At 34.9% G+C, this 72,089-nt stretch overlaps 3 protein-coding genes across 3 annotated transcripts in view; 2 read left to right on the forward strand and 1 right to left on the reverse strand.

Annotated features, from left to right (window-relative positions):
* Positions 1 to 16,122: 16,122 nt before the first annotated feature.
* On the reverse strand, positions 16,123 to 27,191 carry LOC149414561 (uncharacterized). The gene is made up of 4 exons (XM_089644231.1): positions 27,038 to 27,191; positions 16,637 to 16,783; positions 16,302 to 16,327; positions 16,123 to 16,206 (listed from the first exon to the last, which is right to left on the reverse strand). Exons 1-4 carry the CDS (start codon positions 27,189 to 27,191, stop codon positions 16,123 to 16,125), a joined length of 411 nt encoding a protein of 136 aa, XP_089500357.1.
* A 7,186-nt stretch (positions 27,192 to 34,377) lies between these two features.
* Positions 34,378 to 35,359, forward strand: LOC149414562 (uncharacterized). The gene is made up of 4 exons (XM_089644232.1): positions 34,378 to 34,442; positions 34,776 to 34,970; positions 35,048 to 35,230; positions 35,330 to 35,359. Exons 1-4 carry the CDS (start codon positions 34,437 to 34,439, stop codon positions 35,357 to 35,359), a joined length of 414 nt encoding a protein of 137 aa, XP_089500358.1. The 5' UTR covers positions 34,378 to 34,436.
* A 36,282-nt stretch (positions 35,360 to 71,641) lies between these two features.
* Positions 71,642 to 72,089, forward strand: part of LOC149414563 (uncharacterized) — a 1,319-nt gene continuing 871 nt past the window's right edge. The window contains exons 1-2 of the mRNA XM_089644233.1: positions 71,642 to 71,706; positions 72,040 to 72,089. The exon at positions 72,040 to 72,089 is cut by the window's right edge and continues 145 nt beyond it. Of these exons, the coding sequence (XP_089500359.1) occupies positions 71,701 to 71,706; positions 72,040 to 72,089 (56 nt within the window). The 5' untranslated portion in view covers positions 71,642 to 71,700. The remainder of the gene's footprint in view (positions 71,707 to 72,039) is intronic.

Genomic DNA, 72,089 nt, shown 5'->3' on the forward strand with positions numbered 1-72,089 from the left:
GGATCAATGATCTTCCATTGAAATACCGATAGAACAAGGATAGCATTCCCACCCGACGCCTGTGCTCTAAAGATTGCAGTCCGCTTGTTAAGGCGGGAGAATCTATCAAGCGGACCGCCCGTTTCTGCACAGAGTCGAGGGGTTTTTTTAGGTACATTGGAGCTCCTGACCAGAGGTGGCTGCCAAATTCAACCATGGGGCGCTTACTAAAAAATACAATCTTATAAAAGAACTACAATAAAACTAACTAGGTACACAACTAACAAGTTATTACTATTCTGGCGCGGACCCATGACCCAAATCACGGGTTATTTATTATTTATAAAAAAATAAAAATGTCTTCACGTTATAATATAATGTCATATAAAAGGAAAAAAATACTATTCGAAAATAAGTAAACTTGAAAAATAACAAATATAATTAAAAAAAAACAAAGCGAAAGCCCTCCAAATATATGTATGTATATAATTTATAAAATAATTTTGGTACCCACATTTTCGTTTGTCTGATATGATTTAATACTTATCAGTTCCAATTTTAAAATGAAATTTAAACTTGAATAATTTTTTATTTGAAGAGTTTTATTTTAAATGTAAATGTACATTTAAAATAAAACTCTTCAAAACAAAATGTCTAGAAATTGTTACATAGTTAATGCCCAAGAAATACAAAAAATTGAATAATTTTACCGTATGTTGTTACACATATGAATATTTCACATCACGCATGCACCGACAACCGAAATTAGTATGTTTAATAATGCACAGCTTACTCATACGAAACATCATTAAGACGTATCTTTGTACATAGTTACGCTTTCAAACTTATATAACCTTAATCATAATATTTGAATGATTTAAAAAGTGTCGCCTTTGTTGACAATTACCTGAAGAACGCTGTTTGTGTACATATTTAAAGTAATAATTTAGGACAACTACTACTTACAAGATAAAATTAAATTGTTTGAAATCTGAAAATCACCCTGTACGTACAATTTACCACTATTTGGCTTATTGAACATAAAATATCTCAAAGTTTTGCACGCCGAATTGTTCAATATTCTAACAATGTGTTCAATATCCAAAAAACTTAAACATTATTTTCAACCAATGTTCAATATCCACCTTTAAAGTCATAATATGGGCATATTATAGCTTCAAACTTCGAAATTAGACGTTTCAACATTTCCTGTAATACATATGTATAAAATGAAATGACCAAAGCCGAGAATTATTTAGAATTTGCCTGTAAAAACAAAAAAAACGCCTCCTGTAAAATTTGCAAAATGGTTTATTGAACATACAAGAACTAAGGCAGCGTGCTGTATCTTAAGCAAATATATGTAAGGAATATCCGGCAAACTTTACGAAAGACGAATAGTTACACACGAATCTGATTTTGGTTCACTGTGAATCAACATGTAACGTTTAAAAGAGGACTTTTGTGAAACTGAACAGTTGCAGTAGGGAGACGAAAAAGGTGGTTCTCCTTCGTACCCACGAAGGAGAAATAAAAATTTGATTTTAAGTCACAAAGTCACCCGACTTTTAAGATTTCCCTTTATATAACATGAAAAGATGCAGTCGGAACACTAAAAAGATGTTTCCCCAATGTGTTTTAACATGTGTGTTTTAAGATTTCCTTTTGTTTAGCAGCAATAGTTGCATTCAGGACAAGAAAAAGGTTTTTCTCCACTGTGGGTTACCATGTGACTTTTAAGATTTCCTTTTGTACAGAAGGAATTGTTGCATTCAGGACATGAAAAAGGTTTTTCCCCACTGTGGGTAAACATGTGTGTTTTAAGATTTCCTTTTTTATAGCAGGAATAGTTACATTCAGGACAAGAAAAAGGTTTTTCTCCGCTGTGGGTTAACATGTGACTTTTAAGATTTCCTTTTGTAAAGAAGGAATTGTTGCATTCAGGACATGAAAAAGGTTTTTGCCCACTGTGTCTCAGCACATGAATTTTTAGATGCCCCTTTGTAGAACAGGAAAAGTTGCAGTTGGAACATGAAAAAGGTTTTTCTTCTATGTGAGTAAACATGTGACGTTTAAGATTAATTTTCGTATAACAGGAAAAGTTGCAGTTGGAACATGAAAAAGATTTTCTTCCATGTGAGTAAGAATGTGACTTTTAAGATTTCCTTTTGTAAAGAAGGAATTGTTGCATTCAGGACAAGAAAAAGGTTTTTCTCCACTGTGGGTTAACATGTGACCTTTAAGATTTCCTTTTGTAAAGAAGGAATTGTTGCATTCAGGACATGAAAAAGATTTTTCCCCAATGTGGGTAGACATGTGACTTTTAAGATTTTCTTTTATGTAGCAGGAATAGTTGCATCCAGGACAAGAAAAAGGTTTTTCTCCACTGTGCGTTAACATGTGACTTTTAAGATTTCCTTTTTTATAGCAGGAATAGTTACATTCAGGACAAGAAAAAGGTTTTTCTCCACTGTGGGTTAACATGTGACTTTTAAGATTTCCTTTTGTAAAGAAGGAATTGTTGCATTCAGGACATGAAAAAGGTTTTTGCCCACTGTGTCTCAGCACATGAATTTTTAGATGCCCCTTTGTAGAACAGGAAAAGTTGCAGTTGGAACATGAAAAAGGTTTTTCTTCTATGTGAGTAAACATGTGAATCTTAAGACTAACTTTTCTGGAACATGAATAGTTGCAGTGAGGACATGAAAAAAGTTTTTCTCGAGCATGGGTGCACAGGTGAAGTTCAAGCGTCGACTTCTGAGAGCAGGAATAGTCACAATGAAGACAAGAATATTGTTTTTCCCCAGGACGCGCCCTTAGCAATCCGCCTGAAAAAGATAAAAATTAGATAAATATATATCAAGTGCAAGGAGATACAGCATAATTAAGAGAACTTTTGCGAACTTGCTCACTAACTGCTCTGGTAGAAGAAAATAAACAAGTAAAAAATCCACCACTCCAGAACGTTCCACAAGATTATTCTTATGAATTAAATGCGTAATAACAATAAATTAATTAAATAAAACTCGCAATCGAGGACCTTAACCCCTAAGCACACTAAAATAATACCGCCAACTCCTAGTCAGAACCCAAATACATTAAATTCTGTTAAATAATGGTCCGGTGAAAAACCACCACCCCAGAATCGATTAAATTTAATATAAAAAAATCGAATTACTTGCGGTCAGGTTTATTTTTTTAGAGCGCTTTAAGTATTCCATTTTAACATCCGGGAGGTCTATGTCAAGATCAGTATAAGGAATTCCACCTCCAACTTCTTCTTGGGATCCTGGTTCTGCCTTGATGGTAACAGTCTCCACATTAATATTACCTGGAGAAACGAAAAACAATACATTGGCACTACTTTGGAAAAAACTGAAAGAAATTAATGTTTCCGCATCAATTTTTACAAACTGTGGTGAAACAACCCGTTCTAATGAAGTCCACATTAACTCTGAACGGTTGAGAGCATTTGAGCATAATGTCACTCATGTTGTTGCGTGACACTATCCATGATCTCTCTACTGTTTATAGTTAATGTCGACTTCATCAGAACGCGTCGTTTCACTGACTCGGCTTTGTGAAAAACGGCTATACCGGCGTCTACCTTTTCTACTTCACTTAGAGCAGGACTCTTCAAGGTATGAATTACAGCAGTCCCTAACGACAACCGAAACCCTCTTCCCAGGCACCCCTCACGACTTTGCCAAATCACAAACATAAATTAGAATATTAGTAACATAACCCAGAAGAGTAGCTTAGGTCGATATGTAGGAGTGAGCATGTCGTTATAGACAAGCAAAAACCTACAGTTTTAATAATTATTCCCAATCACATTTTGAGTCTGTGTAACAGTTATGTACCAAGAATTAAAAAAAAAGAAACACCTGAATTGCTTTCGGAAATGGATTCCGGACATTCCTTTTTGATAAAAAGATAGTCTTTATCGATTTCCATAAGTATCACAGGAACACTCTCTTCCGCACTTGTGCCTGGTTCTAACTTGATGGCGGTGGAATCCATGCTCTTGCGTAAGGATCTGGTAGTTCTGTTTCACTTTAATTTTTTATGATGTCGAGGGATTTCTTGGGAGAAGGATGGAATGTTTTCATTCAAAGTTCAAATCGACGCAACGAGTAAAGCCAAAATAACATAACCAACAAAAAAGTGACGCGTTGCACGCGGATTTATATCCATAGAAATTTCAAAATTAAGAAAAAAATCCAGTTTCTGGAGATATTTCAGTGCTGCCATAAAACAACAGCGAACAAACTCATGTCAATTAGGAACTTTCAAGATCTGTTGACAGTTATGATTATTTACTTCAACTACTGATTGTCTGTGGCAAACTCATTTTGTAATAATTTGTCATTGCTATGGGCCGTTTTCTGAATGATTTCAAAATATCCAAGAATTGGTGTTTACCGGTCCTCCTGTTACCTATTCTGTCTTCCAATGATCTGTCATTTCGATAGCTATTTGTTTTTCTCGAACAAACCTAGTTTGCTCGATTTGTAAGTAAAATGCACAGAAATTACGGTCAGTGGACTATTTTCCAATTGAAAGGACGTAATGCCAAAACTGTTGGTAAAAAATCAATTCTCGTAGAAAGGTTAGTAAATACACCACTATTGCTTATTTATATTGCCGAGATAATTTCTTTTCTATCAATAGTTATTATCATTATGCGTTTTATTTAAGACTCGAAGACTATGATAAACTTCACAAATTCAATCCTGCTGGCGTTGCAGACGAAGATGTCTTGGAAATGGTTACGCCAAAGCCGGAAGATTTTCAAGACATCAACATGGCCTCTAATATTCCAGCACTGACGCGGGAAGAACTACATAAATTGCTTATTTATATTACCTACGATAATTTCTTTTCTAATTTATCAATAGTTATTATCATAATGCGTTTTATTTAAGACTCGAAGACTATGATAAACTTCATAATTTCAATCCGTTGCAGACGAAGATGTCTTGGAAATGAAGCCGGAAGATTTTCAAGACATCAACATGGCCTCTAATATTCCAGCACTGACGCGGGAAGAACTACATCAATTCAGTGTTTCAGTTTGAAGAACACCGACAAAGCGTTAAGTATGTATTCTGAACAATATGTGTTCGAAGTGCACATGAAAATGGCACAACCTATATTTTAGGAAAGTGTGCTTCGGAAACATCTTTCTTATGCTGTCTATATACACTATACCTAATTGTAACACTATATTGGAATGCCAATGCGAGTGTGCAGCCGGCAATGCACATTGCAACCACGTATTTGTAGTTCTACCTTATGTTACTTATACCAGGGCGGGTATGTGGTGGACAACCTCCAATGACTACAGAATGTAAATAAGTAGTAATATAAATACATGTCATCCAAAATTATTATTGGAAAAATAATATCTTGTATTATTTTTAATATAATTATTTTAAATAAAATAGGATTTTAAATGTTTTACTAAGTGTATCTATTACTATGCATGGCAGCTGTTTTGCCTTCTGAAGGCATTGATTTGACAAACTTACTTATTTATGTTTTTATTCTGCACTATTTGCATATTTAAGTTGGTAATCTTATTGTCTTTATTTTAACAGGTTGACGGTTCACAAAGTTGCTCACGCGTTGACCAATGCTACAACATAACTATATAATATTAGGATGTAAAAAAAAATAAAATAAATGCCAAAACAATAAATAATTTATGTATAATGTTAATTATTTGTTGTACTGATATATTCTTCTATGTGTATAATGTTTGTAAATGTTTTACGACACATTTATATTATGTCTGTAATCTTGTTCTTTTCATATTGACCTCGAGAAATAAAAGAATTTTTTAAATTAAAAGAAACGGTTTTTATTCCAAATAATGTCAGGAATTACTGGTTAAAGTAAGTCAAGTACGTCCCTTAACACATTTGTTTAATACATATAACAAAAGGAACTTCAAAGAAGGGTTAAATCGTGCGTGCTGATGGATGAGCTCTTCGGGAAGTTATCTTATTTTAAGTTAAGTTATCTTATTTATTATAATCTAAAATATGAACAATATTTACATTAACAGTTTTTGAAGTAAAACTTCTTTACGCACGCTCGACGCTTGGGGGATAAACTGGTGCCTTACCAAAAGCGTTACGAAAAATCACATGCCAACGCTAATCGATGAAACGGTGATCGGAGGTGGGAGAAGGAGAAGGAGCTAGAGCTAGCTAACGAGTACTACCGTATTTCGTATTTTAGCATCATATACAGCGTGTACTCGGCATAAGTTAGTGAAGTTTTACTTCACTCGTGTGGTCTAAAGCACACTCATTTTTTTTACATACAATTTATTAAGCATCTTTACCTATTATACTTGATCTAAAATTACACAACATGCAACATATAAATATTATATCCGATGAAAGTATTGTCTCGGTATAGTTCATAGGGGATTTCAAAATTTTATGTTTTTAAAAGTCCTATTACTCTTTCTATGTGCGCCCTTTTGCTAGCAACTTTTCTGTCATTTTTTTAAAACACTCCTAGTGATTTTTGTTGTTTGTTTTTGGGGTGTTATGCCGTGTTGCGCTAACTCCAACATGTCTAAGTATACTCCAATACCATATAATAATACAATATAAAACCATTGGATTTATACCTTGATACTGGGTACATCTACTGTCAAACGGTTTTCTAATTCTAGAATTCGCCACAAGATGTCGCCACTTCCGTTGGCATTTCGCACTTGGACGGGCCCCAGGCTAACGTAAATACTGTGCTTTCAGAATTCGCCACAAGATGTCGCCACTTCCGTTGGCATTTCGCACTTGGACGGCCCCAGGCCACAAACAAATAAGCACAAACTCGACAGCCAAAATTTACACATCTTCGGATATACCGGATCTGCCCTGATGATGGACACTGCAACGCTGTCCGAAACGTCGGCTAAAGAAGGAGTTAGCGCAACACGGCATAACACCCCAAAAACAAACAACAAAAATGCTTTTGGCCGTGAGAATTGTGATGTTTTGAATATCCACAAAAATAAACGATAAATAATAAACGAACGTGCTCAAAAAACCTTTTTTGTTTAGACAACGACGGAAGATTTATTGACAGACAGGCCTGGAGTAAACAGATTCCCACGGGAAAGGAGAGACCGGAGAGACAGTCGAGTCTGGAATTCGGATACGTTGACAGCCCCGAGAGGTGAATGCAAGCCAGAAGTGATGTGTGAGTTTGCAATTGGTTAGTGAGTTCAGATGATGTTGGAAAGCTTTGTTGGTTTCTGAATTAAAGTGAAATATTATTGAACCGGGTTTTGTGTGAAGTGAAAGTGATTGGACTCAGTGAGAAAACAATTAATAATAATGACAATAATAATAATTGGGTAATTTGTAGAGCGCCGTTTTGTAAAAACCCACCTCAGGGGTGCCAGGTGTTGTGCAATCGCGATTGTGTTATAAAGTTGTGTTGATTTAAACGTGATTTCGTATACAGTTCGAACTAGATTGCTTGTCTTAAAAACATGAAAATAATAAAAATAATGATTGCGTTTTTAAAACAGAGTGAACGTATAAAGGCAGGGAGTGTTTAATCGGGCTAAGTTATAGATTTGGCGAGATGGCATTCTATCCACGGAGACCGAAAACCAGAGAATCAAATAAATTATTAACTGTGGGTTCGAATCCTGACAGATTAGGGAGGTACAATTTTATTTACAGGAATATTTAATTACCCTTTTATAAGCGTAGGGAGGAGGTCGAAAATTAAAGTGATTTAGCTATATAGTGTAACCAGGTAAGCTTCACGCTGAGAATGAGAGGTGACTAACTGGGTGAGTTTTTATATTATTTATTAAATTTCAGAGGACCTTTTTAAAAGACGGATACAACCGGGGTACAGGAACTAAGTTTACGACACCTGCCGCCCAAATAATGTTATCATTAACAGGGATGTGCTAGGCGAACCGTCAATCAGCTGTGAGCGAGAGACGAGTCAACGACCTTTTCATATATAGGACAAGACGCAGGTACAGTCAGTCAAAGGGGAAGTTTTGCTAGCGTATGACCGCCCAAATAGAAAGCGATCGGATGCAACCAGACAAAACAGAATGAAAACTTTTCTTCTGTTATTTGACTTTCTAATTTAATACTTTTCATCTATTGTTTAACTTTCTAAGTTACGAATTGGGATGCACAAAAACAAATCTAAAGTCGAAAGAGGGAGATGGTAATCTCCGAAATAAAACTACCAACCGAACAACTTTTCTCAACAGGTACCTTTCGAGAGGTAGGCAGCCTCTTTAAATTAAATGCAAAAATCAAACCAATTATCCGTTTATACCTACCTGAGAGGATAGGTATTCAGTAGGAGTTACCCATACTTAATACACGAGGATGCTAGTAACCTCATAAAATAATTACTAGAACCGAATATAAAAATACAGACAGTCCTCATCCTAAATTTGGCATTTCGAGTAGACCTTACATATATCTCACATGATAATTGGCTGAATGGGTAGGCACACAACCTATCGTTAAAAAGCAGGCTAAATGTCGACAAGATCGTCGTGTGTTATCTATGTATTGACCTAGAAAGGGATGTAAATCCCCGACGGCGTGGGAGTTACAATGTTTTCTAGAGGTGGCTCGTAACTTAGGACCTTACGTGTCACATTTTCGCGACTAGATTCGTGACAAGGGATGTCATGGCTTTCCCCTTCTACACTCAGTAAAGTAGGTTATCCTGGAGGTGTATGAGATTGGGGCAATTCTGAAATTGGTGATGAGACCTGGTTTTCTTTATTCTGGCGTGACGGTTGCCGATTTGGAACAAGGGGAGACCCGGCCGGTTGTGATATCCAGACACGCAGATATCGATCGCCTTGCTCAAATTATCATCCATCAGTTTTGTTTGGTAAGAGGAGGAGTCAATTTTAGCTTGAAAAAAATTCATTTCCTTTCCTCTCCTTCCCCTCCTAAAATATATACATGGATGGCGCCGACAACTAACACCATAAATTTATCGTATGTATATCACATATATAAAATCTAACACTTTATTATATTCACATTACCCTACGATAGGTAGAATCGAGTAGCTAGTGGGGGGGGGGGGGAGCAGGCGACTTAGAAGATAAGGTTTTTAAAATGGTTTTAAAACACAGCGGTAATGGATTCAACTCACTCTATCTCAAAAGAACCAAGGGATACCACACATACATAAATAACTAGGTTTCTAAACCGAGAAACAAAAAACCAACACAACGTTCGGTGAAGCCTTTTTATACTGAACCGTCACGTGAAATGAGTACGTTCAAGGTCGTACGTCACGTAGACAAACTAGGATGTACACACTTGAAGGGGTGTGTAATAAAGAAAAGACGGCAGGGAGGACCTTCCTACCCCGGATATATATATAACCAAAGCCTTATGGAAAAGTTACCTACTGGACTTAAGGAAAATTTATCGTAGAAAGAAGAGAAGGAAAAGTTTGAAGTAGAAAGGGCAGATCATTACAGAATCTAAAAACTTACCACTCTTACTGATTGTTTTTTTGAAAAATGTAGGAATGTTTATGGTGACACCATATGGTGCAAAGATGTCCTGGACATTAAAACCTTTGTCAGCCATAATAGAATCACCAACATCACACAGGGATAAAAGGTTGCTTTTTTCAATGATCTGGCGATCACTGGCAGAGCCTGCATAGCTTGGCGACACATCATTTATGAGGCCACTAGGAGTAGCACCGATAAGTACTTTACTTCATGGGGACATTCAACAAAAACAAATCTTCTTTCAGTCCAAAATGTACAATATTCTTTGGTGAATTTATTATTAAACAAAACTAAATACGAACAAAGAAATGACGTTCCAAAGTCATTACTATACAATTCTGTATATTTATTATCTGTTCGTGCTTTATTGTGGCTTAAAATTGCGAGTCAGCATACATCTCAATCTGAACATAATAAAATAGTGACACATGTTCATAATACAAGACTGATTGCAAACGATGGACTTGTAGTTCCCAGATACCCGAATAAATACGGTCAAAAAACTCTAGAATACCTCGTTCCAATAATTTACAACACGTTACCAAACTCATTAAAAAGCTGTGAATTGACTCACAGAAGGAAATGTATGTTAAAAAATGGTTATGTGAAAGAATTTTTTTGTACTAATGTAATTATTTGTATATTTTATGTACTTGTTAAAATTGTATATGTATTTAAAAAGTAATTGTTAAAAGAACCCGTTGACAAACTGATATCAATCAGTTTAACGGGACTTAATAGTTAAAAAAATGTATTTTTGAAAGTTAATAAATGATAAAAAAAAAAAAAAACAGTATTTCTGTTTTTATAGGTAGAAAAGGTTGCTTGCTGGGCAGTCGGTAGTGTAGGTCGTTTAATTGGACATTCCGTGCCGTGAATCATTAACCTCGTGTTAGGGTATTTGTCTCTAAAATCAGTTGATGTCCAAAGGCTGAGCTCTTTCCACTGCAGTGATATGAATTTCACCCATGTAATAAAAATATTAGAAACGTCTTTAACAGATATAAGATACATTCTTGCAATTTCAAAAATGTTTTGTGAGTTCTCAATATCATTAATATTAAAAAAAATTGTTAAAATGTATTTATATTATTGGGAGGATTACCATAAAAGTATTTTAAACAGTGTGAGGCTTGTCCGAAGGATTGAAAAACAAACAGCACTTTCTCGTATGACTCTAAACCGGTATAAACATGAATTGAGGCAGGGTCTTTCTTGTATGTCATTATACTGAACTCAGAGTGTTTTATGGTTTGACTTGAAAATTCTCTTGTTAACCTTTCCTTTTTACTATCTGTCTGAGTGTCTTTATCTAGAGTCGGTCTATCACACGGAGTATCAAAAGGCAATATGACTTCCACTGCCACGTCTTCTAGATTCACAGGCAACGCCGCGTCTTCTAGATTCACAGACAACGCCGGGTCTTCTAGATTCACAGGCAACGCCGCTTCATCTTGTGGTTTTGGTTTTGTAGAATTTATATATGTTTTTTCACGTTTCAGATGCCTTTCCAGTCTGTTTCTTAATTCTAAATTACTTCCTTCTACTTTTATCCAGGGAAATATTGAAGGAACTACACCTTTCAGTAGCTTTTGCCTGTACAGTACATCTGAAAATAAAATTAGGCTCAAACTTCCATACTTGCATGATATAAAATACAAAACGGTATACGTTAAGAAATAATAACAATTTGATTTTTTTTCCTAAAACACTCCTACTGAAAATTAAATTACAATTACGAGATACACAGACATTGGACGAGAAATGCAAAGTAAATTAGATTGCTAACAATGAAGAATCAGCCGCCTAGAAATATCGTGCCAGACAGTTTGATAACCGTGTAATAAAATTATTGCAATAATTAAAAATATGGTTAATTTAAAAAAAGGAAATAAGATATTATGTCTACCATAATTATTAATGTTAGTTGTGATTGACTACACTTATATTTACGGTTATTAGGTACGTTTGTTAAATAATGTCAACTGCGAAAGAAGGCAAAATATTGTGTATAAAATTTTGTGCATTTTATGTCAAATGTTTCTTTACTTGTTCATTATACTATACCTTTATATTATATTGAATTATAGTAAGATATTAATTAAATGTACTTACTGTTATGGTTAATATCATTGACCACATAATCTGCTTTACAGATTACAGAGTCGGTGCCCATTATAGATCTGATGGAATGAATCCCTTTTAAGTCTCTATCTTTGGGAAACACCCCTATGTCTACACATAGGAACACTACAACAGGTTGACGGCATTATTGTAATATTTAAAAACACTAAATTGCGTCAAACGGCCTAAAACATGTATGGGATCTGACAGTTAAACACAAAAAGTTGGACCGGTAGAACAATAGCGCCTCTAGCGACCAAAATCTTGCGAAAACGGCCCATTCTATCCAAATGTTTATGGTAACGTGTAAATGTTATTTGGCATTTCATATGTAATAACAATAGTTTGCAACGAAAATAAAAAAGGAATATGCCAGACTGGATGAGAACACTGCCCAGTCTCATTTTTGTTTAATATTACTATCTCCATTAGTATGTAGAGATAATAAATAACACGTTTCGATAAACAGTTGAAGATAATTTAAAATACTTTTAAAAAAACAATTCCTGTTATATTATATTTAAAAAATGTACAATTGTGTGTTATAATCACTTACAACTTCTCAACTTTATAATTTTTTCCTTTTCAATTAATGTATACTACTATATGTTTCTTTTTTATTTATCGTTTAACAACTGGGGGGCGAAGTATGTAGACGGTACCTACCAGCGAACAGCATAAAATAATAATTAAGATTATTTCCTTATTATGGCAACATTCTGTGCCCAACAAATCGGTCTGTCAGTCCGCTGGCGGAGCCATTCTTGCTTTTTCGTTCGTCTCGACTCGACTGGTTGTGCCCTTTTGAATACCGTCTACATTCTAGAATCTTCCATGTAAAATTTATTGTCGCGTATAACAATGTGTTTAAATAAACTCAGTGAATTTCAACATTCTTTTATTAAAAACAACCTTCTGATATTGAGAGTCCTTTAGGACCTGTTTTAACCCACAGAACTAGTAAAATCCTAAAACATGTACAAATTCTAAATAACAATAAAACATCATAACAAATACGTGAAGAACAAAACACGTTCAGTGCGTAATTATAATAATCTAGCTGCAGACTATTATGAATATCTCGCAAAACGCATAGAAACCATTAACATTATCCGAATAAAATTATTATTGCAGCTGGTGGACTCGTATACAGAGATGCACGGATGAAATTCCCACTATGTCGTCTTTGGGGATGCTGTGAGAAGGATCTTGTAGCGGAGAGGAAATAGTGAACATGGGTTTGAAAAAATGGTATAAATATTTTACCTTTGTAAAAAGTCAACTCAAATGTTTTTAATTATTTGATGAACTCCATTTAAATGTTGAGGAAGCTAAAAGTTTGCAGCTTTTCGTAGGTTATGTAATAGTATATGATTATATTATACTAGTTTCAAAATAGATATATACTAGATATAAAATGTTAAATTTTATAGATAAATATTATATACCTACGGAAAAAAAAATTATGTTACAAATATTTACGTACGTGTTCTAAGATAATAGATTGCTGAAGTGAGTGTGAAATTTTTCCCCTATGCACTGGAAATCATAGAGGATGAAATGACATTATCCATAATTTTCGTAATATTCACCTTGAATATTGGAGAAATTAGGTTCATATTTTCTAAATATTACAAGAAATATGAATTGAATTACACCATTAATTTATTTTATGTTCTTTTAATTCATATATATTATCTTACAATTTTTATTTTTACTTTCATTTATTTTTAATATGCACCTCTTTCACAATCTTTAGACTAACTTTAATTATAATCCTACCGTTTTTTTTACTATGCTTACTGTTTTTATTTTATTTTTACTGTTATATATTTTTAGGTACAAAAATCTAATGTATTAACTTATATTACCCACGCACAGGCTGCGCCTTAGTGGGTTCCCTTTCCTCTTATTATAAAACTTGTAATGTGAAATATATAAATTGGGAAAACAATAATTATAATTATCGAGATATCGTGTATGTACTAGTTGACCTTAGAGGGTTTTTTACACCGTGATCAAAAAGCATTTTTTTATCTGTCACAAGTGACATAAATACAATATAGTTATTTAAAAAATACCCGCATTCAAATAATGCATATTGTGTCCAAATTTCAAAGCAATCGGTGAAGAAATTTTGAGGATTTAAGATTTTGATCAAACGAACCTAAATATACAGTTTTTATTTATTTAGACGATTAAAGCGTTTACGGGCTATTAGAAAGATATTAACACTTAATTACAATATGTAAGTATGACAAGATACAGGAATATACATATTTTTTATATCGCAAACTAACCACACATGGCATAACTATATATAAAAATAATGCAAATACTAATACTATAGTGCACATTGAATTCAAATAACAACACATGATATTGTAAATTAAACAAAGCTTATAATATAAAAGAAATATTCATGTTTGTTGTAAAGCAGAAAAAAATAAAATAATTTTTCTCGTTAGATTTAAAATAGCTGGAGCTGAAATGGTAAATAAATCAACGTATATTAATTTTACTTTTATATTAAAGCAAGTATGTTCGAACTTGTATAGAATCATCAATATGTGTGTTAAAAAACAAATCAAAATGTGAATGCAATGTACTCGTAGGTAAGGTAAAGACTATTATAAGAATTTTTTAATAACATTATTAATATAGCCTAAAAACTAAGAACGTTGCAATTTCAGTTATATCAGCAATGAAAAAAACAAAACTAGCTTATAACATATTTCTTTTTTAGAAAATTTGTTATTTTTGACCAAAATCTATGTATACACAGTATTTTTAAAATATAAGACTAAAAGAATTAACACAAACAATTTATTTTTAATTCATGCACACAAAATACCTAAATAGTTACTGTCACATTCTACACTACTGCTTTAGGATAGGGGAAACAAACTGCTTATACAGGGTGTCCGGCGGGAAAGTGAGCTACCTTCGGGAGGTGATTCAACGTGATGGTAGGAGTATTAAAGATTCTTTTTCTTTCGAATTAAGGACGAATTCGTGGGCAGAAAAGTGTCTCTTTGGATCTCCTTTCCGACGGCATGAATAGTTACAGTAGAGACATGATAAAGGTTTTTTAACACTGTGGGTAAGAATATGACTTTTAAGATTTCCCTTTAAAGAGCATGAATATTGACAGTCGGGACATGGAAAAGGTTTTTCACCACAGTGGGTAATCATATGTTTTTTAAGATTTCCCTTTGAAGAGCATGAATATATTTAAAGTCTGGACATGAAAAATGGTTTTTCGCCAGTGTGGATAATCATATGTCCTTTAAGAATCCCCTTTGAAGAGCATGAATAGTTACAATCGGGACATGAAAAAGGTTTTTCACCACTGTGGGTATTCATATGACTTTTAAGATATCCCTTTAAAGAGCATGAATAGTTACAGTCAGTACATGAAAAAGGTTTTTCACCACTGTGGGTAATCATATGTTTTTTAAGATTTCCCTTTGAAGAGCATGAATAGTTACAATCGGGACATGAAAAAGGTTTTTCCCCACCGTGGGTAAACATGTGCATTTTTAGATTTCTCTTCCGATAGCATGAATATTTACAGTCAGCACATGAAAAAGGTTTTTCACCACTGTGAGTTATCATATGACTTTTAAGATATCCCTTTAAAGAGCATGAATAGTTACAGTCAGCACATAAAAAAGGTTTTTCACCACTGTGGGTAATCATATGACTTTTAAGATTTCCCTTTGAAGAGCATGAATAGTTACAATCGGGACATGAAAAAGGTTTTTCCCCACCGTGAGTAAACATGTGCCTTTTTAGATATCTCTTCTGATAGCATGAATATTTACAGTCGGGACATGAAAAAGGTTTTTCACCACTGTGGGTAATCATATGACTTTTAAGATATCCCTTTAAAGAGCATGAATAATTACAGTCAGTACATGAAAAAGGTTTTTCACCACTGTGGGTAAGCATGTGACGTTTTAGACCAACCTTCCGTTTACATGAATAGTTACAGTATGGACATGAAAAAGGTTTTTCACCACTGTGGATAATCATATGTATTTTAAGATTTCCCTTTGAAGAGCATGAATATTTACAGTCGGGACATGAAAAAGGTTTTTCACCACTGTGGATAATCATATGTATTTTAAGATTTCCCTTTGAAGAGCATGAATATTTACAGTCGGGACATGACAAAGGTTTTTCACCACTGTGGATAGTCATATGTATTTTAAGATTTCCCTTTGAAGAGCATGAATAGTTACAATCGGGACATGAAAAAGGTTTTTCCCCACCGTGAGTAAACATGTGCCTTTTTAGATATCTCTTCTGATAGCATGAATATTTACAGTCGGGACATGAAAAAGGTTTTTCACCACTGTGGGTAATCATATGACTTTTAAGATTTCCCTTTAAAGAGCATGAATAGTTACAGTCAGCACAAGAAAAAGGTTTTCCTTGAGTATGGGTGCGCAAATGTCGTTCTAACGCTGATTCGTAATTGCAGGAATAGTTGCAATGAGGACAATGGTGTTGTTTATTTCCAGGACCTGTCTTCCGGAAGCCGCCTGAAAAAGATTATGCATAAAGCTTATAAACATATAATAAATGTAAGCAGATACAGTAAAATCATAAAAGCATTGGAAGAGCATAAATTGTTTACTTGAGCCTGCTCAAAAATTTCTTTGACTGTTGAGCGGGTTTTACAATGTTAAATTAACAACGACAAAAATTCCATGTCTCTGGAATGTGTGACATATAGAATAATTATACATAAATTCAATGTGAAAACACAACAAATTATTTATATTCTGGTCGAGGTCCTTACCAATCCTTAATTACGTTTTACTTACCGCCAACGCTTTAATCAATTATTTAACTAGTGAACTCAGTGCAAAAATAAATAATATTTTATTTTTTGATGCCCTGGTGAAAGGCAACAACAGAATCAAGAGCTACAATTTAATTTTGTAAAAAAAGGATAAATATTCTGACTACCTGCGATCTTGGTAATCTTTTCGGAGTGCTCTAAGCATTCTTTTTTAACATCTGGGAGGTCTATGTCAATATCTGTATAAGGCATTCCCCCTCTAACTTCTTCTCGGGGTCCTGATTCTGCCTTGATGGTAACAGTTTCAATATTACCTGGAGAAACGAAACACAATACGAATAGTGATATGCTGAGAACAAAAGTGTATAACATTAAAAATTACAGTCGCCCTTCTCCGAGTTAAATCTATATCAAATGAAATTTTGATTGTGAGAAGCGTTTTAATGGTCGTAAAAGACGCCTGCTGGCGGTTAAAGAGTTACTTTATACGAAATAAAATTATGATTAAAAATGTATTTCATAATTGACTAAAAATCACATGAAGTGAAATTCGAATATGTAAAAATGCAAGATCAAATAATACAAAGAAACGACCAAATGGTTGAGGGGATTTTAATAAATGCAATTGCATCATCTTATTCAGGTTTTATCAACAAATAAAGTTATTCCGCGAGAAGAAGACTAACTAACCATCACGCCGACAGAGAGGACGGACACACTCTTCTTGCCTAATTCACATTCATACATACTCTTCTATAATTCTGAATCTTGAGATGGCACGACTCGAGTAACTTGTTCACTTGATCGTGCCATTTCTTTCTCGGGCGTCCCCGACTTATGCTTCCATTCACATTATCATCAATATTCTCATAACAATTTTTCTTCGCTCATTCACTCTACATGCCTAAACCATCTATGCGACCCTTTCTTAATCTTACGCATTACGCTTACATCAGCCTTGCACTCTTTGCGGATCTCCACTTTTTTCACACCATCATATATGGTTTTACCACACATACGCCTCGGGGATCTCAATTCAACAGAATTCAATCTAACATAATCCTTTCTCCATACCAGTTCCATGCCTCACTTCCATACATCAGAATAGGTACCAGCAATCCATTGTGGACTGCTAACTTCACTTCATCCGACAGTTTTTTGTTAGCGCCAATAGCGTTCAGTCCCCAATTTATGGAGTTACCTGCATTTACCCTTCTTTCAATATCTCTGTCAGCCATCCAATCTCTCGTTAACATCCTTGCTAAATACATATCCTAATCTGCCTGCTCCAAGTATTCCTCATTCACACATATACTGCACACTGTTTTCGTACTCCCTCTTTTAAAGACCATTACTTTTGACATACTTATAATCATCATAAACTCATTCTTCATACATAAGTTCATCCTAGATAAACGATGCACTTGTAAAAAATGATACACAACGAGCTGCTTAGATAACTGTATAGGGACGGCCACAATTCAAAAGATTACCAGAAATATTTCGATAAAATACGATGGTGAATGGAAAGATCACCGGCCCGTGTCTAATTGTTTATGAACAACAGGTATAACCGAAAGCTTTGGACCCAATAAAGTGAAGAGCACAAAACATGTCTTATTTTGTAATAGCATCATTTTTTTAAGAAAGAAAAAGTCAGGATGCAAAAATTACCTTCATAAAGATTTCATCGACGATCTGTATGCGAGAATTGTGGAGTTACTACGCACTGCCACTAAACAAGCACCACAGCCAAACAGATTCCAGAATGAAATGAAAATGTCATAAATATACCACAATGTGTAGATTTATTGTGGAGTATCACGCAATGGGTTTGGTCCTTTGGCAGGAAATTGAAAATATCGAGAAGAAAATTCAAATCTGAATTATAAAACATCAAAAAACAGCGGAACAAAAAATTTGTACAGATTTGAAAGAATTTTGTTAAAAATCAACAACTTCTTAAAATCAATAGCGGCAAGTTACTAAAATAATTCGCGGTAAATCCTAGAAATATTGAGATTTTTTGTGGAATAATAACGAAGGCGCACCTATCAACTAACGACTGCTGGAATGTTCCCGGCTCTAGTAGACGCGGGTGATATAAATGAAGGCACGCAGCGTTACAGTTCAGTCAGTTCTCAGAATTCAGTCATTGAGTGAATAAACAACAAACCACCGACTCCGCGAGAACTCACATTTGCGCCTAGGTCTTGCGTCATCTTCGCCGGCCTGCACATAGGCTTTGAGACATATTCGCTGGTCTGCGCCTAGGCCTCGCGGCATTTACGTCGAACTGAGCAGGCCGCTCCCTTTATGAGCCCTTTAGCACTCTTATCATCTGCCCTTGAGATTTAGCGCACCTCCGGCTTTCATTTCACTGGAGCACCTGGAAGACCATGATCTTCACCACCAGTGATGAACATAACCACTCAGATTATCTTCACCAGCAGCATCGACCATCGGTCTGGAGTCATCGCTACAACTACACTGACTACTCCCTAAAGTCACTATGATACCACACACCTTTCTCACTCGTCTCTCTCTACCGTCACCCCCAAACATAAAAGCTACGGTAACTTTGCAAAAACTTCGGAAAGAAACAAACCCACCTTCTTAGTAAAACAGAAAGGAAACTTGTGTTTTTTTTTTTTAATAACTTAATGAGTAAAACCTCAAATAGTTATATTTGATTATTGAAGACAAAATATTAAAGATGGAACTTTTGAAACAGAAAAATGAGAAAAAGATAGTTGCATCTAGCCAGGACCCACGCCTTGCAGGGGCGCAGCTCTTCCAACTTAGCTAATGGGGCCCTCTCTCCACAGGTCATATTCAACTGTATCATACTTCGAATAAGAAATACCAACATTGTCTTCATTTACTCGTAGCGTATTATGTAGAATCGATATGTAGGTATCAGCAATGAGCGTGTGTTTAGAGCCTAGCAAAAACCTGCAGTTTAATTATATATATTATATATTTCCTATCGTATTTTGCGTCTGTGTAACAGGTATGTACTAACAAAGAAATACCTGTATTGCTTTCGGAACTGGATTGCGGACATTCTTTTTTGATAAAACGATAATCCATATGCATTTCCGCAAGTATCACAGGAACTCTCTCTTCAGCACTTGTTCCTGGTTCTAACTTGATGGCGGTGGAATCCATGCTTTTACGTAACGATCTGGTAATTCGATTTTACTTTTACTTTGTAATGTGGTTGGAGGATTTTTTATGAGAAGGATGGCTGTTTTAGTTCAAGTTGTTTAAATCAACGAAACGAGGGAAGACAAAATATTATAACCAACAAAAAAAGTGACAGCAAGCCCGCGAAGATTTAGCCATAGAAATTACACAATTGAGAAAAAAATCGAGGAAATCATTTAATTCAAGTGTTACCATTTTAAGTCAAACACCATCGAACAGATGTTACGTTACAACATTGACTTTTATGATTATTTACATCAATATCGCCCTGGTGTAATTCCACCATTCAGAATTGAAACGTTGCTCCAAATGGCTTTAGCCGTGTTTAGTGACTAGATCTGAATAGCCAGGTACTTCCCCACCTTCCTCTTTCCCTTCCCCACTTACCTTCAGCCTCACAACATCCCCCAATTGGGGATGCCATAGTCTCACTGGCAAAAAAAAAAAATCTTTGTGTTATATTTTTGGTCATTTAAATTACAATTCGAATTCGATTGTCGAAGTCATTCAAATTCTCCCACTTCTAAATTTCTCATGACATTTCTTCAACAGATTGGAATTGACTACCGCGCTTCGCCTTGTGCGTAAGTAGGTTCGTGTTAGATTTATTAAGTAAGACTTAATCCCCTTGATTGGTATATTATAAAATATATCACATTTTACAACTTTCGCGACATATTATATTGAGCTTCCCAACACCAACCATGTAAAAACGCGACAGATGATATTACATGGGGTTGTTCATTGTAGATTTAATACTGCCGTCACAAACGTCAACCACAAGATTAGTGAGTTTATTTCATCTCTACTTTATTATTAATTAATAATCTCTATAATTAGTTAATTATATTATTAGATCACCCTTTTACGTCTTACGTTTACTTATTGTAATCAATAGACATCAACGAGCTTATTTTCTTTTACTTCAACATTTACTGAAATAATAAACCAATGTTTTATAAGTATTTATATTATTATTTAAAAAATGTTGCACAGCCCTGTTGCTGTGGAACCATTGAATGTGTCTAATAATGTGTATATCTGGGTGTAACAATTGACTGCTACATCAAATGGGCTGTACACATTACTAATGTTTGTAAACGTTTACGGGCTATAGTAAGTAGGATTTATAAAATAAAATGCTTTGTGCATATAAGTACCTTATAATAAATCTACTCATCTCTAGCCGAATCCACTATCCGATATGGAATTACGTCTTGGGGACATTCATGTAAAACAAATATAAGCTATATACAAACGTTACAAAACTCCATTATTAAATTATTAATCCATAAATACACAAATGCACACAGAAGTCTTTGAATATTTTTCCTGTTAGAGGATTATTGTTATATAATATCATAAGTCAACAAATTATATCGTCGGATTCCTTGTATAAGGAAAGAGTCTACCATAAACATAACACAAGATTCACTCAAAATGATGGATTAGTGGTTCCGAAATGTACCAATAAATACGGAGAAAGAAATAATTATTAGCAATAATTAGTCATCCGAAACACTAATACAAATTGAAAACATCTCCCAAGTAAAAAGAACTCTAAACTACATTGTGCCCAAGATATCTAATAATCTACCAACGTCAATCAAAAATAATACCTTATGTACCACTAAAGTCAAATATAATCTAAGGAAATGGCAATTGGACACAGATACTATATGTACTGATGCCCTACTGAGGCCCTTGTATAGCTAATTGGACACAGATACTATATGTACTGATGCCCTACTGAGGCCCTTGTATAGCTAATTGGACACAGATACTATATGTACTGATGCCCTACTGAGGCCCTTGTATAGCTAATTGGACACAGATACTATATGTACTGATGGAATTCACAATGCAAAATAAAAATATATAGTAAATTGTACCTACCTATGTATGCTAATTATGGATATTCTTTCGATGTGACTGTTTCAATTGTACTTGTCTGATTATATGTGTTTATACTGTAACTATATTTTTTTAATGTTTTTTTATTTTTTTATTTTCAGTTATATATTTATATTTTTGTTATATTATCTTAACCGTGTTATTTTATAAAGTGTTGTGCCTGCTGACAAACTGCAAAAGCAGTTTCGAAGGTTCAAATTGCAAAATAATTAAAAATAAACAATTATTTTTACAATCAATAATTATTAGCCTGAAACACTCATCCACATTGAAAAATCTCCTGATAAAAGATACATGACGCAAACGGGACTTGAACCCGTGTCCTTTCGATTTCCGTTCGACAGCTCTGACCACTGAGCTATGGCGGCTTATCTCTTATCCGCGAAATTATTCAATATATACTAGTGTTTCATTCAACAATTACTGCTTGTTACATTTTTTCACCTGAAAACAACCAATTTTATTTTATATGAGAAAGGCATTGTAAGTGCTAACTCTCTCACTAGATGGCGTCGAGACAAATTGTCTACATTTTTTGGTGAAGATACTAGAACTTGTCAAATATTAATTATTATTTTTTTGGTAAACTAATGTTTAAGACAAGATTTTTTATGCACAGCACAAGGGGTAATAATTATTTTTACAATCAATAATTATTAGCCTGAAACACTCTGTCAGAGGGCTAAAATAGGCGATATTATTTTTGAAAATATTCAGGTGTAAAATGCTATGGTGTCTTTAACAATGGGAATTGGGGACATTTATTTCAATATTGTCAAGACATAATGAGGAATCAAGATAGCCGTGGATAATTTCGTGCGTCGTATGATCTAAGATGGTCATGTAGTCCACATTTGAAAGTCTAAGTATTTTTTTTAACCGATTCTATAATTTTTTCATTCTGTTTAGAGGATGATGATGTTCTGAGGATGTTACGTTATTAACGATTTTAGTGGTTGTAACTTAATAATAGTGGCATATTTGAATTAAAGTGTGACCACGCCGATTGCAGCGCTACTTATATCGGACAGACGGGAAGGGTTTTTTCAACTAGATTCAAAGAACATATAAGATGTTATAATAATAAGAGCACATTTTCAAAATTCGCAGAACATCTCTTAGGACGGGTTGTTTCGGAGAATTTGAACAATTCATCAAATTTCAACGTTCATTTTCGGGTTATGTGAACCCATCCCATCCTTAGTAAATAATCACGTCCAGCTGGACAAAAATGAACTTAAACCCTTGCACATAGAAAGAAAGGGCCTTAGATTAAATTTACTTAAACAATTAGAAATCAATAAAAAACCAATGACCCTAATATAACATTAATTAATAAAGTAAGGAAAATTATTTATTCCCCGCTTCAAAGTATGTTCACAAAACCTAAACAATGTAACACATTTAAATAAATTAATAACTGCTACATCATTATTAAACAATTAAGATAACATTAATGTAGGGAAAACAGACTTCAAAATACTCCCACAGAATATGAAATCTACTGTCACAATTATTTTTATCAGAAAATTGGTTTAACCGGTAATAAATCATTTTAACTTGGGAGGGGGTAAAATAGAATCATATTAATAAGTCGTCAAAACATGGCTTAACCACAGTTTAAAAATGGCCTTGAAAGCCGAAACAGCTGTAACAATAACAAAAACCAAAAAATACTTGCAGAACTTAATAATTATATTATTAAATTTGATTTGAATTAAATTTTTAAAACATTAAATGGAGTTCTACGAATTAAACACAAAAACAATAAATAAATTAAAGGTGGCTGATATAGCCACCCTTGTGATTTTATATAGACGACTTAAACTCAGACATCGTAAAACAGTTCAAAATTTGTGGTTTAACCAAAAGTGCTTGAGGTGTAATGTGATTCCGAAGTACGTACAGATATACCGCTAGTACATCTACGGCGGCCATAGCCACTGTGTTGAGAGCGCAGAGGATATGGCTGAAGGAAGAAACTAAGGAGTGCTGTCGGAAACGGGACATATTGCTTCACTACATAAAGGTTATCCACTCAGAATTAACATTTAAACTTCATGCACGGGAATTTGATACCCTTGATTTTGAAACCCGCGAACATATTAACGGAATTATATTTGAAAAATTTAAGACTCAACAAAATAAACTTAAAAATCTAATTGATAACAAAAATAAAAATGCGAAAATAACCGAGTTGCCCAAAATCAAAAATATTGAATTTTATAAAAAAACTGTAAATTTGTCAAACACTAAATTCGAAACGGAAGAAAATAACTTACTAGACAAAGGCTTTAAATTTAAAACCCCTAGCAAAGTAACGAGAAAACAGATAGAATCATTAGCTATTGACACGGAAATGTCTCTGCACAAAGTGGCAAATAATAACTAAACAAAACACGTCACTGCAGTTATTTTAGAGAAAGCACTCAAATCGACAAATACTAATAATAAATATTCTATCAGCACAGAAATCCAAACATCGAAAGAAATTAACCTTTCCTCATCTGTGGTGTGTATTTACTACACATTGCTTCTAATAACTTTAATAACTCTATAAATATAATAAATTCTGGGTTCAGATTTTAGGTATTCCTCCGTTATACATTTATGCACTGAATTAAAAAATAATATATTACATAGTCTTCAAATTCAATTAAAAATCAGAGTTTTTTGTTGAAAATCGGGAACAAATACACCAAAACAATCAACCGTGTGATACTAAATACGCGAAGAGTGAGCAAGGAAATGTCACGCTATTGATGTCCCGCTTTAATTCGCTATGCGGGAACATGAGACATCCACACGTCTGCAGTTGTATTTTGATTTAGACCATCGATACCTACGACCGCACAGCTGTGTTTGTGACAGCCGCCAGCCGCGCCGCTCGCCAGTTGGCCGCGAACCGTCGTTAGATGTGGACCCCTCGCACGTTTCTTTAGCATCTGCCGATGGTTTTTTCATGTTTTCAGCAATTAAATTACAATTATTTTCACTTTTGATATAAAATATAATAAACATAATCGATTAGCTATGAATATTCATATTTTTCCGATATTAAATCGCTTATTTTGAGATGTGTATTGACTACACAGCACCGTAACGCGTGTATTTTTTTAGCACAGTAAGGGAAAGGTTAAGAATAAAATTAAAAATAATGACCTAACCATAAAAAAGCCGACAAAGGTAACTCAATAGTAATACTTAATAGAATAGACTACATTAATGAAGTAAAAGACTTCTTGTTACCAGAAGATTTTAAAATCTTAACGAAAGATCCAACCACTAAAATCGTTAATAACGTTAACATCCTCATAAACAATTGTAACGCCATATTTCCCAACGAATGGTCCAAAAAAAGCGCCAGGGTTATGAACCCAAGAGCCCCTGCTCTGTATGGCCAACCCAAAATTCATAAAAAAAATATTCAAATAAGACCGGTTGTATCTTTTATAAATGCTCCTACAATAAACTTAGCGAAAAAACTTAATTTCGTCTTAAAAAAATATACTAATTTTTCACCACGTTACAGTGTCAAAAACTCAATAGAACTTGTTAACAAAATTAAAAACTTTGATCTTCCGCATAACTGTCAATTCATTTCTTTAGACGTAAAATCCTTATTTAGCAACATCCCCATTAACGAATGCCTTAAAATAATTGAAAATATCCTAGAACAATCTAATGTCAACCCAATAATAAGAAAAGAGTTATTCCAGCTCATAAAAATTTGCATACAAACAAATTATTTTCTTTTTAATGATACATATTTTGAGCAATTGTACGGACTTCCCATGGGATCCCTTTTAAGTCCACTTCTAGCGGAGATATTTATGGATCATATTGAAAATATAATTCTTAAGTCTCCCTTAGCTAAATATATAATATACTATGTCAGATATGCAGACGATATCTTAATATGTTGGAAAGGCACCAACTATTATATCTTATATCTGATATCTTTATTAATTGGGCCAACACTGTTAATAAAAAAATCTGCTTAACAGTCGAACATGAGATCAAAGGTAAAATATTTTTTTTAGATCTAACAATTGGAAAGAATAATAATAAACATACTTTTGAAATATTTAGAAAACCAACTTTTACAGACACTACAATAAATGCAAATTCAACTCATCCTTGGTCTCATAAATTATCAGCTTACCATTCCATGGTACAAAGACTCATTAACATTCCCTTGGACAGTAAAGCGTATGAGAAAGAAAAGGCAACGATACAAACGATCGCGGTTAATAATAGATATAACATAAATAACAATGAAAAAATTATAAAAAATAAGAAATATAAAAATAAAATTAATTTAATATATCCGGCAAATAATAAAAATATAGAAAAATTTGCATGTCTCGAATTCATCGGTCCAATATCCATAAAAATGGCAAAAGAAATAAAAAAATGCGGTCTAAATATAGCTTTCAAAACCAATGATAACATAGGAACAAACCTTAAAAACTCTAAAAGTAGAAATCCTAAACTTAATAATATGGCATATATGAATTAAAATGTGACCACGCCGATTGCAACGCTACTTATATCGGACAGACGGGAAGGGCTTTTTCAACTAGATTCAAAGAACATATAAGATGTTATAATAATACATAGCACATTTTCAAAATTCGCAGAACATCTCTTAGTAAATAATCACGTCCCGCTTGACAACAATGAACTTAAACCCTTGCACATAGAAAGAAAGCGCTTTAGATTAAATTTACTGGAACAATTAGAAATCAATAAAAGAACCGATGACCCTAACATAACATTAATTAATAAAGTAAGGAAAATTATTTATTCCCCGCTTCTAAGTATGTTCACAAAACCTTAACAATATAACACATTTAAATAAATTAATAACTGCTACATCATTATTAAACAATTAAGGTAACATTAATGTAGAGAAAACAGACTTCAAAATACCCCCACAGAATATGAAATCTATTGTAGTAATATAAGAAGTTTGTCGGATTGATATTTTGGAAAGCTGGCATAAATGCCGTTACACTAAGCGAGACGTGAGACTACGTAAGAGTTGATTTGTAGTTTTGTTGCCTATGTAGGAAGGTTTCTTCGGACTGACATGAGTTGTCTTAGGTGGAAATGTAGGACGGTGCTTATAGTCCTTTTAATTTGACTCCGAGGCGAAAAGTCCGAATATAGATTGACACCGAGAAGTTTGACTGTTGTTTTTGGGATGATATCGCTGCCGGAAATAAAAATGGGTGAATCGTCTATGAAATGTTGATGTTTGTTTGTGGCCGCCCCGAGCATATAAATATATATTTTAAAAGTTAATACTAAACGCCTTAAAGAACGGCAAAATGAATAATATTAATAATATGATGTCCTGTCTGTAAAATATTACAAAACGGACAAGAATTCCAAACATCTAATTTCTAAATTCAATATTTTTTACTTTTGCAACTTACTGTCTGTCAAAGTTCTCGCCGCATACTGCAAGCATTCTTTCTTCACATCCGGGAGGTAGATATCTATATCTGTATACGGCATCTCACCTCCACTCTCTTCCTGGGACCCTGGTTCCACCTTGATGGGAACACTCTCTGGGTTGGGAAGGTCCATGGCCTTCTGTGATAGCGTTCTGGTTTAATATAAAGATGGTTATTGGTCCCAGCTAAAAATAAAGTATTATTTTGCATTAATCCTATTAACGAGTGACTGTAAAAGTTCTTTCAGTAATCACCTTCAGTTGGAACGAAATATAGACGCCTCAGATGCCATCTGTAACACGCTACAAAAATATCATAGGCGGTTATTTGACCTCGTTCATCAAATATATCGAACATAAAGGTGACGGTTTAAACCGTGTCGTTCTCCATTATCACTCTACTTGTAAAATGTATAGAACTGTTTCGTTCACAGCTCGTTTATTGCGCTTGTGAGAGTCAATCAACTGATCGATTAAAACATGAATTATGATTGCAATAAATAACAACGTTACAGTGTTACAGTTACAGTGGAGAGTTGAGACATAAAATACAACCTTAATTAAATGATGGAACAGAGAACGCTCAGTTAAGGAAGTAAAAGAACTTCACTAAATTCTGAAACTAAATGACGATATCTGAAATAAGAAACGCATCATTAGTTTCTGCATTTCAGGGTTTAAAGGAAAAAAGTTGTGATGTCTTTTATTAACAATGAGTAAAAGCAAGACTTCAAAATATGACGCAAAAATGGAATTAACTAACTAGAAAAAAATTAAAAAAATTCTTTTTAAAGTAAAGCTTAAACAATCTAACCAATGGCGTAGTTGGTATTTGTGACAGCGGCCGCAAGTCTACAATGAACCAACCCACGTACTTCTAGTCTGTCGCAAGTTAATCTGGTTGATATTAAGCAGCTTAATACATTCATTATATCGCGTATGTTGTAAAACACTATATATTATTAAAATAAACAAATTAAGATACTTCGGTCTTAGTCAATATGACATGTAATTATTTAAGTACAAGGCGACATTTCCAATATGATGAAGAAACGTCACAAGAAAAGTAGAAGTGCAATAATTAGAATAACTTCGAGATAAAAATGTGATGGTCACTAAAACAATACCAAACTGAATGATAAAAACACAAATATTGTCAGTTAATACAATATTACTTCAGAATAGGGGAGGAAGAATCATATAACGACCGTTACATTAGCGTCACCTGTAACACTGACACAAATTTACATAGACAATGACAAATCGAAGAAATTTTTTTTTTTTATTGTTTTTAGGCAATTATCATTAATAAGACAGCTGCCGACAGTTCTTACTATTGATAAATAAAATAAAATAATATAGAACTATAATATAATGTATGGAATACAAATCATATAAAGTTTTGGTAAAACCCAAATCGATTTTGATCAAAATAATTTTCAAAACTAAAAATTAAATTTTTAAAAATTTTAGTAAAAAAGGAATAGCAATTATTTTTTTACGAACAAGGATGTGTTAAATTGGTTAATTTTTAAAATCACACACATAATAACTGCAATATCAAATTTATGAAACATTGAAATTTGTGTATTATTGAGAAATTTTATATAATTTTGATGCATTAAACATGCATAATGCCCAAAGTTTACTTAATAAATGGAGTCTTTAATCCACTTCCACGAGCAGTATTTTATTTTGAAATATATTAAAAAAATAGCGAATTTATATGGAATCTGAATTGTGACAGTTCGAGATACACGTTGCAAGGCTTTAGGGATTAACAGGAAGAACAATAATTCAAAAGAATCACACTGTGTGACTTTGAACATCCTCATTTGTAATATTATAATACCTGGGGGCTTACTCGCTAAATTTCGATTTCACAAACGAAAACGTTTCTGTTTGGCCAAATTTATCACATCGGACTTAAAATAGTACTCTGTAACGACATGGATAAAGTTTGGTTTATTTTAGCGTCGTCGGCGTCGGGTACGTTTGCATCTCACATAATGGTGCTGCCACACGCAAAACTCACATCAACAGATAATATAAAGCAAAATAGCGCTCGCCATACAATCCCATACAGACCCGACACACGTAAAAAGATAACGCGCTATAAGTGTGGTTCTGAACTTCGCTAACCGAATTTATTTTACGTAACCGCTCCCGACGCGATATTTGAAAAGTTATGCGTCCCCCTCTCCGCCGTAAAAAGGAGAGGGGGTCATTTTAATTGTGGAGCTACCGACTAAGTTCCGTGTTCCCTTTGACAGCCATGACATAAGCAGCCTAATAATGCATTTCTTATTTATTATGTTAGCTCATATCGTCATGTGTGCTAGTAAATTTAGAAACATAAAAAAAAACTTTATTTGCCAAACATACTTAACATATATTTAAAATATTTTGGCTTGTGGTGTTATACTTACCTTTATAACGGCCAATAAATGTGTATAGTGTAGGTTGTGATAAAGTGAAAAGATGTAGTTGATAATTTAAGTTTATTGCAAACACGTTACACTATTACACGATTTGAATATCAGAAGGATTTAGTAGGAATCAAGAAATGTCGACCGCCAAGGTAGATCGGAGAAACAGGAATGTTTGGTCGGTAATGAATTGGCAGCGAGCTCTGTTTTTGGGTTGCCATCCGTGAAACAGTGTTTCCGTATTAAAATATTATTTTAGGCTGGCTGACGGTTCTTGACCCCACATACCTTCCCCCCAGTGTTAACGATACATAAAAGAAAAAATTAGGGGTTCTAAAAAAAATATATATATCACAAAATTTGCATGACGTCGGTTACATAATATAAACAAATTCAATGTGTGACGTCATCGCAAAATAACATAAGCCTATGCGTTCAGAAAGATATATCTTAAATGGTGAAGTTACTTTGTGACTAATACATTTATATGTTTGTGAACGCATTGGCATGAACAAATTCCTACATAACTAATAATACATTATTTGAAAGTTAAATCCTTTTTAAAATATGTTGAAATAATTACATGTTCGGAGCATGTACTGCCTCTACGAACTGTATGTTTTTATTGGAGCATTTACTGCGTCGCCAAATTTTATATTTTGTGTTTATTTTCAAAACCAAAAGTTGCAAACAGAGTGCATTTAATACTTTAATGTTTGAAAACAATAAATGGTATTACAACCTTTAACACAAGTGGTTATTATTTAACTTATCTAAACCTTTTTATATGGTAATGCATCTACGAACAGTGTTGTCGGAGCATGTTATGAAATTAAGCATAAGTTAATTATAAAATAAAAAGTAGGAATCTATTTCCATTTGTATATATTTTTAATAATGCATCTACAAACAGTGTTCAGAGCATGAGTTGTCAATTATTGAGTTATTTTAAAGTTGATTATTCTAAATATTATTTATTACATATTTAAATAACTACAAATTTGTCTTATAATATAGGAACATGATATCAATGTATAAAGTATGAACAGAAGTGTTTCTTCAATCTTTGAACAAAGTGAAACGACTATTAATGTCTCTATATTATAAAATTATTTATATCCGTGTTATGGAAAAAAAGGTGTAAAAAAAGAAAAAAATACATATTTAAATGTTTTTGTAAAAGTACATTTAGCAATAGCATGGCTGTGAGTACATAAATCTAAATCTTTATTTTGGAGGTTACAAGATAACTAAAAATATAACAAAAAACAGCTGTCATATGTTCGTAGAATGTGTTTGGATAGATAATATTATCAAATGGCTATGTTTTCTTACGAACAAATGACAATGGTTCAATTAATAATAATACATATAGGTCTCAACGACATGTTACATCAGATGCGTGATCAGTACATTTTGATGCAGCATGGTTAAAAGCATTTATATTTATAACTGAGTCATCACATATAGTGGTAAGTTATTTCTGAACAAGATTTATACAGAAGTTGTCGCATATAGCGAAATGGAAAATTATCCTAGAAAATATATGTTTATGAGTTTGCACTACACTATGGTAAGTGAAAAGTTAGCTAGGTAACTTTGTGCGATTACATGGAATTACTTCATGGTTTTAAAGGATGAAAGTATTCATCGTAATAAGGTTTTTTATAAAATGATAAAAAACGTAGTAATTTGCAAAGTAACTATAATAAGAAAGGTCAGGTTTTCATCAAGAACTTGTACACTTAAATATTATGTATGTAACATTAATTTAGAGAATATAATTGTAGATATGTGAAATTCGATCTTTAAATGGATAGCAAGAGTAGATTCTTAATCATTGTTTCTATCATGAGTTACAGAAAATTTATATGTTAAAAAAGTTGTGTCTTTTGTGCATTAGTATGTACCGTATCTTATTGGAAAATGGACTTGACGACCTGATCTTGTAGTTGTCTTTGATTCAGGTGGGTCTGGAACAGATGTATGATTATCGCGAGGGAGTCTTAGAGTTCTTCCATTAGTTGGTTCGGCTGGCGAACATTTCAATTCCTCACGAACAGTAGATCTCAGGCTGGTAATATAAGTGGGAGGGTTTCCATCCAGTTTTGCTCACCATTTGCCATGAAAGATGCTTTTAAACTGGTTATTGCTTGCGGGTGATAAGCGGTAGTCGTGCTGAGAGATGATGTGACAGATTTAGAATTCTCCGGGTGCGCGCGATGGTTTGCTTTGCGGTTTGTTGGTCAAGCGCGGGTCAGTGTGTCGACGCCGGGCGCTGGTGACCGGACTCGATGATGATCAGGCACTGGGGAAGAACGTGGTTCTTCAAGTACGCCAGTGCTGATGTAAAGGCCGAAGGTACAGTGGACCTTGCAGGCGGTTGAGCGGGAGGTGTTTGAACCAGTGAGGATGTTGCTTGTCCTCGTGGTGGTCGCGATGTATGGATGAAGCGCTGGTCAGATTGCTGGAACCAGGGCGTTCAGATCCGATGTAGGCTGGCCAGGGATGATTCCCGGGACCTGGGCGCTACAATGATGTCCCGATGGAGTCCATGAGCAGAGCCGGGAATATTGTCCTTCGCGCGATGAAGATGCGCGGGTTATTGCTTGTGTTTCTCTCTAATTGATGACGGCTGATTGATGACTGGTTTGATTTGTTCCATTTGAAGGGGCAGCTTTAGTATTTGTTTTTGTAGGTAAAATACATGATGTACATCTGCTTCCGAATGTGCTGCGCGTTGGTCTTCCATATTGTTCAACTTTTCTTGTGAAATTGTTACAGGTTCTTGAAACGATGAAGGTATGTTTGTTTCTTCCGATGAGGTCATTTCCAATAATATGTTACGTAATACGTTATGCAAGACATAAAAAATCCAAAAAAAAACTAGAGAATAATTTGTAAGAATCTATTCCATCTACCGGGTATCTTGGCAAGTTATTAGCGAGTTCGCGTTTGTATTGTATTTTAGTGAAGACGCAAACCGCGTCACGTAAGCTATTGTGAAATACCAATATGCCAATATGGCGCTATTATTATATGGTGCAATAATAATTTAAATTTGTTATTACAAAATAGTATGATGTTAAATTACCTCAAAGTAAGGTTTGGCAATTATTGGACAATAACCTTAATATCACTACAATAATGTACATCTAAAACATGATTATGTAGGTATGCTGAACAATTCATTGTTTTGCGAAATGGCAATAAGAAATCGTGATATAGGTTACTTGATTGAGATATGTGGGTAGGTTGGCTTGTTCAACTGCAGGTTGTCCACGTGGATTGTTGCGTCATCTTCCTTGTCCGGGGAGTAGATGCTGCCGTTGTAGTGGGTAGGTTGTAATTCATCGCAAGATTATGATGCCATGGTTAGCCACGTTGTTGACAGCCTGATTTCAGGATCGTTCTCACTGAAATTAATTTTAACACGCACTTAATTTTCATAAAAATAGTAAAACATTTCAAGCTAGGGATTGATTGACAAAATAGGGTATTGATGGGAACTATACCACGTGTATATTTCCTTAAATTACCGGGACATTTACTAGCATTTATATTAAAAAATTGATTTGTAAGAGATATATGAATTGGATTTTACTTACTGATCTTGCCCGGGATTGCTGTTTCTCTTTTCTGATCCTTGGCAGTGACGGAATGTTGCAAAATGATTTTAAAATACTAAAGTCGGTATATTATTCTGAGTCGAAGGGTCACCTATTTGGCTTGTGTTATAGTCGGGGTCACCAATTTGGCTAGTGTGTTATAGTCGGGGTCACCAATTTGGCTTGTGGTGTTATACTTACCTTTATAACGGCCAATAAATGTGTATAGTGTAGGTTGTGATAAAGTGAAAAGATGTAGTTGATAATTTAAGTTTATTGCAAACACGTTACACTATTACACGATTTGAATATCAGAAGGATTTAGTAGGAATCAAGAAATGTCGACCGCCAAGGTAGATCGGAGAAACAGGAATGTTTGGTCGGTAATGAATTGGCAGCGAGCTCTGTTTTTGGGTTGCCATCCGTGAAACAGTGTTTCCGTATTAAAATATTATTTTAGGCTGGCTGACGGTTCTTGACCCCACAATATAATCAATATTTGAATTTGAAGTAAACAAATTTTCGCCCTTTCAAAATTAATCATATTTTTAACTCAGTATGTTTATATGGTAATATCATTCGGTTTTTTGATAAAGTTGGACGGCCTGATACCTACATAGAGAAGCTTCTAGTTTGTTCGTTTGTTGATTGTTTTCAATTGTTTTCCTGGGTAATCTGGTTTGCTCTCGTCAGCTCTCGTGCTCTTTCTCGTTCCCTGCCCTGGTGTTGGTCCTTGCCGCCTTTGCCTTCGACATTTTTGGAAATCGACTTGAGCTTATTTTACAATAATTTATTATATGTCGCTTTCGTCGATCGGCGTGCGAACTGTGAATTTCCTGATTCGACGGAGATGTTATGTCAGGTTATGTGAAAATGCGCTATTTACGCGCAGATTGTTTAAAATCTAAAAAGTTTATAAATAGCATTTATAATTATATAGTTGGCGGCATCATCATCTGAGGATGAGCTGTCCAACAGATCCAGCAATAGGCGACAAGTATCATCCATTTCGAAAACGTGCTCAAGCTGTCAGTAAGTAAAGTTGTCACTTTGACAGATGAAATTATGTTCCTCGGCCGCTCTCGAATTCAACTGACCCCCTCTCCTACCATAGGAAGAAATATTTGATAGCGTCGTGTGTCGGTAGAAAAGATGATGCGCTGTACATTAACTTTTGATGTGAGCTTTGCGTGTGGCAGCAGCATAACTCTATACAGAAATGCCAAAATTGTCTATTGGCAATTTTATTAGCGCGCTGAATTTTGATGTTTCCGCTGAATTCATAATATTACCCATTGACGCATTTTGAACAATTGATTAATTTATCACTAAATAAGGAAAAATGACCGTAAGTTGTACAATTATTTATAATTTTCATGTTTATTCTGTATTTTTTTACGTTGGTAAATGTATTTCGTAAGGTATCGTAACCTTTCCAAGAAGTAAAGGACTTTATAACCTCAAATTCGCTTTGAATGAACAGTGTTTTATACGTACAAATGACATTTATTTGTAGATTTATTTTCACCTAATGACGCTACTCATTATGTTATTATATTATATTCACTAGGTAGTGTGTATTTTTGCCTTTGTCAGTTTTTTATTAGTCACCTCATTTTCGTGATGTTCATTTACTTATTTTACATTGTTAGTTATGTAATACATGATAATTCTCCTACAGACTATTAAAAAAAGGGCAACGAGTGTGCAGCTGGAGTTTTTGGTGGCGTGGCTCTCGGAGAGGCCTGCCATGGCTTCCGGTAGGTTCCAGGGCTTGGAGGGACGCCTGCAAAACCTACGAGAATGGCAGAGGTTAGCAGAGGATCTAAACGCGCTCGGCTTTGGAACCTGCAAAACCGGAGAAAAGTGGCAGCAAGTATGTGCATATTATAATAATTCCAAATAATCTATTTCACCAGAATAGTTGTTTGACTAATTATTTAATTGTTTCAGACCTGGAGGGACCTGAGGAGCAACGCGAAGAAGAAGGCGTCGCGGCTTCGAGTGGAGATGTGCCAAACTGGGGGAGGGGTGAGCAGGGTACCACCTCTCACCCCACTCGAGGACAAAATTCTGGCCATTATTGGGCCAGAACTCATTGATGGAGTACCTGGAGAGGAGACTCCTTTCCACTTTGTATGTTTCAGATCATATTCATGCACAGTTCAATTTTAATATGGATTGGAAAACTAAATAGGTAGTTTATTACTTTTTACAGATAGAAATTATTCCCAGTGTGGAAATTTCAATCCCCGCGACGCCTGAGCCTGGGCCATCTGGCATCAGAAGAAACGCCTCGCACAACGTTTCTAAACGACTATGTAAGTACTTACACTGAAACATCTTGGGGTGTATAGGAATTATGCTATGAAAAAGAGTAAGAATCGTATGTAACAAATATATTTATAAAAAAATTACATAAATATTTTCACTTTCAGTCAAAAATAGAATGGATGAATTCCTTCAGATGGAGCGGGAGAAGATCCAAATTAAGCGGGAGAAGATCCAAATGAAGCGGGAGAAAATTGAACTTCTCAATGAAATGAAAGAGATGATGGCTCTGATACTCTCAGAGGTTATCAAACGGAAGTGTAAGATATGATTTATTGTATATTAGACATTATAATGGCAATATACTCGTACATATATTAATATTGTCATTTAAAAACAGATGAGACAAAAATTACAACATTAAAATATTATTGCCATTAAAACTCAAATGCCAGAACCAGAGGATGTTATTATTGAAGATGATTTTAGAGAGCTGGTTTAATTGTGGCGATTGAGAGTCTCAACAAGCTCACGTTGAGTTAGCCGACCTTGCCTGAGGTTATTGTCGTGTCGATTGTTAATATCAAACACTTCTCTACAATCATTTTCAATAATAACATCCTCTGGTTCTGGCATTTGAGCTTCAATGGCAATATTGTGAAGAACAGCGCATGCATTCGTTATCTTCACTGCCATTACTGGGGTATAATGAAGCACACGATGTTTTAAAAGACAGCGCCATCTTGCTTTTAATATCCCAAAACAGCGTTCTTTACAATTTCTAACCCTGCATTGCAATTTCGTGTAATGCTCTTCTCACAAACACTTCTCTACAATCATTTTCAATAATAACATCCTCTGGTTCTGGCATTTGAGCTTCAATGGCAATATTGTGAAGAACAGCGCATGCATTCGTTATCTTCACTGCCATTACTGGGGTATGATGAAGCACACGATGTTTTAAAAGACAGCGCCATCTTGCTTTTAATATCCCAAAACAGCGTTCTTTACAATTTCTAACCCTGCATTGCAATTTCGTGTAATGCTCTTCTCACAAACACTTCTCTACAATCATTTTCAATAATAACATCCTCTGGTTCTGGCATTTGAGCTTCAATGGCAATATTGTGAAGAACAGCGCATGCATTCGTTATCTTCACTGCCATTACTGGGGTATGATGAAGCACACGATGTTTTAAAAGACAGCGCCATCTTGCTTTTAATATCCCAAAACAGCGTTCTTTACAATTTCTAACCCTGCATTGCAATTTCGTGTAATGCTCTTCTCACAAACACTTCTCTACAATCATTTTCAATAATAACATCCTCTGGTTCTGGCATTTGAGCTTCAATGGCAATATTGTGAAGAACAGCGCATGCATTCGTTATCTTCACTGCCATTACTGGGGTATGATGAAGCACACGATGTTTTAAAAGACAGCGCCATCTTGCTTTTAATATCCCAAAACAGCGTTCTTTACAATTTCTAACCCTGCATTGCAATTTCGTGTAATGCTCTTCTCACAAACACTTCTCTACAATCATTTTCAATAATAACATCCTCTGGTTCTGGCATTTGAGCTTCAATGGCAATATTGTGAAGAACAGCGCATGCATTCGTTATCTTCACTGCCATTACTGGGGTATGATGAAGCACACGATGTTTTAAAAGACAGCGCCATCTTGCTTTTAATATCCCAAAACAGCGTTCTATACAATTTCTAACCCTGCATTGCAATTTCGTGTAATGCTCTTCTCACAAACACTTCTCTACAATCATTTTCAATAATAACATCCTCTGGTTCTGGCATTTGAGCTTCAATGGCAATATTGTGAAGAACAGCGCATGCATTCGTTATCTTCACTGCCATTACTGGGGTATGATGAAGCACACGATGTTTTAAAAGACAGCGCCATCTTGCTTTTAATATCCCAAAACAGCGTTCTTTACAATTTCTAACCCTGCATTGCAATTTCGTGTAATGCTCTTCTCACAAACACTTCTCTACAATCATTTTCAATAATAACATCCTCTGGTTCTGGAATTTGAGCTTCAATGGCAATATTGTGAAGAACAGCGCATGCATTCGTTATCTTCACTGCCATTACTGGGGTATGATGAAGCACACGATGTTTTAAAAGACAGCGCCATCTTGCTTTTAATATCCCAAAACAGCGTTCTTTACAATTTCTAACCCTGCATTGCAATTTCGTGTAATGCTCTTCTCACAAACACTTCTCTACAATCATTTTCAATAATAACATCCTCTGGTTCTGGCATTTGAGCTTCAATGGCAATATTGTGAAGAACAGCGCATGCATTCGTTATCTTCACTGCCATTACTGGGGTATGATGAAGCACACGATGTTTTAAAAGACAGCGCCATCTTGCTTTTAATATCCCAAAACAGCGTTCTTTACAATTTCTAACCCTGCATTGCAATTTCGTGTAATGCTCTTCTCACAAACACTTCTCTACAATCATTTTCAATAATAACATCCTCTGGTTCTGGCATTTGAGCTTCAATGGCAATATTGTGAAGAACAGCGCATGCATTCGTTATCTTCACTGCCATTACTGGGGTACAATGAAGCACACGATGTTTTAAAAGACAGCGCCATCTTGCTTTTAATATCCCAAAACAGCGTTCTTTACAATTTCTAACCCTGCATTGCAATTTCGTGTAATGCTCTTCTCACAAACACTTCTCTACAATCATTTTCAATAATAACATCCTCTGGTTCTGGCATTTGAGCTTCAATGGCAATATTGTGAAGAACAGCGCATGCATTCGTTATCTTCACTGCCATTACTGGGGTATGATGAAGCACACGATGTTTTAAAAGACAGCGCCATCTTGCTTTTAATATCCCAAAACAGCGTTCTTTACAATTTCTAACCCTGCATTGCAATTTCGTGTAATGCTCTTCTCACAAACACTTCTCTACAATCATTTTCAATAATAACATCCTCTGGTTCTGGCATTTGAGCTTCAATGGCAATATTGTGAAGAACAGCGCATGCATTCGTTATCTTCACTGCCATTACTGGGGTATGATGAAGCACACGATGTTTTAAAAGACAGCGCCATCTTGCTTTTAATATCCCAAAACAGCGTTCTTTACAATTTCTAACCCTGCATTGCAATTTCGTGTAATGCTCTTCTCACAAACACTTCTCTACAATCATTTTCAATAATAACATCCTCTGGTTCTGGCATTTGAGCTTCAATGGCAATATTGTGAAGAACAGCGCATGCATTCGTTATCTTCACTGCCATTACTGGGGTATGATGAAGCACACGATGTTTTAAAAGACAGCGCCATCTTGCTTTTAATATCCCAAAACAGCGTTCTTTACAATTTCTAACCCTGCATTGCAATTTCGTGTAATGCTCTTCTCACAAACACTTCTCTACAATCATTTTCAATAATAACATCCTCTGGTTCTGGCATTTGAGCTTCAATGGCAATATTGTGAAGAACAGCGCATGCATTCGTTATCTTCACTGCCATTACTGGGGTATGATGAAGCACACGATGTTTTAAAAGACAGCGCCATCTTGCTTTTAATATCCCAAAACAGCGTTCTTTACAATTTCTAACCCTGCATTGCAATTTCGTGTAATGCTCTTCTCACAAACACTTCTCTACAATCATTTTCAATAATAACATCCTCTGGTTCTGGCATTTGAGCTTCAATGGCAATATTGTGAAGAACAGCGCATGCATTCGTTATCTTCACTGCCATTACTGGGGTATGATGAAGCACACGATGTTTTAAAAGACAGCGCCATCTTGCTTTTAATATCCCAAAACAGCGTTCTTTACAATTTCTAACCCTGCATTGCAATTTCGTGTAATGCTCTTCTCACAAACACTTCTCTACAATCATTTTCAATAATAACATCCTCTGGTTCTGGCATTTGAGCTTCAATGGCAATATTGTGAAGAACAGCGCATGCATTCGTTATCTTCACTGCCATTACTGGGGTATAATGAAGCACACGATGTTTTAAAAGACAGCGCCATCTTGCTTTTAATATCCCGAAACAGCGTTCTTTACAATTTCTAACCCTGCATTGCAATTTCGTGTAATGCTCTTCTCACAAACACTTCTCTACAATCATTTTCAATAATAACATCCTCTGGTTCTGGCATTTGAGCTTCAATGGCAATATTGTGAAGAACAGCGCATGCATTCGTTATCTTCACTGCCATTACTGGGGTATGATGAAGCACACGATGTTTTAAAAGACAGCGCCATCTTGCTTTTAATATCCCAAAACAGCGTTCTTTACAATTTCTAACCCTGCATTGCAATTTCGTGTAATGCTCTTCTCACAAACACTTCTCTACAATCATTTTCAATAATAACATCCTCTGGTTCTGGCATTTGAGCTTCAATGGCAATATTGTGAAGAACAGCGCATGCATTCGTTATCTTCACTGCCATTACTGGGGTATGATGAAGCACACGATGTTTTAAAAGACAGCGCCATCTTGCTTTTAATATCCCAAAACAGCGTTCTTTACAATTTCTAACCCTGCATTGCAATTTCGTGTAATGCTCTTCTCACAAACACTTCTCTACAATCATTTTCAATAATAACATCCTCTGGTTCTGGCATTTGAGCTTCAATGGCAATATTGTGAAGAACAGCGCATGCATTCGTTATCTTCACTGCCATTACTGGGGTATGATGAAGCACACGATGTTTTAAAAGACAGCGCCATCTTGCTTTTAATATCCCAAAACAGCGTTCTTTACAATTTCTAACCCTGCATTGCAATTTCGTGTAATGCTCTTCTCACAAACACTTCTCTACAATCATTTTCAATAATAACATCCTCTGGTTCTGGCATTTGAGCTTCAATGGCAATATTGTGAAGAACAGCGCATGCATTCGTTATCTTCACTGCCATTACTGGGGTATGATGAAGCACACGATGTTTTAAAAGACAGCGCCATCTTGCTTTTAATATCCCAAAACAGCGTTCTTTACAATTTCTAACCCTGCATTGCAATTTCGTGTAATGCTCTTCTCACAAACACTTCTCTACAATCATTTTCAATAATAACATCCTCTGGTTCTGGCATTTGAGCTTCAATGGCAATATTGTGAAGAACAGCGCATGCATTCGTTATCTTCACTGCCATTACTGGGGTATAATGAAGCACACGATGTTTTAAAAGACAGCGCCATCTTGCTTTTAATATCCCAAAACAGCGTTCTTTACAATTTCTAACCCTGCATTGCAATTTCGTGTAATGCTCTTCTCACAAACACTTCTCTACAATCATTTTCAATAATAACATCCTCTGGTTCTGGCATTTGAGCTTCAATGGCAATATTGTGAAGAACAGCGCATGCATTCGTTATCTTCACTGCCATTACTGGGGTATGATGAAGCACACGATGTTTTAAAAGACAGCGCCATCTTGCTTTTAATATCCCAAAACAGCGTTCTTTACAATTTCTAACCCTGCATTGCAATTTCGTGTAATGCTCTTCTCACAAACACTTCTCTACAATCATTTTCAATAATAACATCCTCTGGTTCTGGCATTTGAGCTTCAATGGCAATATTGTGAAGAACAGCGCATGCATTCGTTATCTTCACTGCCATTACTGGGGTATGATGAAGCACACGATGTTTTAAAAGACAGCGCCATCTTGCTTTTAATATCCCAAAACAGCGTTCTTTACAATTTCTAACCCTGCATTGCAATTTCGTGTAATGCTCTTCTCACAAACACTTCTCTACAATCATTTTCAATAATAACATCCTCTGGTTCTGGCATTTGAGCTTCAATGGCAATATTGTGAAGAACAGCGCATGCATTCGTTATCTTCACTGCCATTACTGGGGTATGATGAAGCACACGATGTTTTAAAAGACAGCGCCATCTTGCTTTTAATATCCCAAAACAGCGTTCTTTACAATTTCTAACCCTGCATTGCAATTTCGTGTAATGCTCTTCTCACAAACACTTCTCTACAATCATTTTCAATAATAACATCCTCTGGTTCTGGCATTTGAGCTTCAATGGCAATATTGTGAAGAACAGCGCATGCATTCGTTATCTTCACTGCCATTACTGGGGTATGATGAAGCACACGATGTTTTAAAAGACAGCGCCATCTTGCTTTTAATATCCCAAAACAGCGTTCTTTACAATTTCTAACCCTGCATTGCAATTTCGTGTAATGCTCTTCTCACAAACACTTCTCTACAATCATTTTCAATAATAACATCCTCTGGTTCTGGCATTTGAGCTTCAATGGCAATATTGTGAAGAACAGCGCATGCATTCGTTATCTTCACTGCCATTACTGGGGTATGATGAAGCACACGATGTTTTAAAAGACAGCGCCATCTTGCTTTTAATATCCCAAAACAGCGTTCTTTACAATTTCTAACCCTGCATTGCAATTTCGTGTAATGCTCTTCTCACAAACACTTCTCTACAATCATTTTCAATAATAACATCCTCTGGTTCTGGCATTTGAGCTTCAATGGCAATATTGTGAAGAACAGCGCATGCATTCGTTATCTTCACTGCCATTACTGGGGTATGATGAAGCACACGATGTTTTAAAAGACAGCGCCATCTTGCTTTTAATATCCCAAAACAGCGTTCTTTACAATTTCTAACCCTGCATTGCAATTTCGTGTAATGCTCTTCTCACAAACACTTCTCTACAATCATTTTCAATAATAACATCCTCTGGTTCTGGCATTTGAGCTTCAATGGCAATATTGTGAAGAACAGCGCATGCATTCGTTATCTTCACTGCCATTACTGGGGTATAATGAAGCACACGATGTTTTAAAAGACAGCGCCATCTTGCTTTTAATATCCCAAAACAGCGTTCTTTACAATTTCTAACCCTGCATTGCAATTTCGTGTAATGCTCTTCTCACAAACACTTATCTACAATCATTTTCAATAATAACATCCTCTGGTTCTGGCATTTGAGCTTCAATGGCAATATTGTGAAGAACAGCGCATGCATTCGTTATCTTCACTGCCATTACTGGGGTATGATGAAGCACACGATGTTTTAAAAGACAGCGCCATCTTGCTTTTAATATCCCAAAACAGCGTTCTTTACAATTTCTAACCCTGCATTGCAATTTCGTGTAATGCTCTTCTCACAAACACTTCTCTACAATCATTTTCAATAATAACATCCTCTGGTTCTGGCATTTGAGCTTCAATGGCAATATTGTGAAGAACAGCGCATGCATTCGTTATCTTCACTGCCATTACTGGGGTATGATGAAGCACACGATGTTTTAAAAGACAGCGCCATCTTGCTTTTAATATCCCAAAACAGCGTTCTTTACAATTTCTAACCCTGCATTGCAATTTCGTGTAATGCTCTTCTCACAAACACTTCTCTACAATCATTTTCAATAATAACATCCTCTGGTTCTGGCATTTGAGCTTCAATGGCAATATTGTGAAGAACAGCGCATGCATTCGTTATCTTCACTGCCATTACTGGGGTATGATGAAGCACACGATGTTTTAAAAGACAGCGCCATCTTGCTTTTAATATCCCAAAACAGCGTTCTTTACAATTTCTAACCCTGCATTGCAATTTCGTGTAATGCTCTTCTCACAAACACTTCTCTACAATCATTTTCAATAATAACATCCTCTGGTTCTGGCATTTGAGCTTCAATGGCAATATTGTGAAGAACAGCGCATGCATTCGTTATCTTCACTGCCATTACTGGGGTATGATGAAGCACACGATGTTTTAAAAGACAGCGCCATCTTGCTTTTAATATCCCAAAACAGCGTTCTTTACAATTTCTAACCCTGCATTGCAATTTCGTGTAATGCTCTTCTCACAAACACTTCTCTACAATCATTTTCAATAATAACATCCTCTGGTTCTGGCATTTGAGCTTCAATGGCAATATTGTGAAGAACAGCGCATGCATTCGTTATCTTCACTGCCATTACTGGGGTATGATGAAGCACACGATGTTTTAAAAGACAGCGCCATCTTGCTTTTAATATCCCAAAACAGCGTTCTTTACAATTTCTAACCCTGCATTGCAATTTCGTGTAATGCTCTTCTCACAAACACTTCTCTACAATCATTTTCAATAATAACATCCTCTGGTTCTGGCATTTGAGCTTCAATGGCAATATTGTGAAGAACAGCGCATGCATTCGTTATCTTCACTGCCATTACTGGGGTATAATGAAGCACACGATGTTTTAAAAGACAGCGCCATCTTGCTTTTAATATCCCAAAACAGCGTTCTTTACAATTTCTAACCCTGCATTGCAATTTCGTGTAATGCTCTTCTCACAAACACTTCTCTACAATCATTTTCAATAATAACATCCTCTGGTTCTGGCATTTGAGCTTCAATGGCAATATTGTGAAGAACAGCGCATGCATTCGTTATCTTCACTGCCATTACTGGGGTATGATGAAGCACACGATGTTTTAAAAGACAGCGCCATCTTGCTTTTAATATCCCAAAACAGCGTTCTTTACAATTTCTAACCCTGCATTGCAATTTCGTGTAATGCTCTTCTCACAAACACTTCTCTACAATCATTTTCAATAATAACATCCTCTGGTTCTGGCATTTGAGCTTCAATGGCAATATTGTGAAGAACAGCGCATGCATTCGTTATCTTCACTGCCATTACTGGGGTATGATGAAGCACACGATGTTTTAAAAGACAGCGCCATCTTGCTTTTAATATCCCAAAACAGCGTTCTTTACAATTTCTAACCCTGCATTGCAATTTCGTGTAATGCTCTTCTCACAAACACTTCTCTACAATCATTTTCAATAATAACATCCTCTGGTTCTGGCATTTGAGCTTCAATGGCAATATTGTGAAGAACAGCGCATGCATTCGTTATCTTCACTGCCATTACTGGGGTATAATGAAGCACACGATGTTTTAAAAGACAGCGCCATCTTGCTTTTAATATCCCAAAACAGCGTTCTATACAATTTCTAACCCTGCATTGCAATTTCGTGTAATGCTCTTCTGGCGATGCCGGCACCGCATTTAAGATGGGGGTCATCATGTATGGCCTAAGCGGAAATGCTGAATCTCCTGAAATATTATAATATTTGATGTACATATTTAAACAAATACATTAAAAATAGCCCACTTTATTAAAAACATGAATGAAATTTACCTAAAAGCCAGAAAGCTTCTCGATTATTTGCTTCTTCCAATTGTGGTTTTATTGCCATCATTTCCCATACGTGTGCATCATGTGAGGCACCCCCATACCTCGCACATATAGCTATTATTTTTAGGTTTGAGTCGCATATCTACAGGTGAAAAATAGCATGATATATTTTATATGATAGGTGTATCAGCTAGTTTGTCCATATTTAAAAAAAAGTATATTTATTTACCATGAGAGCATTCATCGAATGGAAACCTTTTCGGTTGAAATATGCCTCTTCGTGGACTTTGAGTTTTATTATTGCCATATGGGTTCCGTCTATGCATCCAATTATACCCGGAAATTGATATTTCTCATAAAACCTGAAACATATATAGAGTTTTATGATTAAAATCGATATAGATACTGAACTATCAATACAGTTTTTATAATTTAGTTGTTTTTATGGTTTCAGGACAACATGCTGAGAGCTGTGCTTGCAGCAAGCACTACTATGTATTGGAGACGCGACAATGCGGCGCCTTATTGAAATATGACTAATTAACAGCCGATTCTGGCACATGTACCATCACTTTTTACCATTTAGTACCCATTGTAGCAAAGGTGCTTTTATAACTCTTACTTATTTCCTATCAACCATTTCTAGTTGTACCAACTTATCGCTATAAGTTTTATGATCTACTTTTTTGATCTCGCATCTGAAAAAGTATGTTTCTGATTTTGTTTTATGTATTCAATAAATCAAAACCAAATTTTTTTCTGAAGTCATAAGATTTGTACTTAAATACTTCCCTACTTCATTGTAGACCATAAATTTAGTGTAACATTTTGTTTTATTTCAAATGACAAATTACACAATTTTTCCAAAGTAACGTCACTATTCATATTGAGTTATATTAAATGTTCAATATACCGTAGATGATATGAATAGAATGTAGATACGTTACTGAGACAAACGTGCTTTGACTAAGTGGCAATACTTTAGAGGGCCGTTCACATAACTATTTCATTTTTACACATTCTTTGAATGGCTTTACTTTTCGTAAGCGGTGCAACATTTTAGTAGGATTAGTATCAATATAATGATTCGTTTAGTTGGATTAGTATGTAATAATATACACATGTACTTACTGTATCATGCATTTGTTATTGCTACTACTTGTTTATCTAAATATGTTTTTACCATTTCTCATTTACTGTACGTGTTCTAAATGCATAATCTTTTCTGTAATACATTGGTAACTGTATTGAGGCTGTAAAAAGATGAATATCTGTTGTTTTCTTATAAATCTACTAATATAAAATATTACACCACATACGTAATTTAGTTGTTTTTTGTAATTCTTATTGTTCCTTCCTTCAACCTCGATTCAGACAACATGTTATAAAATTAATATTACTTTAATCGTTAAGACGGACCGTTCTTTGCTTAAATTTCAAAAACAAACTGTTTCATCATGAAATTCAAGTGAAAGAAAGATAGAGCATGTGCTAAATGGGTTAGAACCAAAAGGTACCAAGTCAGTGGCGATATTGGTTTCCATTCAAATCTACATGGATGGCATTTTTACAGTTCTTCTATTCTATGACGATAATGATATATTATTTATTTAAATTGGCCTTAGACTACGCTTGTATACCAATATAATATCCATGTTGATGCATTCATTCCTCATTAGTGGAGACGTTATAGTCTGTCATCTGAATATGCCACAATCCTCGGGTAAACAAGATAAGTAACAATAAAATACAATAGATCAAAACAAACCCTTGTTTGACGGAATTCCTTTCTTGTTGTGTTCCTGGGAATTTGATGTGCCGGTGCATTATTCTGTTTAATGCCGACACAATCTCGTTCAAGTGTCGGCTCACTGTTTGTTGCGACAGGCTCGAGTGAAAATCATTCCCCACAATTTTTTGGTATGACCCTGTCGCAAGAAATGAGAGTGTCGTTAGAATCTTAAAAATAAATAATGTATTATGAGTACGGCAAATACACGGCAATAGAAGATAAGATAGGCAGAAAGAAACAATACAAACTGTATAAATGAAAGAGTACCTAGGTACAGGTTATGGACTAAAGAGAATTATTTTTAATTTCTAATTGTAATTTCCACCGGAAAGTGCTGTTGGGGATTTGCAGATATTGTAAGAAAAAATGATTAATTAAATAATGTTGTATTCACCTTAAGTTCCAAGGGCACTCCGGTTGTTCGCCTACGTACAGGGAGTATCGGCCTCAGTTCTTCACACAGAGTTTTGAAAATGTCCTGTGACAGCCGATAATTCGAAATGAATAAATTTGCAGGAATATTCAATGGATTCGAGAGATCCCTCAACTCACGTCTTCGGACTCTCTCTTCCCGGAGGTCTTCCGCGAGCAATGCTCTATTTACAAACAGCAGACGGAGATAACCTCCCATTGTGGCTAATGTAGGTACACAAAAAAACATAAATTATTAATAAGATTAAAACAGCCATGTACCTATTGGGCATATAAGATAAAATATTCAGCTAACTACAAGAAACAACTATTTACATCGGAATATATGGTAAAAGATGCATTAAAATTCTATTTTATTCAACATCAAAATTTTCCTTATAAAACTATCCCTTTGCAGCGTTGGACGTTTGCGAAAGTTTCCTTCCAATCTAAATTACGCACAAATTACTTAAATAACCCAAATTAAGAACCTAATAATCTAATTTGTTTACTTAAATAGTTTTTTCTTGTAGTAATTGTTGAAACGAAGTGTAATTTCCATAATCTGTGCCTAAAAGTGCATCGGTTAGGTATATATTTATCAATTCGGTTGAGGTATTGTTTAATTCGAAATAAAACAAATTACTTACCTTTTAAAACTAGTAAATTCGATTTTATTAACTTCGAAAAATATGTCGTTGGGCGATATAAAGCTCTAAACGGTCCCAAACCAGAGGTAGTTCGACCTATTTTGATAAACCCGACATTCAAGCCTTTGGAGCTATAATGTTTCTAGCTTTCGGAGGTAGAGGGTACCAAAGTTAACAAGAACTGTCAAAATACAAGGAGCGGCGGCAGACGTCGATCTAAAGCGAAACGTTGAGCTGTCACTTTGAGTTGTCGATTAAATTCGGGTTTACGACTTGCTAAAGAGTACCAAAATCAGTGAAAACGGGTTTGTCAGTCGTAAACCCGCGGAACGGACGCTTGTGAGAGATACAGAGTCAGCCCCCTGATGCCGTTATCTCCTAAGGACATCACCGCGTCGCTATATTCAAGTAGTTTGTTTACACTGTCACTCGTCTTTCGTAAAATTAATGCTTCGATCTCGTTTATTCATATAAGACATATCTTTTAATTCGACTCAAATCTCAAGTAAGATCGCATAATAATTAACAAAACCAAAAACTATTGTACTTACCAAGAATGAATTAGGCAGAAATATCGTCTGCATAAATAAACCACGTCTGTTTACCGTTTTGACGTTTGCAATTCCATAGAAACAATCCATTTTAAAGACAGGCGTTGCATTAGACATTATGAAAGCGCTGTTGCCAGAGAGATTCGTCTATACACGCTACGGTCTACCGGAGAGGTCGCCTTTGAAGGTCTGCCTGCGCAGGTCGACCGGAGCGTGTGTGGGAATAGACCTGTGCAGTTTTTTTAACCTGCGCAGGCGACCGGAGCAAAATCGAAAATCAATTCTTTCGGGCAACACCGTACGGTGTACCTGCGTGTGTGTGCATGTACTCCGGTCGCCTGCGCAGGTCGCGTCAAATCTTAAAGTAACTGATAATATATTATTTCTCATAACTGTTTCTTTTTTATCATTGGTGTAACCATTGCAAGTAATTTTAGGTATGTGTTCTCGTGCATTCTGAGATAGTTTTTAAAATCTTCAGGTTCAAATTTTAATTCATTCAATAAGTTTTCCTTTTTAATAGCCCATGCTTACACCACTTTGTTCGCTTCACTGTTTTATCTTTTTTCATCAAAATTAACGCAAGGCCTATCAACGCCAACCCGTCATTGTCTGCAATCGATGCCATCGCAAAGAGAATGAACTGAAGACCGCTCCGGTACACCGGAACGTCCCCATACACGCTACCGCCGTACGGTCGACCTGCGCAGGCAGACCTCAAAGGCGACCTCTCCGGTAGACCGTAGCGTGTATGGCTTACATTAATAGCTGTGTGGGACCTTGTTTTCTGTGGTGAAACGCACCCAGGTTTATGAGCAACTTTATCGTATGCATAATTATAATAATAACTATATGTGACTTATAGTTATGATCAACTTTATAAGAGCTTGGTGAAAAAGCCCGTTAGCCATCTTGCCAGGTTCCACATAGTCAGTTCGCCGTACTGTGATTGTGGGTCCGAAGATACTCTGGACCATAATTTCTTTGAGTGTCCTATCAATGACCAATTTCCAAACTTCATGCATGAATTGGAAAAAAACTTGATATTAAATTGCCTACCAGTATACCCTGCCTTCTTAGTCTAAACACTCCTGAAATTTACCATTTGTTGGCAAAATTTATTTATAAAAATGGCCTTAATATCTGACCATAATAATAAATATAAACGAAATTTCTTTCACTTTCATTTGCATACATTTGTTCAGTTTCCTATTTTCATCTTTATTTTCACTTATCCCAACTCTGCATATTTTGACTGAGTTAAAACACTATTCTTTATGAATTTGTATGTTTTTCTTGATTCTTTTATTGTATTTGTTTATATATATTTCATAGTACTGTTTTAAAAAAAAAAATGCTTCTAATTTTGGAACAATCGGTTCTTTTAAATAACAAAAAACTACTATTGTGCACAGGTTCATATTTTTATAATTTTGTTATTACCTATTATTACCATTCTGTATTGGTATTGTTAAGTTATGTTTATGTCATACCCTATGTTATGTTATGTTATGTTTATGTTATGTTTATGATATGTTATGTTCATGTTATGTGTATGCTATGTTATGATATGTTTATGTTATGTTATGTTCATGTTATGTGTATGTTATGATATGTTTATGTTGTGTTCATGGTATGTTTGTGTTATGTTAATCTTTATGTTTTATAATCACATTTGTTTACTTTCATGTGCTGTGTTTGTTTATAAGATTGCCGATTTCATAGTTCTGTTTAAAAACAAATGCTACTAATTTTAGAAAAATCTTTGGTTAAATCACGAAAAACGCCCACTTATATTGTACACAGGTTCCTAATTTTATAATTTTGTGATAACCTACTTACCAGCTCTGTACCGTTTATGTTAAGTATGTTATGTTATGTTTATGTTATGTTTGGTTTATTTATGTTACATTATGTTATGTTTATGATTATATTGTTAATAAGAAAAATGGTAATTGTATATGGCCAAGATCACCCCTAATGGGTGAAAGCCAAAATAAAGAATAATAAAAAAAATCCTTAATCGTGTTCATTCAGATGTCCAAGACACTCACATCTGATTGAACACGTTGATGAAAATGTCTGTGTTAATATTGCGATAAATTTTTCCATGTGTTTACAGAAGCATGAAAACATACATTTTCATTAAATAAATAATCATAACAGTTCTCAACGAAAACCAATATACCAGTACTGGATGAAAATACTAGCCAGTCTACTAAAGTACATTAATAACACGCTTCAGTAAACAGTTACAGAACAATTTCTCTTAGAAATGAATAATTCTTTTGTGTTCACAAAGGTTCAAGTATTATTTGATATGATACTTACAATGGATATAATACTAGTACTTTCTGAAATAAGACTTAGGTATTCGTGAACACATAACAAATAGGTACTTTGTACATTTAAAAAAAAAATGAATTAATTTAAGACCATGTAACTCTTACACTGGTAATAAGTAATAATTATCGTATTTCAGTGATAGGAAAAATACTTTAAATGAATAATTTTAGCATAAACATACATGACATTTCTGTATTATACTTACATGATAGTATATTCTCATTCAACCCTAATAGCTTGAAATGATCATTGGATTTCAATCACAAGTCACTTGACACTACCTAATCTATGTTTTATTTTTCGACTTATAATTTTTATATGCAAATAATGCACATACAGATATCATAATCTTTTTATGACATTATATCTTTGTTTATAACATACCTACGTATTTTAAGAATCTCTTATTTAGAATCAAACGAATAACATTTAATTTTGTTATCATACATATTTTGAAACATAGGATCTCTTATCCTTTATTATATAATATAAAATCTGGTTTGTGTAGATAAAATTTAATACGTTTCAGAAAAAGGAATAACATTTTGTTAAATTTTAAACACATTGTAACTTGTCACTACTTACCACATCTAAATGTGACATCTCTCATTATATTATCTGGAACGCATTCAATTGATACAACATGTTCTGTGTGAAAATTTCTCACACAAGACACAAATAAACTAATTAATATATACTGATTTTTTCTTGTTATACCGTTTACCAACTGGGAGGGAGGTATGTAGGCAGTCACTACGCGCGCATTTAGTAGCCATAATATTATTTTTCTATATGGTATCCCCAGCGTCCTACTTACCTGCTGAGCGGAATAATCGCCATCTTCATCCGCTGTTGGAGACTGGCTCGGTATAGTGGCTAGTAGGCCTACATTTCTTCTGATATTAACTTCGTGTTTGTAATATTGCGAATAAGTGTAATAAACGATAAATTCTGTGAAATACAATCTTCTTTATTTTAATCAACACGACACCCCTATAGTATGCGAAACGGCGAGGTAAGCGTAGAACTTTGCATCCTATAACACTTAATTACATTATGTAAGTATGATACATGAATATAAATATTTTTTATATCGCATACTAACCACACACGGCATAAATATATTTAAAAATAATGCAAATACTGATACTATAGTAAACATCGAATTCAAATAACAACATCTGATATTGTAAATTAAGCAAAGCTTACAATATAAAAGAAAGTATGTTTACCTGTACATAAATACAAAAAAATATTCATGTTTATTGAAAAGCAGAGAAAAAGAAAATAATTTATATCGTTAGATTTAAAATAGCAGGAGCTGGAATGGTACATAAATCAGAGTATGATAATATATAAATTATGTTCTAACTTGTATAGAATCATCAATATGTGTGTTTAAAATAAATCAAAAGGTGAATGCAATGTACTCGTAGGTAAGGTAAAGACTATTTTAAGAATTTTTCGCCGGTATTTTAATTATATTTTTAATATAGCCTTAAAACTAACAACATTGCTATTTCAGTTTTATCAGCAATTAAACAAAACAAAACTATTTTCGAAGGAAGCAAATACTTTGGGGTGTGACATATTGAATGAAAAAAAATAGCATCAAATAAATTCCTATTTAACAAATCTTATAACCCTAATAATATAAATATAAATCAAACATTCCAATGGCGTAGAGTTCTGTATACAAATAACTTTTCTTCTTTAAGCGTTAAAAAATTCCCATCTGAAATAAAACCCGCTTTTTACACTAATAATAATTTAAGTAAATATTTAATTAATACTAAAGATAAAGACGACAAACTAAGCCACTCGGGCATATATAAACTTAATTTTAATGATTGTTCTGCTTTTTATATCGGAAAAACGGCCCGGAATGTCAACTTAAGAGTAAAAGAACATTTACGATGTTTAAACAATAATGCCTTTTCAGAATTCGCGAATCATTTAATAGAATCTAATCATTCATTCGATAAAATCTCGGGAACTAAAATATTGCATAAAAATGGATCTGGAATTAGATTAAACAACTTAGAAGCCCTTGAAATAAAAAAAGCAGTTAATAATAATTTAAATATAATAAATAACCAAATTAATTTATCTGATAGTCCCATATTAAATTTATTCCGCCGCTGAAACTGTTATTTCCTTCCCCCCCACCCTCCTCATCATCCTTAATAATTTGTCTCCACATTTTCTATTTGCATCTCTTTCTATCTGTTTTGGATCTCTTTCACTCATTGTTTTCATTTACCTATATTTATATGTGCCTGTATCTAATTTGCTTTAGTTGATATTTAGTCCTGATGAAGCTTGGGACAAGCGAAACCCGGTTGGCTATTGTTATTAATTCAAAAATAAAGTGGTGTCTTACTAAGTGTATGTTTTTTTCATTCAAAACAAAACTAGCTTATAAAATTTTTCTTTTTCAGAAAATTTGTTATTTTTGACAAAAATCTATGCATACATACTATTTTTAGAATATAAGACTAAAAAAATTAACACAAACAATTTATTTTTAATTCATGCACACTAAATACCTAAATCATTACTGTCACGTTATACACTACTGCTTAAGGATAGGGGAAACAAACTGCTTAAACAGGGTGTCCGGCGGGAAAGTGAGCTGCCTTCGGGATGTGATTCTACGTGATGTTAGAAGTATTAAAGATTCTTTTTTTCGAATTAAGGTCAAATTCGTGGGCAGAAAAGTGTCTCTTTAGATCTCCTTTCCGACGGCATGAATAGTTACAGAAGAGAAATGATAAAGAGTTTTTTCCACTGTGGGTAATCATATTACGTTTAAGATTTCCCTTTGTTGCATGAATATTTACAGTCGGGACATGAAAAAAGGTTTTTCACCATTGAGGGTAATCATATGACTTTTAAGATTTTCCTTTGAAGAGCATGAATAGTAACGATCGGGACATAAAAAAGGTTTTTCCCCACCATGATTAAACATGTGCCTTTTTAGATCTCTCTTCCGATACCATGAATATTTATAATCGGGACATGAAAAAGGTTTTTCACCACTGTGGTTAATCATATGACTTTTAAGATTTCCCTTTGAAGAGCATGAATAGTTACAATCGGGACATGAAAAATGTTTTTCCCCACCATGATTAAACATGTGCCTTTTTAGATCTCTCTTCCAATAGCATGAATATTTACAGTCGGGACAAGAAAAATGTTTTTCACCACTGTGGGAAATCATTTGACTTCTAAGATTTGGCTTTAAAGAGCATGAATATTAACAATCGGGACATGAAAAAGATTTTTCACCACTGTGAATAATCATATGTCTTTTAAGATTTCCCTTTGAAAAGCATGAATAGTTACAATCGGGACATGAAAAAGGTCTTTCCCCACCGTGGGTAAACATGTGCCCTTTTAGATCTTTCTTCCGATAGCATGAATATTTACAGTCGGGACATGAAAAAGGTTTTTCACTACTGTGGGTAATCATATGATCTTTAAGATTTCCCTTTAAAGAGCTTGAATAGTTACAGTCAGCACATGAAAAAGGTTTTTCACCACTGTGTGTAAACATGTGCCTTTTTAGATCTCTCTTCCAATAGCATGAATATTAACAGTCGGGACATGAAAAAGGTTTTTCACCACTGTGGATAATCATATGTCTTTTAAGATTTCCCTTTGAAGAGCATGAATAGTTACAATCGGGACATGAAAAAGGTTTTTCACTACTGTGGGTAATCATATGATTTTTCAGATTTCCCTTTAAAGAGCTTGAATAGTTACAGTCAGCACATGAAAAAGGTTTTTCACCACTGTGTGTAAACGTGTGCCTTTTTAGATCTATCTTCCGATAGCATGAATATTTACAGTCAGCATATGAATAAGGTTTTTCACCAATGTGGGTAATCATATGACTTATAAGATATCCCTTTAAAGAGCATGAATAGTTACAGTCAGCACAAGAAAAAGGTTTTCCTCGAGTATGGGTGCGCAAATGTCGTTCTAACGCTGATTCGTAATTGCAGGAATAGTTGCAATGATGACAATGGTGTTGTTTTTTTTCCAGGACCTGTCTTCCGGAAGCCGCCTGAAAAAGATTATGCATAAAGCTTATAAACATATTATAAATATAAGCAGATACAGTAAAATCATAAAAGCATTGGAAGAGCATAAATTGTTTAATTGAGCCTGCTCAAAAATTTCTTTGACTGTTAAGCGGGTTTTACAATGTTAAATTATCAACGACAAAAATTCCATGGCTCTGAAATGTGTTACATATAGAATTGTTTTATATAAATTCAATGTTAATCATATGACTTTTAAGATTTCCCTTTGAAGAGCATGAATAGTTACAATCGGGACATGAAAAATGTTTTTCCCCACCCTGATTAAACATGTGCCTTTTTAGATCTCTCTTCCAATAGCATGAATATTTACAGTCGGGACAAGAAAAATGTTTTTCACCACTGTGGGAAATCATTTGACTTCTAAGATTTGGCTTTAAAGAGCATGAATAGTTACAGTCAGCACAAGAAAAACATTTTTCACCACTGTGGTTACGCATGTGATGTTTTAGATTTCTCTTCAGATAGCATGAATATTAACAATCGGGACATGAAAAAGGTTTTTCACCACTGTGGATAATCATATGTCTTTTAAGATTTCCCTTTGAAGAGCATGAATAGTTACAATCGGGAAATGAAAAATGTTTTTCCCCACCATGATTAAACATGTGTCTTTTTAGATCTCTCTTCCGATAGCATGAATATTTACAGTCGGGACAAAAAAATGTTTTTCACCACTGTGGGAAATCATTTGACTTTTAAGATTTGGCTTTAAAGAGAATGAATAGTTACAGTCGGCACATGAAAAACATTTTTCACCACTGTGGTTACGCATGTGATGTTTTAGATTTCTCTTCAGATAGCATGAATATTAACAATCGGGACAAGAAAAAGGTTTTTCACCACTGTGGGTAATCATATGACTTTTAAAATTTCCCTTTGAAGAGCATGAATAGTTACAATCGGGACATGAAAAAGGTTTTTCCCCACCGTGGGTAAACATGTGCCTTTTTAGAGCTCTCTTCCAATAGCATGAATATTTACAGTCAGGACATGAAAAAGGTTTTTCACCACTGTGGATAATCATATGACTTTTAAGATTTCCCTTTAAAGAGCATGAATATTTACAGTCTGGACATGAAAAAGATTTTTCATCACTGTGGATAGTCATATGTCTTTTAAGATTTCCCTTTGAAGAGCATGAATAGTTACAATCGGGACATGAAAAAGGTTTTTCCCCACCGTGGGTAAACATGTGCCCTTTTAGATCTCTCTTCTGATAGCATGAATATTTACAGTCGGGACATGAAAAAGTTTTTTGCTATTGTGGGTAATCATATGACTTTTAAGAATTCCCTTTAAAGAGCATGAATATTTACAGTCAGGACATGAAAAACATTTTTCACCACTGTGGATAGTCATATGTGTTTTAAGATTTCCCTTTGAAGAGCATGAATATTTACAGTCAGGACATGAAAAGGTTTTTCACCACTGTGGATAATCATATGTGTTTTAAGATTTCCCTTTGAAGAGCATGAATAGTTACAATCGGGACATGAAAAATGTTTTTCCCCACCCTGATTAAACATGTGCCTTTTTAGATCTCTCTTCCAATAGTATGAATATTTACAGTCGGGACAAGAAAAATGTTTTTCACCACTGTGGGAAATCATTTGACTTCTAAGATTTGGCTTTAAAGAGCATGCATAGTTACAGTCAGCACCAGAAAAACATTTTTCACCACTGTGGTTACGCATGTGATGTTTTAGATTTCTCTTCAGATAGCATGAATATTAACAATCGGGACATGAAAAAGGTTTTTCACCACTGTGGATAATCATATGTCTTTTAAGATTTCCCTTTGAAGAGCATGAATAGTTACAATCGGGACATGAAAAATGTTTTTCCCCACCATGATTAAACATGTGCCTTTTTAGATCTCTCTTCCGATAGCATGAATATTTACAGTCGGGACAAGAAAAATGTTTTTCACCACTGTGGGAAATCATTTGACTTTTAAGATTTGGCTTTAAAGAGCATGAATAGTTACAGTCAGCACATGAAAAACATTTTTCACTACTGTGGTTACGCATGTGATGTTTTAGATTTCTCTTCAGATAGCATGAATATTTACAGTCAGGACATGAAAAAGGTTTTTCACCACTGTGGATAATCATATGACTTTTAAGATTTCCCTTTAAAGAGCATGAATATTTACAGTCTGGACATGAAAAATATTTTTCATCACTGTGGATAGTCATATGTCTTTTAAGATTTCCCTTTGAAGAGCATGAATAGTTACAATCGGGACATGAAAAAGGTTTTTCCCCACCGTGGGTAAACATGTGCCCTTTTAGATCTCTCTTCTGATAGCATGAATATTTACAGTCGGGACATGAAAAAGGTTTTTCGCTATTGTGGGTAATCATATGACTTTTAAGATTTCTCTTTAAAGAGCTTGAATAGTTACAGCCAGGACATGAAAAAGGTTTTTCACCACTGTGGATAATCATATGTCTTTTAAGATTTCCCTTTGAAAAGCATGAATAGTTACAATCGGGACATGAAAAAGGTTTTTCCCCACCGTGGGTAAAAATGTGCCCTTTAAGATCTTTCTTCCGATAGCATGAATATTTACAGTCGGGACATGAAAAAGGTTTTTCACTACTGTGGGTAATCATATGATCTTTAAGATTTCCCTTTAAAGAGCTTGAATAGTTACAGTCAGCACATGAAAAAGGTTTTTCACCACTGTGTGTAAACATGTGCCTTTTTAGATCTCTCTTCCAATAGCATGAATATTTACAGTCGGGACATGAAAAAGGTTTTTCACCACTGTGGATAATCATATGTCTTTTAAGATTTCCCTTTGAAGAGCATGAATAGTTACAATCGGGACATGAAAAATGTTTTTCCCCACCATGAATAAACATGTGCCTTTTTAGATCTCTCTTCCGATAGCATGAATATTTACAGTCGGGACAAGAAAAATGTTTTTCACCACTGTGGGAAATCATTTGACTTTTAAGATTTGGCTTTAAAGAGCATGAATAGTTACAGTCAGCACATGAAAAACATTTTTCACCACTGTGGTTACGCATGTGATGTTTTAGATTTCTCTTCAGATAGCATGAATATTAACAATCGGGACAAGAAAAAGGTTTTTCACCACTGTGGGTAATCATATGACTTTTAAGATTTCCCTTTGAAGAGCATGAATAGTTACAATCGGGATATGAAAAAGGTTTTTCCCCACCGTGGGTAAACATGTGCCTTTTTAGAGCTCTCTTCCAATAGCATAGTCTAGGGTGATGGAAGAGTGACAAAGGTACGATTGACCTGATCGGCAGATGATGCGAGTGCTGATGAGCTCGCGATGCGAGAGATGCCGGACGGCAAAGATATCGCGGGGCAAAGGCGCAGACCAGCGAAAATATTACAAGGCCGAGGCGCTGCTGTAATCCCGCGGAGTCGATAATAATTTGTAGCCTGTTCTTAAAGGTCGTGCAACGCCGGGCGTAGTAGGTCCGTGGCCCATGGTGGCGCTGTGAGGTAACAATGGGCCGGGGCGGGGTGGCCGGCTGTAGCGGCCGCCCAGTTCATTTAGCGGCGGGGCTCGTATGGTACCCACTTGTAAGACTTTTGCAATAGGTAGTTTTTTTTGTTTTTTTTTTTATTTCCTTTAGTTTTTCCAAATTTATATATTTGACATTACAAGTTTTATAATATTAGGAAAGGGAACCCACTAAGGCGCAGCCTGTGCAGCGTACATTCGATATTTTACTAGTAGGTTCTAATGCGATGCGGGTTGCATGTATCTACGTTCCAAAACCTTTAAGTTGCTACCGCTACAGTTATCTTTTACTAGAGTGATGCCGAGAGTATCTGCTATTTAGATGGAAGTAGAGTCAACTGCATCGACCCACGCCAACTTCACCACAGTGTATTTTACTTTTCTAAACTTTGTGTGGCTACGGTCACTGAAATTACTCATTTAAGTTGATGTTGAACCGTATCTTTATTTCGGCTTGTTTTATAAAGCCACGTTTTATTTAGTTTTCTCAAATTCTTAGCGCAGCGGTCTTGTATAATTAGTGAAAGTGGTTGCGAAATATTTTCTACTTCAATTCTCATTGTAATGCCTGTGTTTTTGCCGCACGGTTATTTATGGAATTCATAATTCTATTTTTAATTGCCGGCAACCCGGGAGTTTATTGCAATAACATCATCAAAATTACAAACATGAAAGTAAACCGCCTCACTAGAAGATTTCTTTTCTGATGAGGGTAAATATTTGAATTTGAATAGATTTTCGACGAAAATATCTACTTCAGCACACTTTATCTTATTATACAGTCGACTCATTTGGGTCAGAGGGCTAAATTAGGCAATATTATTTTTTAAATATTCAGGTGAAAAATGCTATGGTGTCTTAAATAAAGAGAATTGGGGACATTTATTTCAATATTGTTAAGACATAATGAGGAATCAAGATAGCCGTGGATAATTTTGAGCAAACATATTAGTTTGGTCAATTGCATTCTTATTTTAAGTGTATTAATCTTAAAGTATTCACGACGTGCGTCGTATGATCTAAGACGGTCATGTAGTCCACATTTGAAAGTCTACGTAATTTTTTTAACCGATTCTATAATTTTTTCATACTGTTTATGAGGATGTTAACGTAATTAACGATTTTAGTGGTTGTAACTTAATAAAAGTGGCATGTATGAATTAAAATGTGACCACGCCGATTGAAACGCTACTTATATCGGACAGACGGGAAGAGCTTTTTCAACTAGATTCAAAGAACATATAAGATGTTATAATAATAAGAGCACATTTTCAAAATTCGCAGAACATCTCTTAGTAAATAATCACTTCCCGCTTGACAACAATGAACTTAAACCCTTGCACATAGAAAGAAAGGGCCTTAGATTAAATTTACTTGAACAATTAGAAATCAATAAAAGACCAATGACCCTAATATAACATTAATTAATTAAGTAAGGAAAAATATTTATTCCCCGCTTCTAAGTATGTTCACAAAACCTAAACAATATAACACATTTAAATAAATTAATAACTGCTACATCATTATTAAACAATTAAGGTAACATTAATGTGGAGAAAACAGACTTCAAAATACCCCCACAGAATATGAAATCTATTGTAGTAATATAAGAAGTTTGTCGGATTGATATTTTGGAGAGCTGGCATAAATGCCGTTACACTAAGCGAGACGTGAGACTACGTAAGAGTTGATTTGTAGTTTTGTTGCCTATGTAGGAAGGTTTCTTTGGACTGACATGAGTTGTCTTAGGTGGAAATGTAGGACGGTGCTTATAGTCCTTTTAATTTGACTCCGAGGCGAAAAGTCCGAATCTAGATTGACACCGAGAAGTTTGACTGTTGTTTTTGGGATGATATCGCTGCCGGAAATAAAAATGGGTGAATCGTCTATGAAATGTTGATGTTTGTTTGTGGCCGCCCAGAGCATATAAATATATATTTTAAAAGTTAATACTAAACGCCTTAAAGAACGGCAAAATGAATAATATTAATAAAATGATGTCCTGTCTGTAAAAAATTACAAAACGGACAAGAATTCCGAACATCTAATATCTAAATTCAATATTTTTTACTTTTGCAACTTACTGTCTGTCAAAGTTCTCGCCGCATACTGCAAGCATTCTTTTTTAACATCCGGGAGGTAGATATCTATATCTGTATACGGCATCTCACCTCCACTCTCTTCCTGGGACCCTGGTTCCTCCTTGATGGGAACACTCTCTGGGTTGGGAAGGTCCATGGCCTTCTGTGATAGCGTTCTGGTTTAATATAAAGATGGTTATTGGTCCCAGCTAAAAATAAAGTATTATTTTGCATTAATCCTATTAACGAGTGACTGTAAAAGTTCTTTCAGTAATCACCTTCAGTTGGAACGAAATATAGACGCCTCAGATGCCATCTGTAACACGCTACAAAAATATCATAGGCGGTTATTTGACCTCGTTCATCAAATATATCGAACATCAAGGTGACGGTTTAAACCGTGTCGTTCTCCATTATCACTCTACTTGTAAAATGTATAGAACTGTTTCGTTCACAGCTCGTTTATTGCGCTTGTGAGAGTCAATCAACTGATCGATTAAAACATGAATTATGATTGCAATAAATAACAACGCGGCAAAATACACGTTATAAGACGTTACAATGGAGAGTTGAGATATAAAATACAACCTTAATTAAATGATGGAAGAGAGAGCGCTCAGTTAAGGAAGTAAAAGAACTTCACTAAATTCTGAAACTAAATGACGATATCTGAAATAAGAAACACATCATTAGTTTCTGCATTTCAGGGTTTAAAGGAAAAAAGTTGTGATGTCTTTTATTAACAATGAGTAAAAGCAAGACTTCAAAATATGACGCAAAAATGGAATTAACTAACTAGAAAAAAATTAAAAATTTTCTTTTTAAGGTAAAGCTTAAACAATCTAACCAATGGCGTAGTTGGTATTTGTGACAGCGGCCGCAAGTCTACAATGAACCAACCCACGTACTTCTAGTCTGTCGCAAGTTAATCTGGTTGATATTAAGCAGCTTAATACATTCATTATATCGCGTATGTTGTAAAACACTATATATTATTAAAATAAACAAATTAAGATACTTCGGTCTTAGTCAATATGACATGTAATTATTTAAGTACAAGGCGACATTTCCAATATGATGAAGAAACGTCACAAGAAAAGTAGAAGTGCAATAATTAGAATAACTTCGAGATAAAAATGTGATGGTCACTAAAACAATACCAAACTGGGGTAAGCTTCGGTTTATGGGTGAAATTCCTAAAAATTAAAACTAGTTATTTTTATACTAACTTTGGGCCGGGGAATCCGAATCTGGAAGAATTAGGTGGCGGCAAGCAATATTAACTGAATTACACGACTTTAAAATTTCGACGCACAAAAAATTTAACTGGCCATTTTGAACGCTTTCTGACAATAAAACTAGTTATCTTTATACTAACTTTGGGACGGGGAATCCGAATCCGAAAGAATTAGGTTGGGGCAAGCAATATAAACTGAAATATACGACTTAAAAATTTTAGATGCAAACAATATACAACGGCATTGCCGATGCGTTTTTTTGACAGTAAATCCATAGAAAAATAACCAAAGATATATAAAATTAAGTGTTGCTAGTAAGCAATAATATCAATAACGTAAAATAACATGTTTATAATTTCAGTAATATTTCATATTCAAACAGTTAGATTTAGGTTTATTATCACGAAAGGTGAGTTTTTATGTCGGGGGAGACGAAAATATATGCATTTTATATTTTAATTTTGCTAACATTATTTCATTTACGTAAAGTATTCAGATACATTTTATTCACTTTTGTATCACAAACCATGTTACACAAACCTAGCGTAGCCGCTAAACTACTTGAAAACTGGGATGTTTTCTTGCCTTGACGCGAGTAGGCGCTACGAAGGGGGCACTTTCTTTTCTATCACAAACCATGTTACACAAACCTAGCGTAGCCGCTAAACTACTTGAAAACTGGGATGTTTTCTTGCCTTGACGCGAGTAGGCGCTACGAAGGGGGCACTTTCCTTTCTATCACAAACCATGTTACACAAACCTAGCGTAGCCGCTAAACTACTTGAAAACTGGGATGTTTTCTTGCCTTGACGCGAGTAGGCGCTACGAAGGGGGCACTTTCCTTTCTATCACAAACCATGTTACACAAACCTAGCGTAGCCGCTAAACTACTTGAAAACTGGGATGTTTTCTTGCCTTGACGCGAGTAGGCGCTAAGAAGGGGGCACTTTCTTTTCTATCACAAACCATGTTACACAAACCTAGCGTAGCCGCTAAACTACTTGAAAACTGGGATGTTTTCCTGCCTTGAAGCGAGTAGGCGCTACGAAGGGGGCACTTTCTTTTCTATCACAAACCATGTTACACAAACCTAGCGTAGCCGCTAAACTACTTGAAAACTGAAATACGTAAATACTTACGTAATTGAAATAATGTTAGCAAAATTAAAATATAAAATGCATATTTTTTCGTCTCCCCCGACATAAAAACTCACCTTTCGTGATAATAAACCTAAATCTAACTGTTTGAATATGAAATATTACTGAAATTATAAACATGTTATTTTACGTTATTGATATTATTGCTTACTAGCAACACTTATTTTTATATATCTTTGGTTATTTTTCTATGGATTTACTGTCAAAAAAACGCATCGGCAATGCCGTTGTATATTGTTTGCATCTAAAATTTTTAAGTCGTATATTTCAGTTTATATTGCTTGCCCCAACCTAATTCTTTCGGATTTGGATTCCCCGTCCCAAAGTTAGTATAAAGATAACTAGTTTTATTGTCAGAAAGCGTTCAAAATGGCCAGTTAAATTTTTTGTGCGTTGAAATTTTAAAGTCGTGTAATTCAGTTAATATTGCTTGCCGCCACCTAATTCTTCCAGATTCGGATTCCCCGGCCCAAAGTTAGTATAAAAATAACTAGTTTTAATTTTTAGGAATTTCACCCATAAACCGAATATATTCCCCAAACTGAATGATAAAAACACAAATATTGTCAGTTAATACAATATTACTTCAGAATAACGGAGGAAGAATCATATAACGACCGTTACATTAGCGTCACCTGTAACACTGACACAAATTTACATAGACAATGACAAATCGAAGAATTTTTTTTTTTTTTATTGTTTTTAGGCAATTATCATTAATAAGACAGCTGCCGACAGTTCTTACTATTGATAAATAAAATAAAATAATATAGAACTATAATATAATGTATGGAATACAAATCATATAAAGTTTTGGTAAAACCCAAATCGATTTTGATCAAAATAATTTTCAAAACTAAAAATTAAATTTTTAAAAATTTTAGTAAAAAAGGAATAGCAATTATTTTTTTACGAACAAGGATGTGTTAAATTGGTTAATTTTTAAAATCACACACATAATAACTGCAATATCAAATTTATGAAACATTGAAATTTGTGTATTATTGAGAAATTTTATATAATTTTGATGCATTAAACATGCATAGTGCCCAAAGTTTACTTAATAAATGGAGTCTTTAATCCACTTCCACGAGCAGTATTTTATTTTGAAATATATTAAAAAAATAGCGAATTTATATGGAATCTGAATTGTGACAGTTCGAGATACACGTTGCAAGGCTTTAGGGATTAACAGGAAGAACAATAATTCAAAAGAATCACATTGTGTGACTTTGAACATCCTCATTTGTAATATTATAATACCTGGGGGCTTACTCGCTAAATTTCGATTTCACAAACGAAAACGTTTCTGTTTGGCCAAATTAATCACATCGGACTTAAAATAGTACTCTGTAACGACATGGATAAAGTTTGGTTTATTTTAGCGTCGTCGGCGTCGGGTACGTTTGCATCTCACATAATGGTGCTGCCACACGCAAAACTCACATCAACAGATAATATAAAGCACAATAGCGCTCGCCATACAATCCCATACAGACCCGACACACGTAAAAAGATAACGCGCTATAAGTGTGGTTCTGAACTTCGCTAACCGAATTTATTTTACGTAACCGCTCCCGACGCGATATTTGAAAAGTTATGCGTCCCCCTCTCCGCCGTAAAAAGGAGAGGGGGTCATTTTAATTGCGGAGCTACCGACTAAGTTCCGTGTTCCCTTTGACAGCCATGACATAAGCAGCCTAATAATGCATTTCTTATTTATTATGTTAGCTCATATCGTCATGTGTGCTAGTAAATTTAGAAACATAAAAAAAAACTTTATTTGCCAAACATACTTAACATATATTTAAAATATTTTGGCTTGTGGTGTTATACTTACCTTTATAACGGCCAATAAATGTGTATAGTGTAGGTTGTGATAAAGTGAAAAGATGTAGTTGATAATTTAAGTTTATTGCAAACACGTTACACTATTACACGATTTGAATATCAGAAGGATTTAGTAGGAATCAAGAAATGTCGACCGCCAAGGTAGATCGGAGAAACAGGAATGTTTGGTCGGTAATGAATTGGCAGCGAGCTCTGTTTTTGGGTTGCCATCCGTGAAACAGTGTTTCCGTATTAAAATATTATTTTAGGCTGGCTGACGGTTCTTGACCCCACATACCTTCCCCCCAGTGTTAACGATACATAAAAGAAAAAATTAGGGGTTCTAAAAAAAAAATATATATCACAAAATTTGCATGACGTCGGTTACATAATATAAACAAATTCAATGTGTGACGTCATCGCAAAATAACATAAGCCTATGCGTTCAGAAAGATATATCTTAAATGGTGAAGTTACTTTGTGACTAATACATTTATATGTTTGTGAACGCATTGGCATGAACAAATTCCTACATAACTAATAATACATTATTTGAAAGTTAAATCTTTTTTAAAATATGTTGAAATAATTACATGTTCGGAGCATGTACTGCCTCTACGAACTGTATGTTTTTATTGGAGCATTTACTGCGTCGACAAATTTTATATTTTGTGTTTATTTTCAAAACCAAAAGTTGCAAACAGAGTGCATTTAATACTTTAATGTTTGAAAACAATAAATGGTATTACAACCTTTAACACAAGTGGTTATTATTTAACTTATCTAAACCTTTTTGTATGGTAATGCATCTACGAACAGTGTTGTCGGAGCATGTTATGAAATTAAGCATAAGTTAATTATAAAATAAAAAGTAGGAATCTATTTCCATTTGTATATATTTTTAATAATGCATCTACAAACAGTGTTCAGAGCATGAGTTGTCAATTATTGAGTTATTTTAAAGTTGATTATTCTAAATATTATTTATTACATATTTAAATAACTACAAATTTGTCTTATAATATAGGAACATGATATCAATGTATAAAGTATGAACAGAAGTGTTTCTTCAATCTTTGAACAAAGTGAAACGACTATTAATGTCTCTATATTATAAAATTATTTATATCCGTGTTATGGAAAAAAAGGTGTAAAAAAAGAAAAAAATACATATTTAAATGTTTTTGTAAAAGTACATTTAGCAATAGCATGGCTGTGAGTACATAAATCTAAATCTTTATTTTGGAGGTAACAAGATAACTAAAAATATAACAAAAAAAACAACTGTCATATGTTCGTAGAATGTGTTTGGATAGATAATATTATCAAATGGCTATGTTTTCTTACGAACAAATGACAATGGTTCAATTAATAATAATACATATAGGTCTCAACGACATGTTACATCAGATGCGTGATCAGTACATTTTGATGTAGCATGGTTAAAAGCATTTATATTTATAACTGAGTCATCACATATAGTGGTAAGTTATTTCTGAACAAGATTTATACAGAAGTTGTCGCATATAGCGAAATGGAAAATGTAATGATCTGCCCTTTCTACTTCAAACTTTTCCTTCTCTTCTTTCTACGATAATTTTCCTTAAGTCCCGTAGGTAACTTTTCCATAAGGCTTTGGTTATATATATATCCGGGGAGGGAAGGTCCTCCCTGCCGTCTTTTCTTTATTACACACCCCTTCAAGAGTGTACATCCTAGTTTGTCTACGTGACGTACGACCTTGAACGTACTCATTTCACGTGACGGTTCAGTATAAAAAGGCTTCACCGAACGTTGTGTTGGTTTTTTGTTTCTCGGTTTAGAAACCTAGTTATTTATGTATGTGTGGTATCCCTTGGTTCTTTTGAGATAGAGTGAGTTGAATCCATTACCGCTGTGTTTTAAAACCATTTTATAAACCTTATCTTCTAAGTCGCCTGCTCCCCCCCCACTAGCTACTCGATTCTACCTATCGTAGGGTAATGTGAATATAATAAAGTGTTAGATTTTATATATGTGATATACATACGATAAGTTTATGGTGTTAGTTGTCGGCGCCATCCATGTATATATTTTGGGAGGGGAAGGAGAGGAAAGGAAATGAATTTTTTTCAAGCTAAGATTGACTCCTCCTCTTACCAAACAAAACTGATGGATGATAATTTGAGCAAGGCGATCGATATCTGCGTGTCTGGATATCACAACCGGCCGGGTCTCCCCTTGTTCCTAATCGGCAACCTTCACGCCAGAATAAAGAAAACCAGGTCTCATCACCAATTTCAGAATTGCCCCAATCTCAAACACCTCCAGGAAAATCTACTTTACTGAGTGTAGAAGGGGAAAACCATGACATCCCTTGTCACGAATCTAGTCGCGAAAATGTGACACGTAAGGTCCTAAGTTACGAGCCACCTCTAGAAAACATTGTAACTCCCACGCCGTCGGGGATTTACATCCCTTTCTAGGTCAATACATAGATAACACACGACGATCTTGTCGACATTTAGCCTGCTTTTTAACGATAGGTTGTGTGCCTACCCATTCAGCCAATTATCATGTGAGATATATGTAAGGTCTACTCGAAATGCCAAATTTAGGATGAGGACTGTCTGTATTTTAATATTCGGTTCTAGTAATTATTTTATGAGGTTACTAGCATCCTCGTGTATTAGGTATGGGTAACTCCTACTGAATACCTATCCTCTCAGGTAGGTATAAACGGATAATTGGTTTGATTTTTGCATTTAATTTAAAGAGGCTGCCTACCTCTCGAAAGGTACCTGTTGAGAAAAGTTGTTCGGTTGGTAGTTTTATTTCGGAGATTACCATCTCCCTCTTTTGACTTTAGATTTGTTTTTGTGCATTCCAATTCGTAACTTAGAAAGTCAAACAATAGATGAAAAGTATTAAATTAGAAAGTCAAATAACAGAAGAAAAGTTTTCATTTTGTTCCGTCTGGTTGCATCCGATCGCTTTCAATTTGGGACGGCATACGCTAGCAAAACTTCCCCTTTGACTGACTGTACACCGCGCCTTGTCCTATATATGAAAAGGTCGTTGACTCGTCTCTCGCTCACAGCTGATTGACGGTTCGCCTAGCACATCCCTGTTAATGATAACATTATTTGGGCGGCAGGTGTCGTAAACTTAGTTCCTGTACCTCGGTTGTATCCGTCTTTTAAAAAGGTCCTCTGAAATTTAATAAATAATATAAAAACTCACCCAGTTAGGCACCTCTCATTCTCAGCGTGAAGCTTACCTGGTTACACTATATAGCTAAATCACTTTAATTTTCGACCTCCTCCCTACGCTTATAAAAGGGTAATTAAATATTCCTGTAAATAAAATTGTAACTCCCTAATCTGTTAGGATTCGAACCCACAGTTAATAATCTATTTGATTCTCTGGTTTTCGGTCTCCGTGGATAGAATGCCATCTCGCCAAATCAATAACTTAGCCCGATTAAACACTTCCTGCCTCTAAGTACATTCACTCTGTTTTAAAAACGCAATCATTATTTTTATTATTTTCATGTTTTTAAGACAAGCAATCTAGTTCGAACTGTATACGAAATCACGTTTAAATCAACACAACTTTATAACACAATCGCGATTGCACAACACCTGGCGCCCCTCAGGTGGGTTTTTACAAAACGGCGCTCTACAAATTATCCAATTATTATTATTGTCATTATTATTAATTGTTTTCCCACTGAGTCGAACCACTTTTACTTCACACAAACACCGGATCAATAATCTTTCACTTTAATTCAATATTCCGCAATATTCTCTAATACCATTTGAATTCAATAATTAACTGTAATTTCAAACAACACTTCTGATTTGTATCCATTCCTCGGGGCTGTCAATGCACCCAAGTTCAAAACTCGACTGTCCCTCCGGTCTCTCCTTTCCCGTGGGAATCTGTTTACTCCAGGCCTGTCTGTCAATAAATCTTCCGTCGTTGTCTAAACAAAAAATTTTTTTGAGCACGTTCGTTTATTATTTATCGTTTATTTTTGTGGATATTCAAAACATCACAAAAATTATCCTAGAAAATATATGTATATGAGTTTGCACTACACTATGGTAAGTGAAAAGTTAGCTAGGTAACTTTGTGCGATTACATGGAATTACTTCATGGTTTTAAAGGATGAAAGTATTCATCGTAATAAGGTTTTTTATAAAATGATAAAAAACGTAGTAATTTGCAAAGTAACTATAATAAGAAAGGTCAGGTTTTCATCAAGAACTTGTACACTTAAATATTATGTATGTAACATTAATTTAGAGAATATAATTGTAGATATGTGAAATTCGATCTTTAAATGGATAGCAAGAGTAGATTCTTAATCATTGTTTCTATCATGAGTTACAGAAAATTTATATGTTAAAAAAGTTGTGTCTTTTGTGCATTAGTATGTACCGTATCTTATTGGAAAATGGACTTGACGACCTGATCTTGTAGTTGTCTTTGATTCAGGTGGGTCTGGAACAGATGTATGATTATCGCGAGGGAGTCTTAGAGTTCTTCCATTAGTTGGTTCGGCTGGCGAACATTTCAATTCCTCACGAACAGTAGATCTCAGGCTGGTAATATAAGTGGGAGGGTTTCCATCCAGTTTTGCTCACCATTTGCCATGAAAGATGCTTTTAAACTGGTTATTGCTTGCGGGTGATAAGCGGTAGTCGTGCTGAGAGATGATGTGACAGATTTAGAATTCTCCGGGTGCGCGCGATGGTTTGCTTTGCGGTTTGTTGGTCAAGCGCGGGTCAGTGTGTCGACGCCGGGCGCTGGTGACCGGACTCGATGATGATCAGGCACTGGGGAAGAACGTGGTTCTTCAAGTACGCCAGTGCTGATGTAAAGGCCGAAGGTACAGTGGACCTTGCAGGCGGTTGAGCGGGAGGTGTTTGAACCAGTGAGGATGTTGCTTGTCCTCGTGGTGGTCGCGATGTATGGATGAAGCGCTGGTCAGATTGCTGGAACCAGGGCGTTCAGATCCGATGTAGGCTGGCCAGGGATGATTCCCGGGACCTGGGCGCTACAATGATGTCCCGATGGAGTCCATGAGCAGAGCCGGGAATATTGTCCTTCGCGCGATGAAGATGCGCGGGTTATTGCTTGTGTTTCTCTCTAATTGATGACGGCTGATTGATGACTGGTTTGATTTGTTCCATTTGAAGGGGCAGCTTTAGTATTTGTTTTTGTAGGTAAAATACATGATGTACATCTGCTTCCGAATGTGCTGCGCGTTGGTCTTCCATATTGTTCAACTTTTCTTGTGAAATTGTTACAGGTTCTTGAAACGATGAAGGTATGTTTGTTTCTTCCGATGAGGTCATTTCCAATAATATGTTACGTAATACGTTATGCAAGACATAAAAAATCCAAAAAAAAACTAGAGAATAATTTGTAAGAATCTATTCCATCTACCGGGTATCTTGGCAAGTTATTAGCGAGTTCGCGTTTGTATTGTATTTTAGTGAAGACGCAAACCGCGTCACGTAAGCTATTGTGAAATACCAATATGCCAATATGGCGCTATTATTATATAGTGCAATAATAATTTAAATTTGTTATTACAAAATAGTATGATGTTAAATTACCTCAAAGTAAGGTTTGGCAATTATTGGACAATAACCTTAATATCACTACAATAATGTACATCTAAAACATGATTATGTAGGTATGCTGAACAATTCATTGTTTTGCGAAATGGCAATAAGAAATCGTGATATAGGTTACTTGATTGAGATATGTGGGTAGGTTGGCTTGTTCAACTGCAGGTTGTCCACGTGGATTGTTGCGTCATCTTCCTTGTCCGGGGAGTAGATGCTGCCGTTGTAGTGGGTAGGTTGTAATTCATCGCAAGATTATGATGCCATGGTTAGCCACGTTGTTGACAGCCTGATTTCAGGATCGTTCTCACTGAAATTAATTTTAACACGCACTTAATTTTCATAAAAATAGTAAAACATTTCAAGCTAGGGATTGATTGACAAAATAGGGTATTGATGGGAACTATACCACGTGTATATTTCCTTAAATTACCGGGACATTTACTAGCATTTATATTAAAAAATTGATTTGTAAGAGATATATGAATTGGATTTTACTTACTGATCTTGCCCGGGATTGCTGTTTCTCTTTTCTGATCCTTGGCAGTGACGGAATGTTGCAAAATGATTTTAAAATACTAAAGTCGGTATATTATTCTGAGTCGAAGGGTCACCTATTTGGCTTGTGTTATAGTCGGGGTCACCAATTTGGCTAGTGTGTTATAGTCGGGGTCACCAATTTGGCTTGTGGTGTTATACTTACCTTTATAACGGCCAATAAATGTGTATAGTGTAGGTTGTGATAAAGTGAAAAGATGTAGTTGATAATTTAAGTTTATTGCAAACACGTTACACTATTACACGATTTGAATATCAGAAGGATTTAGTAGGAATCAAGAAATGTCGACCGCCAAGGTAGATCGGAGAAACAGGAATGTTTGGTCGGTAATGAATTGGCAGCGAGCTCTGTTTTTGGGTTGCCATCCGTGAAACAGTGTTTCCGTATTAAAATATTATTTTAGGCTGGCTGACGGTTCTTGACCCCACAATATAATCAATATTTGAATTTGAAGTAAACAAATTTTCGCCCTTTCAAAATTAATCATATTTTTAACTCAGTATGTTTATATGGTAATATCATTCGGTTTTTTGATAAAGTTGGACGGCCTGATACCTACATAGAGAAGCTTCTAGTTTGTTCGTTTGTTGATTGTTTTCAATTGTTTTCCTGGGTAATCTGGTTTGCTCTCGTCAGCTCTCGTGCTCTTTCTCGTTCCCTGCCCTGGTGTTGGTCCTTGCCGCCTTTGCCTTCGACATTTTTGGAAATCGACTTGAGCTTATTTTACAATAATTTATTATATGTCGCTTTCGTCGATCGGCGTGCGAACTGTGAATTTCCTGATTCGACGGAGATGTTATGTCAGGTTATGTGAAAATGCGCTATTTACGCGCAGATTGTTTAAAATCTAAAAAGTTTATAAATAGCATTTATAATTATATAGTTGGCGGCATCATCATCTGAGGATGAGCTGTCCAACAGATCCAGCAATAGGCGACAAGTATCATCCATTTCGAAAACGTGCTCAAGCTGTCAGTAAGTAAAGTTGTCACTTTGACAGATGAAATTATGTTCCTCGGCCGCTCTCGAATTCAACTGACCCCCTCTCCTACCATAGGAAGAAATATTTGATAGCGTCGTGTGTCGGTAGAAAAGATGATGCGCTGTACATTAACTTTTGATGTGAGCTTTGCGTGTGGCAGCAGCATAACTCTATACAGAAATGCCAAAATTGTCTATTGGCAATTTTATTAGCGCGCTGAATTTTGATGTTTCCGCTGAATTCATAATATTACCCATTGACGCATTTTGAACAATTGATTAATTTATCACTAAATAAGGAAAAATGACCGTAAGTTGTACAATTATTTATAATTTTCATGTTTATTCTGTATTTTTTTACGTTGGTAAATGTATTTCGTAAGGTATCGTAACCTTTCCAAGAAGTAAAGGACTTTATAACCTCAAATTCGCTTTGAATGAACAGTGTTTTATACGTACAAATGACATTTATTTGTAGATTTATTTTCACCTAATGACGCTACTCATTATGTTATTATATTATATTCACTAGGTAGTGTGTATTTTTGCCTTTGTCAGTTTTTTATTAGTCACCTCATTTTCGTGATGTTCATTTACTTATTTTACATTGTTAGTTATGTAATACATGATAATTCTCCTACAGACTATTAAAAAAAGGGCAACGAGTGTGCAGCTGGAGTTTTTGGTGGCGTG

This window comes from Hesperophylax consimilis, chromosome 20 (assembly GCF_061612785.1).
Source record: "Hesperophylax consimilis isolate HC1 chromosome 20, BYU_Hcon_1.0, whole genome shotgun sequence".
Lineage (NCBI taxonomy): Eukaryota > Metazoa > Arthropoda > Insecta > Trichoptera > Limnephilidae > Hesperophylax > Hesperophylax consimilis.

What these genes read in the sequence shown, in the direction of transcription:
- LOC149414562 (XM_089644232.1), top strand. An exon ending in CCGGAGAAAAGTGGCAGCAA is followed by an intron (nt 34,971 to 35,047) that starts GTATGTGCATAT and finishes TAATTGTTTCAG; the next exon opens with ACCTGGAGGGACCTGAGGAG. An exon ending in AGGAGACTCCTTTCCACTTT is followed by an intron (nt 35,231 to 35,329) that starts GTATGTTTCAGA and finishes AATTATTCCCAG; the next exon opens with TGTGGAAATTTCAATCCCCG.
- LOC149414561 (XM_089644231.1), bottom strand. Translation starts at nt 27,191, where the DNA reads ATGGACCTTCCCAACCCAGAGAGTGTTCCCATCAAGGTGGAACCAGGG. An exon ending in AAAGATTACCAAGATCGCAG is followed by an intron (nt 16,328 to 16,636) that starts GTAGTCAGAATA and finishes CCCGCTCAACAG; the next exon opens with TCAAAGAAATTTTTGAGCAG. An exon ending in AAATTTTTGAGCAGGCTCAA is followed by an intron (nt 16,207 to 16,301) that starts GTAAACAATTTA and finishes AATCTTTTTCAG; the next exon opens with GCGGCTTCCGGAAGACAGGT.